Source organism: Ranitomeya variabilis, chromosome 1, assembly GCF_051348905.1.
Source record: "Ranitomeya variabilis isolate aRanVar5 chromosome 1, aRanVar5.hap1, whole genome shotgun sequence".
NCBI lineage: Eukaryota > Metazoa > Chordata > Amphibia > Anura > Dendrobatidae > Ranitomeya > Ranitomeya variabilis.
The window spans coordinates 985,354,049-985,426,137 of record NC_135232.1 but is presented as its reverse complement, the minus strand read 5'-3'; positions in this window follow the sequence as shown (position 1 = coordinate 985,426,137).

Below are 72,089 nucleotides of genomic sequence, written 5' to 3'. Positions count from 1 at the left end.
GTGTATCCATGTAACCGATTTAAAACTGCCATGAGCCTATTGTTTGTTATTTTAGGCCTTTGATAGCCTGTCTGCGGCCCCTACTTGCAATACTCCTCCACTGACCACAATGCTGCCTGGAGTGCCTGCCTGTGTATCCATGTAACCGATTTAAAACTGCCATGAGCCTATTGTTTGTTATTTTAGGCCTTTGATAGCCTGTCTGCGGTCCCTACTTGCAATACTCCTCCACTGACCACAATGCTGCCTGGAGTGCCTGCCTGTGTATCCATGTAACCGATTTAAAACTGCCATGAGCCTATTGTTTGTTATTTTAGGCCTTTGTTAGCCTGTCTGCGGTCCCTACTTGCAATACTCCTCCACTGACCACAATGCTGCATGGAGTGCCTGCCTGTGTATCCATGTAACCGATTTAAATCTGCCATGAGCCTATTGTTTGTTATTTTAGGCCTTTGTTAGCCTGTCTGCGGTCCCTACTTGCAATACTCCTCCACTGACCACAATGCTGCTTGGAGTGCCTGCCTGTGTATCCATGTAACCGATTTAAAACTGCCATGAGCCTATTGTTTGTTATTTTAGGCCTTTGTTAGCCTGTCTGCGGTCCCTACTTGCAATACTCCTCCACTGACCACAATGCTGCCTGCCTGTGTATCCATGTAACCAATTTTAAACTGCCATGAGCCTATTGTTTGTTATTTTAGGCCTTTGATAGCCTGTCTGCGGCCCCTACTTGCAATACTCCTCCACTGACCACAATGCTGCCTGGAGTGCCTGCCTGTGTATCCATGTAACCGATTTAAAACTGCCATGAGCCTATTGTTTGTTATTTTAGGCCTTTGATAGCCTGTCTGTGGCCCCTACTTGCAATACTCCTCCACTGACCACAATGCTGCATGGAGTGCCTGCCTGTGTATCCATGTAACCGATTTAAATCTGCCATGAGCCTATTGTTTGTTATTTTAGGCCTTTGTTAGCCTGTCTGCAGTCCCTACTTGCAATACTCCTCCACTGACCACAATGCTGCCTGGAGTGCCTGCCTGTGTATCCATGTAACCGATTTAAAACTGCCATGAGCCTATTGTTTGTTATTTTAGGCCTTTGATAGCCTGTCTGCGGTCCCTACTTGCAATACTCCTCCACTGACCACACCAATGCTGCCCGTGTACCCCTGGAACCTATTTAAAAGTTCATAGAGCCTAGTTATATATTTTATTTACTATTAATAAGGCCATGATGGACTACGCTGTTCCACGCTACAAGCTAACCAGTCGACACTTCTTTTGCGAGAAAAGCCATCCCAACCCTCCACCAGCATGTAAAAGACCGCATTGTCCATGCACTCTGGCAATCTGTGAGTACAAAGGTGCACCTGACAACAGACGCATGGACCTGTAGGCATGGCCACGGAAGGTTACGTGTCCATTACGGCGCAATGGGTTAATGTGGTGGATGCATGGTCCACAGGGGACAGCCTACTAAGTCTGTCTGCAGTCCCTAATTCAAATTGTCCTTCACTGTCTAAATCGGAGCTTCAACCTTCTGGCTTTCAGCCTATAGTATCAGAAATTAAACTGCATTTGGCCTTCAACTTTGGTTACGGCCTACTAACGGTGTCTGCCGCTCCCTGGTGTTGTTCTCCACTGTATAAAGCTGAGCTTCAACCTTCTGGCTCTCATTAAGTGCTGTTTTTTAAAAACTTGGTGGTTACGGCCTACTAACGGTGTCTGCCCCTCCCTGGTGTTTACCCTCAACTGAATAAAGCTGAGCTTCCACCTTCTGGCTTTTGACCTATAGTATCATACATTAAACTGCATTTGGCCTTCAACTTTGGTTACGGCCTACTAACGGTGTCTGCCGCTCCCTGGTGTTTGCCCTCAACTGAATAAAGCTAAGCTTCCACCTTCTGGCTTTCGGCCTATAGTATCAGATATTAAACTGCATTTGGCCTTCAACTTTGGTTACGGCCTACTAACGGTGTCTGCCCCTCCCTGGTGTTTGCCCTCAACTGAACAAAGCTGAGCTTCCACCTTCTGGCTTTCGGCCTATAGTATCAGATATTAAACTGCATTTGGCCTTCAACTTTGGTTACGGCCTACTAACGGTGTCTGCCGCTCCCTGGTGTTTGCCCTCAACTGAATAAAGCTGAGCTTCCACCTTCTGGCTTTCGGCCTATAGTATCAGATATTAAACTGCATTTGGCCTTCAACTTTGGTTATGGCCTACTAACGGTGTCTGCCCCTCCCTGGTGTTTGTCCTCAACTGAATAAAGCTGAGCTTCAACCTTCTGGCTCTCATTAAGTGCTGTTTTTTAAAAAACTTGGTGGTTACAGCCTACTAACGGTGTCTGGCCCTCCCTGGTGTTGTCCTCCACTGTATAAAGCTGAGCTTCAGTCTTTAGGCTTTTGGCCTAAAGTATCAGATATTAATCTGCATTTGGCCTATTAGTGTGTTTGGGCCCTTAAAACAGTGTCTGCTGCTCCTGGGTTTGCTACTCCACTGAACAAAGCAATGCCTCCTGTTTAGTCCTGTTACCAATTTTGAACTGCATTTAGCCTACTTTATTCTTTGGCCCTATATCTGTTTCCTCCTCATCCTGCCCATTGCCCAGCCACTGCTAGATGAGTCTGCTGGTACATTGACCTAGACCACTACATTCCCCTTGCACTCTACACAGCCAGAATCTGACCCTGCTGAAAGTAAGGTTCCCCTTCCCGCATGTTATACCACCTTACACAAGGACAAAGAGGAAGGTGCAGATGAAACTGCAGGTTCCTTTATCAGGTGGGGGGGCATACTCGTTGGCGATGTCACTGGCACAGGGCCCCTCAGAGTACGCAAAAGTGTCGCTGCTGGTGGGAGGCGCCCCGGCCGTGCAAACACACCGCTGTACTTTGAGGGGCCCTGTGCCAGTGCCAATGTGAATGAGTGGGCCCCCCCTGCTTGCTCAGGATCACAGCACTTGCAACGTTGAAATACTTACCTCTCCCTGCTCCACCGCCGTGACGTAGTCCACGATTCCTGGGCCCACTAAAACCTTGAACCAGCCCTACCCCCCACAACATTTGCCAAATGACCCCCAAGTTCCAATGAACAACTATTATTATAAAGTTAATTAAGATTGACAAGCTTCAGAAACAAGAATGGATGTTTTTGGCATTAAAATGGGCACTGTAGGTGTTTTCCTGGCCTCCACTCACTGCCGACTATGCTTCCCCATTGACTTGCATTGGGTTTCGTGTTTCGGTCGATCCCCGACTTTTAGCGATAATCGGCCGACTGCCCTCGACTCGACTCTGGACAAAGTCGGGTTTCACAAAACCCGACTCGATCTTTAAAAAATGAAAGTCGCTCAACCCTACTCACCACACATCTAGATAAGTTCCTTAAGGGGTCTAGTTTCCAAAATTGTGTCACTTGTGGAGTGTTTCCTCTGTTTAAGCACATCAGGGGCTCTCTAAACGTGACATGGCATCCGATCTCAATTACAGCCAATTCTTCATTGAAAAAGCCAAACGGCGCTCCAAGCTCTGCGGTGCGCCCAAACAGTGGTTTACCCCCACATATGCGGTATCGGCGTATTCATGAGAAATTGCACAACAAAATTTATGATTACATTTCTGTTTTTATACTTGTGAAAATAAAAAAAATGGTTCTAAAGTAAAATGTTTGCAAAAAAAAAGTTAAATGTTCATTTTTTCCTTCCACATTGTTTCAGTTCCTGTGAAGCATGTAAAGGGTTAATAAACTTCTTGAATGTGGTTTTGAGCACCTTGAAAGGTGCAGTTTTTTAGAATGGTGTCACACTTGATTATTTTCTATGATATAGACCCCTCAATATGACTTGAAATGTGTTGTAGTCCCTAAAATAAATGGTGTTGTAAAAATTAGAAATTGCTGGTCACCTTTTCACCCTTATAACTCCCTAACGAAAAAAAAATTCCAAAGTTTCCAAAATTGTGCTGATGTAAAGTAGACATGTGGTAAATGTTATTATTTATTAACTATTTTTTGTGACATATCTCTCTGATTTAAGGGCATAAATGTTAGGAGTCGTGTTCCCGCTGCTGCACAGGGGGAATCTCGAGCCATGTCTGCTGCGGTTTCCCATTCTGCATCGGCCACAGTGGAGCCTGGTCAGCAGAGACGTCGGTCCCAGCGTCTCACTGAGTCTGATACTGTGCAAAGGGTTACTGCTGTCTCTCCAGGCTCTGCTATTGTACCCTGCACTGATCTGCGGTGAGCAGGCTTTTCTGGGACTAAGTCCTGCTTTACACACACTGAGCATGCCCAGGGTAAGATCTCTCTGTGTAGATCAAGGATCACATGCTCAGGTACTGCAGCAACTTCCATTGGTCCTCCAGGAAGGTCCTGTACCTGATCAAGTTCTGTGGCAGCCTTCCATTGGTCTTTCTTGGAAGGTCCTGTAGGTGCTGCAGCTATATAAGGTTCTCATGACCGCACGGCCATGCGCTAGTGTTAAATATGTACGAGCTCAGCGCCAGTGTGGTTATGTGTGGTCAGGGACCCGGCTGAAATAAGCCCCTAGAATGCTGGCACCTCCGGCGAGGAGTTTTGTGTATGCAGTCAGGGACCCAGCTGAAATAAGCCCCTAGAATGCTGGCACCTCCGGCGAGGAGTTTATGTGTGAATTCAGGGCTGGCTAATAGCCGATAGAATTCTGGCTCCACCGGAGAGGAGCTGCTTGTTGGTTGGGACTGCATGACCACGGTCGGCTCTACACAATAGCTGTGTCCCCTGTGAGCTAAACAGGGCACAGCGTTCTCTTTACTACGGGCTCTGTGAAGTAACAGAGTTCGTTTATTCTAATTTGCTTTGCCGCCTTACTTAGCAGCAGGTTCTTTCCTGCACGGTGGATCCCGGGTTGCGAACGCACCTATCCCATCTAATAAATATATTCGGTGCGTTCCGCCAACCCTAACAGTAAAAATACAAAGTTTGAAAATTGCAAAATTGTAAAAATTTTCGCCATATTTCCGTTTTTTTCATAAATAATTGCAAGTAATATCGAAGAAATGTTACCACTAACATGAAGTACAATATGTCATAAAAAACAATCTCTGAATCAGCGGGATCTCTTAAAGCGTTCCAGAGTTATAACCTCATAAAGTGACAGTGGTCAGAATTGTAAAAATTGGCTCGGTCATTAAGTACCAAATTGGCTCTGGCCTCTAAGGGGTTAAAGAAAAAAAGGGAAGGCTGTTATTGGTGTATGTGATCAGGTATCTGTGATGTAAGTGTTTGTTCAGGAATCTTGTAGCAAAAAGCACCTATCTGTGCTGTTGGGTGTACTACAAGTTCCAGATACTCTAAGCGATGGCTGCTGAGCAGAGAGAGGGCTGTCTTTAAGTCTGGGGCTGCAAATAAGTCCATAGCTAAATGCAATATTATGGTTTAACACAAGAGCATAGTTCTGTGTTTTCCTCACTAGCTTGCCATTGATTTTTTCTGCTTTTATCTGTACGGTTTGTCTCATTGAATATGTGCTCCATGGACAATGCTACCTTGTGTACATCTTGTGAGATGTATGCATTTCTTGAACAACCATTTGAGGGTGAATATGTCTGCACTCAATTCTAACAAGTTACATGTTTGGAAGCCCAAGTAATGGATTTAAATGTGCAGCTTGAAACACTCAGGAGCATTGCAAACCTGGAGAGGAGTTTAGAGCTCACTGAGCTTGTGCTGGTTGGGGCCAGTCATATGGAGGAGGGTGGAGGTAGGGAAGATCAGGACAGAGAAGTACGCAGCTGAGTAAATGTTACAAGAAGGGGTAGGGGGAAAAGTGCCAGGGAGTCCAGTCCTGATCTGGCACAACCAAGTAAATATGCCTGTTTGGCTAATATCAGGAATGCAAGCCCAGGACTGGGATCACTGCAGCAGGATGTTGCTCCTAGCAAACAGGAAAATGACTGCTGAAGGAAGGAGGGAAATAAGAGTGCAGGAAAGGTCAAACAAATGGTGGTAGAGGACTCTATAATTAGTCGGACAGACAGTGTCATCTGCCACTCAGACCGTGAATGCCGAACAGTGTGTTGTCTGCCAGGTGTTCAGGTTTGACATATTGCAGATCGGATGGACAGATTTCTTGGTGGGGTTGGGGAAAACTCAGCATTCATGGTACACATCGGTACCAATGACAAAGTTAGATGGAGATGTAAGGTCCCTAAGAATGATTACAGGGAACTAGGAGAGAAGCTGAAGGTCAAGACCTCCAAGGTGGTGTTTTCAGAAATACTGTCAGTGCCACAAGTGTCAGTAGATAGGCAGCGAGAGCTTAGGGAGATAAATAAGTGGCTTAGAAATTGATGCAGGAAAGAAGGGTTTGGGTTCTGGAGAACCGGGACGACTTCTCTGTCGCTACAGGCTCTACGGTAGGGTCGGTAGCTGCACCTCAATGGGAAGGGTTCAGCTGTGCTTGGGGAAAAAGTGGTAAGATGGATGGAGGAGCTTTTAAACTAGGATCAGGGGAAGGAGGATAGTTGTGATAATAAGGGGATATATAGAGTTGACACAGAGAGGGAGGCTGTAGGGGTAAATGAGGATTGAGGGAGGCTGGGTATGCAAGGAAAGCAGTGAGCTGAGTAGGAGTAACAAATGTGCTAATAATAGTACATGTCTGCTGGCAAATGCAAGAATTCTAGCAAACAAAATTTGAGGGACTTACAGCAATGTGGAGTCACTATGGGTAAATGTAATAATGGAAAGCTGCTAATTGGAGTTTGATGCAAGGCAGTACCCTGAAGCACAGTGTCTGCAAATTGATATTCTGGTTTTCGCTTTTATCCTGATTCATGTGACAAGGATCATTAAAGGGTCAACATTGACTTTTAGGATTGCTACTTCAAATAGGTGGCACCGCAGTGGAGATGGCCCGAGATTCCCCCTGTGCAGAGGTGGGAACTCGACCCCTAACAGGCAACACCACTCATCACCCTGAACACACCATCCCCACTGTCAAACATGGTGGTTTCAGCATGTATGATCCCAAACATAAAGCAAAATCTACAATGGAATGGTTCACAAATAAACATATCCAGGTGTTAGAATGGCCAAGTCAAAGTCCAGTCCTCAATCCAATCGAGAATCTGTGGAAAGAGCTGAAAACTGCTGTTCACAAACAATCTCCATCAAACCTCACTGAGCTCGAGCTGTTTGCCAAGGAAGAATGGGCAAGAATTTCAGGGCCAAATAATATTGCACGCCCCACTTTTCAGTTTTTGAATTTCCACAAAAATTTAAAATAACCAATAAATTTCATTCAACTTCACAATCATGTTCCACTTGTTGATTCTTCACCAAAATTTTACATTTGGTATCTTTATGTTTGAAGCATATGTGGGAAAAGGTTGAAAAGTTCCAGGGGGCCGAATACTTTCGCAAGGCACTGTAGATGAACCAACCATGGGAGGTAATCAGCTTGATCTGGTTCTATTAAATAGACCAGATACAATTTCAGATCTACAGGTAAGAGAGCATTTGGAATGCAGTGACCATAACATGGTAATTTTCAATGTAATTTTCAATGAAATGTTCAAAGGGGAAATGCCAAAACCTGGAACTTTAGGAAAGCTGATTTCAACAAATTAAGGGAAAAGCTTAATCATGTAGACTGGGACCACGTCATAGTAACTGGTGATATCGAACATAAATGGGGCATTTTTAAGGAAATACTGCTAGAATCCTGCAGAAAACTTATACCACCTGGTAATAAAATATGAAGGAATAAAAAGAAACCATTGTGGCTAAATAAGACAGTACAGAGTTTAATAAGACAACTTAGGCCATTCAAAATCTTGAAAGCCCAGAATACTGAAATGGTACCTCATTCTGAGATGAAATCATCTTAGAATAACGATGGCACACATAATCCAATTGCACCACGCTACTCCTATTCCCGCCTGGTCTCTGAATGAGACATGGGTACTGACTTTTAGGACGTAGCGTGTCAATTCAATGCCTGCATGATCCCTAACCTATGAGACATGCAAAGTCTCCCTAGAGCAGAGGTGTCAAACTGCATTCCTCGAGGGCCGCCAACAGATCATGTTTTCAGGATTTCCTTAGCATTCCACAAGGTGCTGGAATCATTCTGTGCAGGTGATTAAATTATCACCTGTGCAATACAAGGAAATCCTGAAAACATGACCTGTTGGCGGCCCTCGAGGAATGCAGTTTGACACCTCTGCCCTAGAGTCAGTGTACCTGATCAGTGCGCTGTGTCTCCCTTGGAGTGCATGTTAATTGGGCATCTGTGTTTACTCATTTAGCTGCTCCAAATTTTAGCTGCATACTTTCTTGGTAGCGGAGTTTTAGTGCCGCAGATCCCTACAGCTGATAAGACCGGGAGCTATCTGCACTGTTTAATTTGACCATATCCTTAGCAGCTTAATACTGTAACATGTACTACCCTAATCTACACTGCCTGTCAGTTACAACTGATATCGCTAACTGATCTATTTATTCTTATTACTGATCTAATAGTGTTAGTATTCCATATTAATCAGGTTTAATGTTATTCTATATTAGTGATGAGCAAGTGTAAGGTGTCAAGTTCCCGCCTCCACACAGGGGGAATCTCAAACCATGTCCTCTGCAGTCTCCCATTCTTCTCCAGCCGCAGTGGAGCCTGCTTAGCGGAGACTTCAGTCCCAGCATCTGGCTCAAGCTGATACTGTGCGACTGGTTACTGCTGCCTTTCCAGGCTCTGCCTTGGTAGCCATCACTGATCAGCAGTGAGCCAGTCTTTCTGGGACTAAGTCCTGCTTTTCCCATACTGAGCGTGCCCACGGGACGACCTCCCATTGGAGGTCAGGGGTCACATGCTCAGGTCCCGTTGCACCTCCTATTGGACCATCTGGAAGGTCCCGTAGCACTACTGCTATAAAATGTTCACATGGCCGCTCGGCCATGCGCAAGTGCATACTTGAAAACATGTGTGTGCAGATGTGTGAAAGACGCTCATTAATCTTCCCTCTTCTTAGTGTTGTTGACTGGAAGTGGATGCTTGCTATCTAGCGCCCGATAGTGCTATCTGCACCTAACACATGATACAGCGTCTTATTGCTGTGACCGCCAGTGCGGCGCCATGCGCTATTAGAGCGCTTTCCTGACCCAAGTCTGGGTGGTTAGTGGCATCCGCCAGAGCGGCACTGCACACACTCTTCTGCATTAAATTATTATTTCAGTTAAACTCTGACACCCCAGCAGCGGTGTCGAGCGCAAGAGGTCTAAAGGAACTCTTTCCCTGTGTCTTGGGATAGAGTTCTGTGATTCCTTGCTTGCGCCCTTTGTGCGGTACCGCGGCACTGTGACGCAACAAGTTACCTTCCTTCATACCGGGTGAATCTAACCCATATGTGTATCCACATTATACCACCATATAGTCCGTCATTACTCAGCAGCAGGTTCCATCTCTGCATGGTGGACCCCAGGCTGCGAACGCACCTTATACCATCTTCCTAATTATTTGGTGCGTTCCGCTAGCCCTAACATTACACTAGCGCCAGGGTTTGGCTAGTAATGTCAGATGAACAGCAATTGCAATGGTACATTCAGCAGCTGGAGGGTAGGTTGGCAGCTCTTGAGCACACAACCTCGGCTGTGGATGTTACCGCCGTCGCTGTACAGGTTGCTAGCGCAGCTGCAACTAGTCTGTCCACTGCCACCCCTGCTCCAACATTATCTCATCTACCGTTACCGGACAAGTTTGCTGGAGACAGTAAGCTGTGTCGGGGATTTGTGAGCCAGTACGCTATACATCTTGAGCTCCTGGCTGCATGTTTTCCCACGGAACGGGCTAAAGTGGGATTTATTATATCCCTTCTGTCGGGTAGGGCATTGGAGTGGGCAACACCACTGTGGGAGCGTGGTGATCATGTGGTGCAGAGTGCTCCCAGGTTCCTGGACACTCTGAAATAGGTCTTTATGGGACCTCGTGTCACCCATGATTCGGCGCTTCAAATGTTGGCATTGATACAGTATTCGTCCTTGGTCAGCCATTTTGCCGTCCACTTCTGGACATTAGCATCTGAGCAGGAATGGCAGGATAAATTTCTGATTCCAGTGTTTTGGAGAGGACTGGCTGACAATATAAAGGATGCCTTGGCCACTAGGGAGATTCCCGCTATACTGGAGGAGTTAATAACTTTATCCACTCGCATAGAACTCTGTTTTAACGAGCGAAGGTTGGAGCGAGCCCAGTGTAGACAGAGGTTTCGGTTGGCGCCTACCTTCTCCAAACTCTGGAGTCACCTGTCCAGACGTCTAAGCCCTATGAGGCCATGGGGGTAATCTCGAGCAGGTCCTAAGTCTCGGGCTGCTTGAACACCCATGGTCTGTAGCGTCTGCCAGCAGTCGGGACATTATTCCAAGAATTGTCCACAGCGGCAGGGAAACGACCGCGTCTAGTAACTGTAGGAGGAGGTGCACTAGACACAGTGGCTTTTTCCTCCAAATTGTCCTTCAAGGGGACAAATACTTTAGGCCCTTGCACTTTTACGGTTGAGCTTTGTGTGGATTCCGGGGCGGAGGGAAATTTCATGTCTTCTTCCTTCGCCCAATGGCACGCAATACCCCTGGTTATGCTAGCCAAACCAGTGACTGTAAGAGTGGTGAATGGGTCGGCACTACCTACACAGATCACACAACAGACTATCCCCTTTTCTTTAACCATGTCTCCATCTCATCAAGAGATCATCTCCCTTCTCATCATTCCCAAGGGAATAGATGAGATTCTTCTAGGGATACCTTGGTTGCGTTACCACTCCCCACATATTGAGTTGTCCTCTGGGAAAATTCTGGGATGGAGTAAATCCTGTGAAGGTAGATGTCAGAGGGAGTGTGTTCAGGTTGCCACTACGGAGATACCCACAGATCTTAGTTCTCTTCCCCAACACTAATGTTCCTATGCAGACGTTTTCTCCAAGAAAGCTGCGGAGACTCTTCTGCCTCATCGCTCTTATGACTGTCCTATCGACCTCTTGCCAGGGGCCGAGCCTCCTCGGGGACATGTCTATCCCCTGTCTCTCCCAGAGACGGAGGCAATGTCACAGTACATCCAGGAGAATATGGCAAGAGGCTTCATTAGGAAGTCAGTGCCACCTGCGGTGGCGGGGTTCTTCTTCATGCAGAAGAAGAGTGGAGAATTGCGTCCATGTGTAGACTGCAGGGGTCTTAACGCCATTACCGTTAAGAATAAGTATCCTCTTCCCCTGATATCTGAGCTCTTCGATAGGCTCTGGGGATCTAGCGTATTTATTAAGCTAGATCTTCTGGGTGCCTGCAACCTGATTCGCATCCATGAGGGGGACGAGTGGAAGACGGCCTTTAATACCAGAGATGGACACTATGAATATCTGGTGATGCCCTTTGGACTCTGTAATGCCCCAGCTGTCTTCCAAGACTTTGTAAATGACTACTTCCGGGATATGCTTTCCACCTCAGTGGTGGTCTATCTGGATGATATTTTCATCTTCTCTCCAGATATTGATTCACACCGGAAAGATGTTTGCAGAGTTTTCAATCTCCTATGGGCAAACTCCCTCTACGCCAAGTTGGAGAAGTGTGTGTTTGAGCAGGAGTCCTTGCCTTTCCTGGGTTATATCATCTCAGCCCAGGGATTAGCTATGGATCCTGCCAAGCTACAAGCAGTGATGGACTGGCAGGAACCCCATTCTCTCAAGGCGTTACAGCGCTTTATGGGGTTCATTAATTATTATCGTCAGTTCATCAACCACTTCTCAACTTTGGTAGCTCCCTTGATAGCCCTCACCAAGAAGGGAGCAAATCCCAAATTGTGGTCAGAGGAGGTCTCCAAAGCCTTCTTATCTGTTAAGTCCCACTTTGCTAGTGCTCTGATTCTGCATCGTCCCGATGTAGATAAGCCTTTTATTATTGACGTGGATGTCTCCTCTGTCAGAGCTGGGGCGGTCCTCTTCCAAAAGGACCCTCAAGGTCGGAAGCATCCTTGCTTCTTTTTCTCCAAGACCTTCACTCCGGTGGAGAGGAATTATTCCATCAGGGACAGGGAGCTGTTAGCAATGAAGTTGGCTTTTTCAGAATGGAGACACCTTCTGGAAGGGGCTTGCTTTCCCTTCCAAGTCTACACTGACCATAAGAATTTGGTATATTTGCAGACAGCCCAGCGGCTGAATTCTCATCAGGCCAGATGGTCCTTGTTCTTCTCCCGGTTCCACTTCACCCTTCATTTCCTATCTGGGGAGAAGAGCATTCACACTGATGCTCTCCCGCTCCATGGTGTCATCAGAAAAGGAGGAGGAGCCTCAGCTAATTGTTCCCTCTGGGAGTCTGAGAACTGTGGCTCTGATGTCGCTGGAGTCAGTGCCTCCAGGCTAGACTTTCATTCCATCCAATTTGTGACTGGAGGTTCTCACTTGGGCTCACTTGCCAAGGGTGGGTGGGCATTTTGGGATCAAGAGGACATCTGAGCTTCTGGCGAGGACGTACTGGTGGCCGCATATGGCCCGTGACGTTAGAGACTATATTCAGGCATGTGTCTCCTGCGCCAAAAATAGGTCTCCTCGACAATGGCCTGCTGGGTTACTCTACCCCCTACCAGTGGCTGATAGGCCCTGGGAGATGGTTGGGATGGACTTTGTGGTAGGCTTATCCAAGTCCCATGGCTGCACCGTTATTTGGGTAGTTACCGACCATTTCTCTAAAATGGTGCATTTGGTGCCTCTCCCACGGTTACCTTCTGCACGAGCCTTGGTGGTGTTGTTTGTCAAACATGTCTTCTGTCAGTGAAGTTTGCATCTCGGTTCTGGAGAGATCTTTGCACCTACTTAGTATTGAGCTGAATCTCTCTTCAGCGCACCATCCCGAGATGAATGGGTTGATAGAGAGGGCCAACCAGACCCTGGTCACATATCTGCGACATTTTGCCTCAGCCAGGCAGGATGACTGGGCATCCCTGCTACCTTGGGCAGAGTTTGCCTTGAACAACGCCGTAACCAACTCCACTGGGCAGACCCCATTCCTCCTTAATTACAGCCAGCGTACACGGGTTCCTGTGCCCATGCCTGTGTCTTCTCTTGACTCTAGGGTGGCAGACTGGGCAGCGGAAGCACGGGACATCTGGGATCGTACACAGGATGCTATCCGGGCTTTCAAGGAGAGAATGAGGGTCTCTGCTGATGCACATCAGCGTCCCGCTCTGACCTTTGCTCCTAGCGACTTAGTGTGGCTCTCTGCCCGCAATATCAGGCTGTGAGTTGAGTCCACTAAGTTTGCGCCTCGCTACTTAGGGCTTATCAAGGTTCTGGAACATGTAAACCATGTGGTCTATCGTCTGGCTCATCCTTCACGTTCACATGTCCCAGGTTTTCCGAGTCATCTGCCAGGACATCGGGTTCATCCACAGATGATTATGAGGTGAACGCTATCTTGGGGTGCAAGGTGGTACGTGGCAAAAAGTTCTATCTGGTGGACTGGAAGGGTCACGGCCCAGAGGACAGAACCTGGGAGCCCGTGGAGCACATTCGGGCTCCACTGCTCATTGTAGCCTTTGAACATAGCGAGGCCCAGGGAGGGGGCCCTAGGAGGGGTGGTAATGTTAGGTGGCGAGTTCCCGCCTCCACACAGGGGGAATCTCAAACCATGTCCTCTGCAGTCTCCCATTCTTCTCCAGCCGCAGTGGAGCCTGCGAAGCGGAGACGTCGGTCCCAGCATCTGGCTCAAGCTGATACTGTGCGACTGGTTACTGGGTTACTGCTGCCTTTCCAGGCTCTGCGTTTGTAGCCATCACTTATCAGCAGTGAGTCGGTCATTCTGGGACTAAGTCCTGCTTTTCCCATACTGAGGATGCCCACGGGACTACCTCCCATTGGAGGTCGAGGGTCACATGCTCAGGTCCTGTTGCACCTCCTTTTGGACCATCTGGAAGGTCCCATAGCACTACTGCTATAAAAGGTTCACATGGCCGCTTGGCCATGCGCTAGGGAATACTCGAAAGCGTGTGTGTGCAGATGTGTGAAAGTCGCTCATTAATCATCCCCCTTCCAGGTGTTGTTGACTGCTCGTGTATGGTGGATGCTTGCTATCTAGCGCCTGACAGTGCTATCTGCACTTAACACACGATACAGCGTCTTATTGCTGCGACCACCAGTGAGGCGCCGTGTGCTATTAGAGCGCTTTCCTGACCCAAGTCTGGGTGGTTAGTGGCATCCTACAGAGCGGCACTGCATGCACTCTTGTGCATTAAATTATTATTTCAGTTAAACTCTGACACCCCAGTAGCGGTGTCAAGTGCAAGAGGTCTAGAGGAACTCTTTCCCTGTGTCGTGGGATAGAGTTTTGTGACTCATTGCTTGCGCTCTTTGTGTGGTACCGCGGCCCTGTGATGCAACAGGGTTCGCTTCCTTCATACCGGGTGAAGCTAACCCGTGTGTGCATCCACATTACACCGCCATATAGTCCGTCCTTACTCAGCAGCAGGTTCCATCTTTGCACAGTGGACCCCGGGCTGCGAACGCACCTTATACCATTTTCCTAATTATTTGGTGCTTTCCGCTAGCCCTAACAGCGAGTATACTCATTGCTTGAGTTTTCCCAAGCATACTCGGGTGGACTCTGAGTGTTTGTGAGTGCTCGGAGATTTAGTTTTTGTTGACACAGCTGCATGGCTTATGGCTGCTAGCAAGCCTGAGTACATGTGGGGGTTGCCTGGTTGCTAGGGAATCCCCACATGTATTCAAGATGTCTAGCAGCCGTAAATCATGCAGCTGCATCAACAAAAACTAAATCTCCGAGCACTCACAAATACTCTCAGAGCACCCGAGCGTGCTCGGGAAATCATGAGCAACAAGTATGCTAGCTCATCACTAGTTAGAATTTATTACAATGGTTTCATTTGCTATAGGCTTTGTTTAAAATTATACAAGCCTATAATACTTTACAGTGATTATAAACAGGTAGTATGATTGTATAATACGACTACGTTGTTAACACCAAATATTCACGACAACCTAGAGTGCCTTATAGTGAAATTGTAATCAAACCCCTAATTATTGAGTCAGTGGTTGGGACTCCATCTTACTTTATCCTATTATAACTCTTAGTTCTATTCACTCTGGGTCTAGTGTATCACAGTGGTGCTTATAGTATAACCAGTATAATATAGATTCACTGCAATTTGGTCTGATTGATATCTCCAAAAATAACTATCCAAAAAATGTTATCTAATCCAATTGGAGTAATTTAATAAAATATAACCTTTATTATTTTTGCATATAAAATTATTTATTATTTTTATTTTTTCTAGTAAGTTGTTTAAAATGAATCACCAAAGATTACTGCAGTTATATGTATAATTCCAAAAATATTTCCAATATCCACTAACTGCCATATTACTGTGAAGGATATTATTCAATATCAAAACAGGTTTTACATTTACTGCATTATTTTGCTGTCTGCAGTAATATAATGTGGCAACTTATTAATAAAGTGCTCTAATGTCTCTCATTCTCTGAGCGCCGATTAAATGATCCTAGCTGGAATAAATCATTTATAAAGTGCCCTAGTGTCTAGTTTTTATTGACATATCAGGTGATCAGCTCACAAGTATATCAACTCAGCTGATCTATATTAAATGCATTGGTTTCCCAAACTCTACAATATCAGCTTAACTAATCTCATTTATTAGATGCAGTGGTTCCCCAAGCTCTGCAGTGGTTCCCTAAGCCATACGCGTTTCATCATATTTGATAACTGCCATGATCATCAGGGGCTAGCAGTATTCACAGATTGTAACTTTTCAGTCAGTTATTAGATAAATGACTCTTAATGGTCCGTGATGAAATGCGTCAGCATGGTTGCAGTAAATATAAAACTTGTTGGATATTGAATAAAATCCTTCACAGTAATATTGCAGTTTGTTGATATTGGAAATATCCTTGATATTACACCAATAATCTTTGGTGGTTAATTTTAAATAACTAGAAAAATAAAAAGAAATAATTTTATAAGCAAAAATAATAAAGGTTAACTTTTATTAAATTGCTCCTATTGGATGAGATAAAAATTGTAACCAGTAGGGTTGAGCGACTTTCATTTTTTTAAGATCGAGTAGGGTTTTGGGAAACCCGATTTTGTCCAGAGTCGAGTCGAGTGCAGTCGGCCGATTATCGCTAAAAGTCGGGGATCGACCGAAACACGAAACCCAATGCAAGTCAATGGGGAAGCATAGTCGGCAGTGAGTGGAGGCCAGGAAAACACCTACAGTGCCCATTTTAATGCCAAAAACATCCATTCTTGTTTCTGAAGCTTGCCAATCTTAATTAACTGTATAATAATAGTTGGGCATAGGGAATTGGGGGAAAGTTGTGGGGGGAGTAGGGCTGGCTCAAGTTTTTCGTGGGCCCAGGAAATGCGGACTACGTCACGGCGGTGTTGCAGGGAAAGGTAAGTATTTAAAAGTTGCAAGTGCTGTGATCCTGAGCAAGCAGGGGGGGGGCCCACTCGTTCGCATTGCCACTGGCACAGGGCCCCTCAAAGTACGGCGGTGTGTTTGCATGGCGGGGGCGCCTCCCACCAGCAGCGACACTTTTGCGTACTCTGAGGGGCCCTGTGCCAGTGACGTCGCCAACGAGTATGCCCCCCCACCTGATGAAGGAACCTGCACTTTCATCTGCACCTTCCTCTTTGTCCCTGTGTAAGGTGGTATAACATGCGGGAAGGGGAACCTTACTTTCAGCAGGGACAGATTCTGGCTGTGTAGAGTACAAGGGGAATGTAGTGGTCTAGGTCAATGTACCAGCAGACTCATTTAGCAGTGGCTGGGCAATGGGCAGGATGAGGAGGAAACAGATATAGGGCCAAAGAATAAAGTAGGCTACATGCAGTTCAAAATTGGTAACAGGACTAAACAGGCGGCATTGCTTTGTTCAGTGGAGTAGCAAACCCAAGAGCAGCAGACACTGTTTCAAGGGCCTAACCACACTAGTAGGCCAAATGCAGTTTAATATCTGATAGTATAGGGCGAAAGCCAGAATGTGGAAGCTCAGCTTTGTTCAGTTGAGGACAACACCAGGGAGGGGCAGACACCTTTAGTAGGCCGGAAAAGCCTATTGCATTTTTTAAAATGGTAATTTGGAGCAGAAGGTTGAAGCTCAGCTTTATTTAGTTGAGGGCAACACCAGGCAGGGGCACACAGACAGACACCTTTAGAAGGCCGGAAAAGCCTATTGCATTTTTCAAAATGGTAATTTGGAGCAGAAGGTTGAAGCTCAGCTTTATTTAGTTGAGGGCAACACCAGGGAGGGGCAGAAGCCGTTAGTAGGCCCTAACCACCATTTTTTTTTTAAAACCACTTAATGAGAGCCGGAAGGTTGAAGCTCAGCTTTATTTAGTTGAGGACAACACCAGGGAGGGGCAGAAGCCGTTAGTAGGCCCTAACCACCATTTTTTTTTTTTTTAAAACCACTTAATGAGAGCCGGAAGGTTGAAGCTCAGCTTTATTTAGTTGAGGACAACACCAGGGAGGGGCAGAAGCCGTTAGTAGGCCCTAACCACCATTTTTTTTTTTAAAACCACATAATGAGAGCCGGAAGGTTGAAGCTCAGCTTTATTTAGTTGAGGACAACACCAGGGAGGGGCAGAAGCCGTTAGTAGGCCCTAACCACCATTTTTTTTTTTAAAACCACATAATGAGAGCCGGAAGGTTGAAGCTCAGCTTTATTTAGTTGAGGACAACACCAGGGAGGGGCACACAGACAGACACCTTTTGTAGGCCTGAAAAGCCTATTGCATTTTTCAAAATGGTAATTTGGAGCAGAAGGTTGAAGCTCAGCTTTATTTAGTTGAGGGCAACACCAGGGAGGGGCAGAAGCCGTTAGTAGGCCCTAACCACCATTTTTTTTTTTAAAACCACATGAGAGCCGGAAGGTTGAAGCTCAGCTTTATTTAGTTGAGGACAACACCAGGGAGGGGCAGAAGCCGTTAGTAGGCCCTAACCACCATTTTTTTTTTTAAAACCACATAATGAGAGCCGGAAGGTTGAAGCTCAGCTTTATTTAGTTGAGGACAACACCAGGGAGGGGCAGAAGCCGTTAGTAGGCCCTAACCACCATTTTTTTTTTTAAAACCACATAATGAGAGCCGGAAGCTTGAAGCTCAGCTTTATTTAGTTGAGGACAACACCAGGGAGGGGCACACAGACAGACACCTTTAGTAGGCCTGAAAAGCCTATTGCATTTTTCAAAATGGTAATTTGGAGCAGAAGGTTGAAGCTCAGCTTTATTTAGTTGAGGGCAACACCAGGGAGGGGCAGAAGCCGTTAGTAGGCCCTAACCACCATTTTTTTTTTTTAAAACCACTTAATGAGAGCCGGAAGGTTGAAGCTCAGCTTTATTTAGTTGAGGACAACACCAGGCAGGGGCACACAGACAGACACCTTTAGTAGGCCTGAAAAGCCTATTGCATTTTTCAAAATGGTAATTTGGAGCAGAAGGTTGAAGCTCAGCTTTATTTAGTTGAGGGCAACACCAGGGAGGGGCAGAAGCCGTTAGTAGGCCCTAACCACCATTTTTTTTTTAAAACCACATAATGAGAGCCGGAAGGTTGAAGCTCAGCTTTATTTAGTTGAGGACAACACCAGGGAGGGGCAGAAGCCGTTAGTAGGCCCTAACCACCATTTTTTTTTTTAAAACCACATAATGAGAGCCGGAAGGTTGAAGCTCAGCTTTATTTAGTTGAGGACAACACCAGGGAGGGGCACACAGACAGACACCTTTTGTAGGCCTGAAAAGCCTATTGCATTTTTCAAAATGGTAATTTGGAGCAGAAGGTTGAAGCTCAGCTTTATTTAGTTGAGGGCAACACCAGGGAGGGGCAGAAGCCGTTAGTAGGCCCTAACCACCATTTTTTTTTTTAAAACCACATAATGAGAGCCGGAAGGTTGAAGCTCAGCTTTATTTAGTTGAGGACAACACCAGGGAGGGGCAGAAGCCGTTAGTAGGCCCTAACCACCATTTTTTTTTTTAAAACCACATAATGAGAGCCGGAAGGTTGAAGCTCAGCTTTATTTAGTTGAGGACAACACCAGGGAGGGGCACACAGACAGACACCTTTTGTAGGCCTGAAAAGCCTATTGCATTTTTCAAAATGGTAATTTGGAGCAGAAGGTTGAAGCTCAGCTTTATTTAGTTGAGGGCAACACCAGGGAGGGGCAGAAGCCGTTAGTAGGCCCTAACCACCATTTTTTTTTTAAAACCACATAGTGAGAGCCGGAAGGTTGAAGCTCAGCTTTATTTAGTTGAGGACAACACCAGGGAGGGGCAGAAGCCGTTAGTAGGCCCTAACCACCATTTTTTTTTTTAAAACCACATAATGAGAGCCGGAAGGTTGAAGCTCAGCTTTATTTAGTTGAGGACAACACCAGGGAGGGGCACACAGACAGACACCTTTAGTAGGCCGGAAAAGCCTATTGCATTTTTCAAAATGGTAATTTGGAGCAGAAGGTTGAAGCTCAGCTTTATTTAGTTGAGGGCAACACCAGGGAGGGGCAGAAGCCGTTAGTAGGCCCTAACCACCATTTTTTTTTTTTAAAACCACATAATGAGAGCCGGAAGGTTGAAGCTCAGCTTTATTTAGTTGAGGACAACACCAGGCAGGGGCACACAGACAGACACCTTTAGTAGGCCTGAAAAGCCTATTGCATTTTTCAAAATGGTAATTTGGAGCAGAAGGTTGAAGCTCAGCTTTATTTAGTTGAGGGCAACACCAGGGAGGGGCAGAAGCCGTTAGTAGGCCCTAACCACCATTTTTTTTTTTAAAACCACATAATGAGAGCCGGAAGGTTGAAGCTCAGCTTTATTTAGTTGAGGACAACACCAGGGAGGGGCACACAGACAGACACCTTTTGTAGGCCTGAAAAGCCTATTGCATTTTTCAAAATGGTAATTTGGAGCAGAAGGTTGAAGCTCAGCTTTATTTAGTTGAGGGCAACACCAGGGAGGGGCAGAAGCCGTTAGTAGGCCCTAACCACCATTTTTTTTTTTAAAACCACATAATGAGAGCCGGAAGGTTGAAGCTCAGCTTTATTTAGTTGAGGACAACACCAGAGAGGGGCACACAGACAGACACCTTTTGTAGGCCTGAAAAGCCTATTGCATTTTTCAAAATGGTAATTTGGAGCAGAAGGTTGAAGCTCAGCTTTATTTAGTTGAGGGCAACACCAGGGAGGGGCAGAAGCCGTTAGTAGGCCCTAACCACCATTTTTTTTTTAAAACCACATAGTGAGAGCCGGAAGGTTGAAGCTCAGCTTTATTTAGTTGAGGACAACACCAGGCAGGGGCACACAGACAGACACCTTTAGTAGGCCTGAAAAGCCTATTGCATTTTTCAAAATGGTAATTTGGAGCAGAAGGTTGAAGCTCAGCTTTATTTAGTTGAGGGCAACACCAGGGAGGGGCAGAAGCCGTTAGTAGGCCCTAACCACCATTTTTTTTTTTAAAACCACATAATGAGAGCCGGAAGGTTGAAGCTCAGCTTTATTTAGTTGAGGACAACACCAGGGAGGGGCACACAGACAGACACCTTTTGTAGGCCTGAAAAGCCTATTGCATTTTTCAAAATGGTAATTTGGAGCAGAAGGTTGAAGCTCAGCTTTATTTAGTTGAGGGCAACACCAGGGAGGGGCAGAAGCCGTTAGTAGGCCCTAACCACCATTTTTTTTTTTAAAACCACATAATGAGAGCCGGAAGGTTGAAGCTCAGCTTTATTTAGTTGAGGACAACACCAGAGAGGGGCACACAGACAGACACCTTTTGTAGGCCTGAAAAGCCTATTGCATTTTTCAAAATGGTAATTTGGAGCAGAAGGTTGAAGCTCAGCTTTATTTAGTTGAGGGCAACACCAGGGAGGGGCAGAAGCCGTTAGTAGGCCCTAACCACCATTTTTTTTTTTAAAACCACATAATGAGAGCCGGAAGGTTGAAGCTCAGCTTTATTTAGTTGAGGACAACACCAGGGAGGGGCAGAAGCCGTTAGTAGGCCCTAACCACCATTTTTTTTTTTAAAACCACATAATGAGAGCCGGAAGGTTGAAGCTCAGCTTTATTTAGTTGAGGACAACACCAGGGAGGGGCACACAGACAGACACCTTTTGTAGGCCTGAAAAGCCTATTGCATTTTTCAAAATGGTAATTTGGAGCAGAAGGTTGAAGCTCAGCTTTATTTAGTTGAGGGCAACACCAGGGAGGGGCAGAAGCCGTTAGTAGGCCCTAACCACCATTTTTTTTTTAAAACCACATAATGAGAGCCGGAAGGTTGAAGCTCAGCTTTATTTAGTTGAGGACAACACCAGGGAGGGGCAGAAGCCGTTAGTAGGCCCTAACCACCATTTTTTTTTTTAAAACCACATAATGAGAGCCGGAAGGTTGAAGCTCAGCTTTATTTAGTTGAGGACAACACCAGGGAGGGGCACACAGACAGACACCTTTAGTAGGCCGGAAAAGCCTATTGCATTTTTCAAAATGGTAATTTGGAGCAGAAGGTTGAAGCTCAGCTTTATTTAGTTGAGGGCAACACCAGGGAGGGGCAGAAGCCGTTAGTAGGCCCTAACCAAAGTTGAAGGCCAAATGCAGTTTAATTTCTGATACTATAGGCCGAAAGCCAGAAGGTGGAAGTTCCGATTTAGACAGTGGAGGACAATTTGAATTAGGGACTGCAGACAGACTTAGTAGGCTGTCCCCTGTGGACCATGCATCCACCACATTAACCCATTGCGCCGTAATGGACACGTAATCTTCCGTGGCCATGCCTACAGGTCCATGCGTCTGTTGTCAGGTGCACCTTTGTACTCACAGATTGCCAGAGTGCATGGACAATGCGGTCTTCTACATGCTGGTGGAGGGTTGGGATGGCTTTTCTCGCAAAAGAAGTGTCGACTGGTTAGCTTGTAGCGTGGTACAGCGTAGTCCATCATGGCCTTATTAATAGTAAATAAAATATATAACTAGGCTCTATGAACTTTTAAATAGGTTCCAGGGGTACACGGGCAGCATTGGTGTGGTCAGTGGAGGAGTATTGCAAGTAGGGGCTGCAGACAGGCTATCAAAGGCCTAAAATAACAAACAGTAGGCAGTCATGGCAGTTTTACATCGGTTACATGGATACACAGGCAGGCACTCCAGGCAGCATTGTGGTCAGTGGAGGAGTATTGCAAGTAGGGGCCGCAGACAGGCTATCAAAGGCCTAAAATAACAAACAATAGGCTCATGGCAGTTTTACAGCGGTTACATGGATACACGGGCAGGCAGCTTGGTGGTCAGTGGAGGAGTATTTAAAGTAGGGACCGCAGACAGGCTATCAAAGGCCTAAAATAACAAACAATAGGCTCATGGCAGTTTCACAGCGGTTACATGGATACACGGGCAGGCAGCTTGGTGGTGGTGAGTGGAGGAGTATTTAAAGTAGGGACCGCAGACAGGCTTCAAAGGCCTAACATAAGAAAATGGGCTGGCTGTAGGCACTTTATAATTGGTTCCAGGGGTACACGGGCAGCAGTGGTCTGGTCAGTGGAGGAGTATTTAAAGTAGGGACCGCAGACAGGCTATCAAAGGCCTAACATAACAAACAATAGGCTCATGGCAGTTTCACAGCGGTTACATGGATACACGGGCAGGCAGCTTGGTGGTGGTGAGTGGAGGAGTATTTAAAGTAGGGACCGCAGACAGGCTTCAAAGGCCTAACATAAGAAAATGGGCTGGCTGTAGGCACTTTATAATTGGTTCCAGGGGTACACGGGCAGCAGTGGTCTGGTCAGTGGAGGAGTATTTAAAGTAGGGACCGCAGACAGGCTTCAAAGGCCTAACATAAGAAAATGGGCTGGCTGTAGGCACTTTATAATTGGTTCCAGGGGTACACGGGCAGCAGTGGTCTGGTCAGTGGAGGAGTATTTAAAGTAGGGACCGCAGACAGGCTATCAAAGGCCTAACATAACAAACAATAGGCTCATGGCAGTTTCACAGCGGTTACATGGATACACGGGCAGGTAGCTTGGTGGTGGTGAGTGGAGGAGTATTTAAAGTAGGGACCGCAGACAGGCTTCAAAGGCCTAACATAAGAAAATGGGCTGGCTGTAGGCACTTTATAATTGGTTCCAGGGGTACACGGGCAGCAGTGGTCTGGTCAGTGGAGGAGTATTTAAAGTAGGGACCGCAGACAGGCTATCAAAGGCCTAACATAACAAACAATAGGCTCATGGCAGTTTCACAGCGGTTACATGGATACACGGGCAGGCAGCTTGGTGGTGGTGAGTGGAGGAGTATTTAAAGTAGGGACCGCAGACAGGCTTCAAAGGCCTAACATAAGAAAATGGGCTGGCTGTAGGCACTTTATAATTGGTTCCAGGGGTACACGGGCAGCAGTGGTCTGGTCAGTGGAGGAGTATTTAAAGTAGGGACCGCAGACAGGCTTCAAAGGCCTAACATAAGAAAATGGGCTGGCTGTAGGCACTTTATAATTGGTTCCAGGGGTACACGGGCAGCAGTGGTCTGGTCAGTGGAGGAGTATTTAAAGTAGGGACCGCAGACAGGCTATCAAAGGCCTAACATAACAAACAATAGGCTCATGGCAGTTTCACAGCGGTTACATGGATACACGGGCAGGCAGCTTGGTGGTGGTGAGTGGAGGAGTATTTAAAGTAGGGACCGCAGACAGGCTTCAAAGGCCTAACATAAGAAAATGGGCTGGCTGTAGGCACTTTATAATTGGTTCCAGGGGTACACGGGCAGCAGTGGTCTGGTCAGTGGAGGAGTATTTAAAGTAGGGACCGCAGACAGGCTATCAAAGGCCTAACATAACAAACAATAGGCTCATGGCAGTTTCACAGCGGTTACATGGATACACGGGCAGGCAGCTTGGTGGTGGTGAGTGGAGGAGTATTTAAAGTAGGGACCGCAGACAGGCTTCAAAGGCCTAACATAAGAAAATGGGCTGGCTGTAGGCACTTTATAATTGGTTCCAGGGGTACACGGGCAGCAGTGGTCTGGTCAGTGGAGGAGTATTTAAAGTAGGGACCGCAGACAGGCTTCAAAGGCCTAACATAAGAAAATGGGCTGGCTGTAGGCACTTTATAATTGGTTCCAGGGGTACACGGGCAGCAGTGGTCTGGTCAGTGGAGGAGTATTTAAAGTAGGGACCGCAGACAGGCTATCAAAGGCCTAACATAACAAACAATAGGCTCATGGCAGTTTCACAGCGGTTACATGGATACACGGGCAGGCAGCTTGGTGGTGGTGAGTGGAGGAGTATTTAAAGTAGGGACCGCAGACAGGCTTCAAAGGCCTAACATAAGAAAATGGGCTGGCTGTAGGCACTTTATAATTGGTTCCAGGGGTACACGGGCAGCAGTGGTCTGGTCAGTGGAGGAGTATTTAAAGTAGGGACCGCAGACAGGCTTCAAAGGCCTAACATAAGAAAATGGGCTGGCTGTAGGCACTTTATAATTGGTTCCAGGGGTACACGGGCAGCAGTGGTCTGGTCAGTGGAGGAGTATTTAAAGTAGGGACCGCAGACAGGCTATCAAAGGCCTAACATAACAAACAATAGGCTCATGGCAGTTTCACAGCGGTTACATGGATACACGGGCAGGCAGCTTGGTGGTGGTGAGTGGAGGAGTATTTAAAGTAGGGACCGCAGACAGGCTTCAAAGGCCTAACATAAGAAAATGGGCTGGCTGTAGGCACTTTATAATTGGTTCCAGGGGTACACGGGCAGCAGTGGTCTGGTCAGTGGAGGAGTATTTAAAGTAGGGACCGCAGACAGGCTTCAAAGGCCTAACATAAGAAAATGGGCTGGCTGTAGGCACTTTATAATTGGTTCCAGGGGTACACGGGCAGCAGTGGTCTGGTCAGTGGAGGAGTATTTAAAGTAGGGACCGCAGACAGGCTATCAAAGGCCTAAAATAACAAACAATAGGCTCATGGCAGTTTTACAGCGGTTACATGGATACACGGGCAGGCAGCTTGGTGGTCAGTGGAGGAGTATTGCAAGTAGGGGCCGCAGACAGGCTATCAAAGGCCTAAAATAACAAACAATAGGCTCATGGCAGTTTTACAGCGGTTACATGGATACACAGGCAGCTTGGTGGTGAGTGGAGGAGTAGTGCAAGGAGTGTCTGTCCCAGTACTCCCAAAATATAAATAGATGTTAATGTCTCGCAAAACAACCAAAACAAAAAAAAAAGGTGGCATACTTAGGTACAGGGGTGGGCTCATCTACTGAGTTTCTGACATAGTAATTTGGCAGTAACTATTTAATGGTGCCAATATAGGACACAGACACAGACTACTTTAAGTTGCATCATAGATGTCTACAAATTTGTATTGTCAGTGCCAGACATTGAATGATGTCAGCGAATAGACTAAAGATTGGTGGAGCTGTGCGACATAATTTTGCACGTGGTAGAGCACATTTTGAGCTGGGGTAGGGGGGAACTCTCTTGAGGCCGGCGGGACCGCCCCAGGGCCCCTCATGTTACAACGGTGTGTCTGACGTTGGGTGCGCACCACCACCGCCAGAGACACTACATTGTACTATGAGGGACCCAGTAGCAATGCCGTCAACCAAAAGCGAGCACACCCACCTCTTCAGACAAACAGCAGTCTCACGGGTGCTTGCGCCAAGCCGCGATACCACGGCCCCGTGTGGGGAGTTTTGCCATTTAGGGAGGTGTAAACATGTCGTATGCTGTACAATCAGCTGCAGCAAATTAGACATTAGAAAAGTAATTCACAGGCAAGAGCTTTTCATAGGAAAGCTAGGTGTCGGCCGGGCAAGGTGGGGCAAAAGATTTCGAAATCCAGTTGTGGTTCATTTTAATGAATGTTAGATCGTCAACATTTTGGGTAGCCAGACGAGTCCTTTTTTCGGTTAATATTGAACCTGCAGCACTGAATACTCTTTCTGATAGGACACTTGCTGCCGGGCAAGCAAGCTCCTGCAATGCATATTCTGCCAATTCTGGCCAGGTGTCTAATTTGGAGGCCCAGTAATCAAATGGGAATGACGGTTGAGGGAGAACATCGATAAGGGATGAAAAATAGTTAGTAACCATACTGGACAAATGTTGTCTCCTGTCACTTTCAATTGATGCAGCAGTACCTGTCCTGTCTGCGGTCATAGCAAAATCACTCCACAACCTGGTCAGAAAACCCCTCTGTCCAACGCCACTTCTGATGTGTGCACCCCTAACACTCCTAGTCTGCTGCCCCCTGGAGCTCGTGTGAGAACGATCACGTGCGCTGTGTGCTGGGAATGCCTGAAGCAAACGGTCAACAAGAGTTGATTGTTTGGTTGCTAATATTAGTTCCAAGTTCTCATGTGGCATAATATTTTGCAATTTGCCTTTATAGCGTGGATCAAGGAGGCAGGCCAACCAGTAATCGTCATCGTTCATCATTTTCGTAATGCGTGTGTCCCTTTTTAGGATACGTAAGGCATAATCCGCCATGTGGGCCAAAGTTCCAGTTGTCAAATCTCCGGTTGTGATTGGTTGAGGGGCAGTTGCAGGCAAATCTACGTCACTTGTGTCCCTCAAAAAACCAGAACCCGGCCGTGACACGCAACCAAATTCCTGTGCCCCCGGGAAAGGTTCGGCATTAAAAATATACTCATCCCCATCATCCTCCTCGTCCTCCACCTCCTCTTCGCCCGCTACCTCGTCCTGTACACTGCCCTGACCAGACAATGGCTGACTGTCATCAAGGCTTTCCTCTTCCTCTGGTGCAGACGCCTGCTCCTTTATGTGCGTCAAACTTTGCATCAGCAGACGCATTAGGGGGATGCTCATGCTTATTACGGCGTTGTCTGCACTAACCAGCCGTGTGCATTCCTCAAAGCACTGAAGGACTTGACACATGTCTTGTATCTTAGACCACTGCACACCTGACAACTCCATGTCTGCCATCCTACTGCCTGCCCGTGTATCCTCCCACAAATAAATAACAGCACGCCTCTGTTCGCACAGTCTCTGAAGCATGTGCAGTGTTGAGTTCCACCTTGTTGCAACGTCTATGATTAGGCGATGCTGGGGAAGGTTCAAAGACCGCTGATAGGTCTGCATACGGCTGGCGTGTACAGGCGAACGTCGGATATGTGAGCAAAGTGCACGCACTTTGAGGAGCAGGTCGGAGAACCCAGGATAAGTTTTCAATAAGCACTGCACCACCAGGTTTAAGGTGTGAGCCAGGCAAGGAATGTGTTTCAGTTGGGAAAGGGAGATGGCAGCCATGAAATTCCTTCCGTTATCACTCACTACCTTGCCTGCCTCAAGATCTACTGTGCCCAGCCACGACTGCGTTTCTTGTTGCAAGAACTCGGACAGAACTTCTGCGGTGTGTCTATTGTCGCCCAAGCACTTCATAGCCAATACAGCCTGCTGACGCTTGGCAGTAGCTGGCCCATAATGGGACAACTGGTGTGCAACAGTGTCATCTGCCGATGGAGTGGTTGGCAGACTGCGTTCTGTGGAAGAGCTGTAGCTTCTGCAGGAGGACGAGGAGGAGGAGGAGGAGGGGGTGCGAACGCCTACAGCCAACTGTTTCCTAGACCGTGGGCTAGGCACAACTGTCCCTAAATTGATGTCGCCTGTGGACCCTGCATCCACCACATTCACCCAGTGTGCCGTGATGGACACATAACGTCCCTGGCCATGCCTACTGGTCCATGCATCTGTAGTCAGGTGCACCTTTGTACTCACAGATTGCCTGAGTGCATGGACGATGCGCTGTTTAACATGCTGGTGCAGGGCTGGGATGGCTTTTCTGGAAAAAAAGTGTCGACTGGGTAGCTCGTATCGTGGTTCAGCGTACTCCATCAGGGCTTTGAAAGCTTCGCTTTCAACTAACCGGTAGGGCATCATCTCTAACGAGATTAGTCTAGCTATGTGGGCGTTAAAACCCTGTGTACGCGGATGCGAGGATAAGTACTTCCTTTTTCTAACCAGAGTCTCATGTAGGGTGAGCTGGACTGGAGAGCTGGAGATCGTGGAACTTTCGGGTGTGCCGGTGTACATGGCAGACTGAGAGACGGTTGGAGACGGTATTGTTTCCGCCGGTGCCCTAGATGCAATATTTCCTCCTACAAAACTGGTGATTCCCTGACCCTGACTGCTTTTGGCTGGCAAAGAAACCTGCACAGATACTGCCGGTGGTGCGGAAAATGGTGGCCTTACAGTGACGGAAGGGATGTTGCGTTGCTGACTAGCTTCATTGGCCGAGGGTGCTACAACCTTGAGGGACGTTTGGTAGTTAGTCCAGGCTTGAAAATGCATGGTGGTTAAGTGTCTATGCATGCAACTAGTATTTAGACTTTTCAGATTCTGACCTCTGCTTAAGCTAGTTGAACATTTTTGACAGATGACTTTGCGCTGATCAGTTGGATGTTGTTTAAAAAAATGCCAGACTGCACTCTTCCTAGACTCGGATCCCTTTTCAGGGATTGCAGACTGAGCTTTAACCGGATGGCAACGCTGTGCTCCAACAGGTTTTGGCTTTGACACGCGTTTTGGTCCAGATACGGGCCCGGCAGATGGAACCTGTTGCGATGTTGATGCCTGCTGCGGCCCCTCCTCCACCTCCGCTTCTGAACTACTGCCGCCTGCACCCTGTTCCCCCAATGGCTGCCAATCGGGGTCAATAACTGGGTCATCTATTACCTCCTCTTCGAGCTCGTGTGCAACTTCGTCTGTGTCACTGTGTCGGTCGGTGGTATAGCGTTCGTGGCGGGGCAACATAGTCTCATCAGGGTCTGATTGTGGATCTGTACCCTGAGAGGGCAATGTGGTGGTCTGAGTCAAAGGAGCAGCATAGTACTCTGGCTGTGGCTGTGCATCAGTGCACTCCATGTCAGAATATACTTGTAATGGGCATGGCCTGTTAAATGTTTCACTTTCTAAGCCAGGGACGGTATGTGTAAAGAGCTCCATGGAGTGACCCGTTGTGTCGCCTGCTGCATCCTTCTCTCTTGTTGTAGTTTTTGCTGAGGAGGACAAGGAAGCGACTTGTCCCTGACCGTGAACATCCACAAGCGACGCGCTGCTTTTACATTTACCAGTTTCGGAAGAGGAGGCAAAAGAGCTAGAGGCTGAGTCTGCAATGTAAGCCAAAACTTGCTGTTGCTGCTCCGCCTTTAAAAGCGGTTTTCCTACTCCCAGAAAAGAGAGCGTTCGAGGCCTTGTGTAGCCTGACGACGAAACTGGCTCCACAGCTCCAGACTTAGGTGGAATATTTTTATCCCCACGACCACCTGATGCTCCACTACCACTACCATCATTACCAGCTGACAATGAACGCCCACGACGACCTCTTGCACCAGACTTCCTCATTGTTTTAAAATCTTAACCAAAGTAACTTTATTTGTTGCTGTCAAACAACTTACACGGTGAGCTATAACTTCAGTATGATTTCAATATCCCTTAACAGGTTGGTGAGACCACAAGGAAAATCAGGCACAATGTTACACACTCTGTTTTCTGTGGCACAAAATCACAGAGATGACACACACGCAGGACTGTCACTCAAGCACTAATGTCAATATTAATCTCCCACCTAATTTATTTTTTTTTTTTTCTCAGGGAGACTTTAGAAACCAAATAATATTAAAAAAAAAAAAAAAAGGCTTTCTATGGCTCACAATTAGAGAGAGAGAGGTGGCACACCCAGGAGTCAAGACTGGCACACAAGCTGAAAGGGCAATATTACTCTCCCACTGTTTTTTATGTTTTTTTTGTTTTTTTCAGGGAGACTTTAGAAACCAAATAATATTAAAAAAACCAAAAAAAAAAAGGCTTTCTATGGCCCACTGAATGAGAGGGAGAGAGGTGGCACACCCAGGAGTCAAGACTGGCACACAAGCTGAAAGGGCAATATTACTCTCCCACTGTTTTTTTAGGTTTTTTTTTTTTTTTCAGGGAGACTTTAGAAACCAAATAATATTAAAAAAAAAAAAAAAAAAAAAAAAAAATAGGCTTGCTATAGCCCACTGAATGAGAGATAGCACACACAGCAGTGGCACACAAGCCCTGACTGAGGCCAATATTTTTCTCCCACTGATTGATGTAGTGTTTTTGTGTTGAGGTAGAATTTAGAACACAAATCATGGAAAAAATAAATAGGCTTTCTATGGCCCACTGAATGAAAGGGAGAGAGGTGGCACACCCAGGAGTCAAGACTGGCACACAAGCTGAAAGGGCAATATTACTCTCCCACTGTTTTTTTATGTATTTTTTGTTTTTTCAGGGAGACTTTAGAAACCCAATAATATTTAAAAAAAAAAATAAATAGGCTTTCTATGGCCCACTGAATGAGAGGGAGAGAGGTGGCACACCCAGGAGTCAAGACTGGCACACAAGCTGAAAGGGCAATATTATTCTCCCACTGTTTTTTTAGGTTTTTTTTTTTTTTTTCAGGGAGAATTAGAAACCAAATAATATTAAAAAAAAAAAATAAATAGGCTTTCTATGGCCCACTGAATGAGAGGGAGAGAGGTGGCACACCCAGGAGTCAAGACTGGCACACAAGCTGAAAGGGCAATATTACTCTCCCACTGTTTTTTTAGGTTTTTTTTTTTTTTTCAGGGAGACTTTAGAAACCAAATAATATTAAAAAAAAAAAAAAAAAAAAAAATAGGCTTGCTATAGCCCACTGAATGAGAGATAGCACACACAGCAGTGGCACACAAGCCCTGACTGAGGCCAATATTTTTCTCCCACTGATTGATGTAGTGTTTTTGTGTTGAGGTAGAATTTAGAACACAAATCACGGAAAAAATAAATAGGCTTTCTATGGCCCACTGAATGAAAGGGAGAGAGGTGGCACACCCAGGAGTCAAGACTGGCACACAAGCTGAAAGGGCAATATTACTCTCCCACTGTTTTTTTATGTATTTTTTGTTTTTTCAGGGAGACTTTAGAAACCCAATAATATTTAAAAAAAAAAATAAATAGGCTTTCTATGGCCCACTGAATGAGAGGGAGAGAGGTGGCACACCCAGGAGTCAAGACTGGCACACAAGCTGAAAGGGCAATATTATTCTCCCACTGTTTTTTTAGGTTTTTTTTTTTTTTTTTTCAGGGAGAATTAGAAACCAAATAATATTAAAAAAAAAAAATAAATAGGCTTTCTATGGCCCACTGAATGAGAGGGAGAGAGGTGGCACACCCAGGAGTCAAGACTGGCACACAAGCTGAAAGGGCAATATTACTCTCCCACTGTTTTTTTAGGTTTTTTTTTTTTTTTCAGGGAGACTTTAGAAACCAAATAATATTAAAAAAAAAAAAAAAAAAAAAAAATAGGCTTGCTATAGCCCACTGAATGAAAGATAGCACACACAGCAGTGGCACACAAGCCCTGACTGAGGCCAATATTTTTCTCCCACTGATTGATGTAGTGTTTTTGTGTTGAGGTAGAATTTAGAACACAAATCACGGAAAAAATAAATAGGCTTTCTATGGCCCACTGAATGAAAGGGAGAGAGGTGGCACACCCAGGAGTCAAGACTGGCACACAAGCTGAAAGGGCAATATTACTCTCCCACTGTTTTTTTATGTATTTTTTGTTTTTTCAGGGAGACTTTAGAAACCCAATAATATTTAAAAAAATAAATAAATAGGCTTTCTATGGCCCACTGAATGAGAGGGAGAGAGGTGGCACACCCAGGAGTCAAGACTGGCACACAAGCTGAAAGGGCAATATTATTCTCCCACTGTTTTTTTAGGTTTTTTTTTTTTTTTTTCAGGGAGAATTAGAAACCAAATAATATTAAAAAAAAAAAATAAATAGGCTTTCTATGGCCCACTGAATGAGAGGGAGAGAGGTGGCACACCCAGGAGTCAAGACTGGCACACAAGCTGAAAGGGCAATATTACTCTCCCACTGTTTTTTTAGGTTTTTTTTTTTTTTTCAGGGAGACTTTAGAAACCAAATAATATTAAAAAAAAAAAAAAAAAAAAAAAATAGGCTTGCTATAGCCCACTGAATGAGAGATAGCACACACAGCAGTGGCACACAAGCCCTGACTGAGGCCAATATTTTTCTCCCACTGATTGATGTAGTGTTTTTGTGTTGAGGTAGAATTTAGAACACAAATCACGGAAAAAATAAATAGGCTTTCTATGGCCCACTGAATGAAAGGGAGAGAGGTGGCACACCCAGGAGTCAAGACTGGCACACAAGCTGAAAGGGCAATATTACTCTCCCACTGTTTTTTTATGTATTTTTTGTTTTTTCAGGGAGACTTTAGAAACCCAATAATATTTAAAAAAATAAATAAATAGGCTTTCTATGGCCCACTGAATGAGAGGGAGAGAGGTGGCACACCCAGGAGTCAAGACTGGCACACAAGCTGAAAGGGCAATATTATTCTCCCACTGTTTTTTTAGGTTTTTTTTTTTTTTTTCAGGGAGAATTAGAAACCAAATAATATTAAAAAAAAAAAATAAATAGGCTTTCTATGGCCCACTGAATGAGAGGGAGAGAGGTGGCACACCCAGGAGTCAAGACTGGCACACAAGCTGAAAGCGCAATATTACTCTCCCACTGTTTTTTTAGGTTTTTTTTTTTTTTCAGGGAGACTTTAGAAACCAAATAATATTAAAAAAAAAAAAAAAAAATAGGCTTGCTATAGCCCACTGAATGAGAGATAGCACACACAGCAGTGGCACACAAGCCCTGACTGAGGCCAATATTTTTCTCCCACTGATTGATGTAGTGTTTTTGTGTTGAGGTAGATTTTAGAACACAAATCACGGAAAAAATAAATAGGCTTTCTATGGCCCACTCAGTGAGAGATGGCACACACAGGGATGGCACTGTAGCAGAAATGCCAATCTTAATCTCCCACAAAAAAAAAACAAAAAAAAAAAAAAAACTGTCCTACAATTACTATCTCCCTGCAGTAATGTAAGCCAGGTATGGCAGGCAGCAATAGGAGTGGACTGATGCACAAATTAAATAAAAAGTGTGGACAAACAAAAAAGATAGCTGTGCAGAAAGGAAGGAACAAGAGGATATGTGCTTTGAAAAAAGCAGTTGGTTTCCACAGTGGCGTACACACAGCAATACAGCTATCACGGAGCCTTCTAGGGCAGCCCAATGAGCTACAGCGCTGAGGGGAAAAAAAAAAAAAAATAGCTTCCACAGTCCCTGCACACCGAAGGTGGTGTTGGACAGTGGAAATCGCTGCAGCACAAGCGGTTTGGTGGTTAGTGGACCCTGCCTAACGCTCTCCCTGCTTCTGACGAAGCGGCAGCAACCTGTCCCTAAGCTCAGATCAGCAGCAGTAAGATGGCGGTCGGCGGGAACGCCCCTTTATAGCCCCTGTGACGCCGCAGACAGCAAGCCAATCACTGCAATGCCCTTCTCTAAGATGGTGGGGACCAGGATCTATGTCATCACGCTGCCCACACTCTGCGTTCACCTTCATTGGCTGAGAAATGGCGCTTTTCGCGTCATTGAAACGCGACTTTGGCGCGAAAGTCGCGTACCGCATGGCCGACAAGCACAGGGGTCGGATCGGGTTTCATGAGACGCCGACTTAGCCAAAAGTCGGCGACTTTTGAAAATGATCGACCCGTTTCGCTCAACCCTAGTAACCAGTATAACACACTGTGATCCAATATACATCATTTTGATGCATAACAATTCAATTTACAATTTGATACAAAATAGTTTATTAAACAACTTATAATAAAAGTTATTTTACTTCACATTCCCCCCTTCTTCCCTCATCCGTGTTCAAAAATACATTTTCTGTTTTAGAGATCTTTCAACAAGGCAAAAATCAAAATTCATAACCTGATATAACTAGTTTAACACAAAAAGAAATGCAGCTATGTCTGAGCAATATAAGCATTGACAAATCCCCAAATAGTGCTCCATCCCTACGGAGACTCTCCAAATGGCTGAGCAGTAGTGTACAGCCACATATGGTGTATTTCTATATTCAGCAGAAATTGTGGGATAAATTCTGGTAGCAATTTTAGCCACTTCTTTTGTGAAATTGTTAAATCTGGGGCTAAAACAACATTTTTGTGGTAAAAACCGTAATTATTTTTTCTTCATTTTCCAATGGTATAAAATTCTGTGACACACCCTTGGTTTTGATATGATCATTACACCCCAAAATTAATTATTTGAAAGGTGTAGTTTGTAAAATGGGGTCACTTATGGAGCGTTCTACTAGTCTGTCACCTCGGGAGGCTGCACTATAATATGGCGCTCCTTCCCTTTTGAGCTTTGCACTGTGCCTCAAAGGTAGTTTTCAACCACATATGGGGTATTGGCACACTCAGGGGTCCATTTTCTCTTGCTACCTTTGTTAAAATAAAACATTTGGTGATAAAAGATGATTTTTATGGAAAAAATGTGATCTTTAATTTTCACGGTTCTACATTATAAACATAGGTAAAGAACCTGGTGGTTCAAGATGCTTACCAAACATCTAGATAAGTTCCTTGAGGGGTCTAGTTTCCAAAATGGTATCACTTGTGTGAGGTTTCCTCTGTTTAGTTACATCAGGGGCCCTCCAAAAGTGATATGGCATCCGCTCTTGTTTTCAGCCAATTTTGTGTTCAAAAAGTCAAACCTTGCTTCTTCCCTTCTGGGTCCTACCGTGCTTCCAAACAGTGGTCTTCCTCCACACATAGGGTATCAGCATATTCAAGAGAAATTGGCCAACAATTTTTGGGGTCCATTTTTGGGGTCCATTTTTTCCTGCTACCTTTGTTAAAATAACATTTTGGTGCTAAAAGTTGATTTTTCTGGAAAAACTTTGATTTTTAATTTTCACGGCTCTACATTTTAAATTTGAAGCACCTGGGAGTTCAAAGCACTCACCAAATATCGAGATAAGACCCTTGAGGGGTCTAGTTTCCAAAATGCGGCCTGCATCACTTTATAATGAATGTATCAAACTGCTAACTAGTTCAGTTGCAATATGATAGAGCAGCAAATCTCTCACCTTGATCCTTCCTCTGCCTAACAGCACTTATTCCTCAGTGTTATTGCAAACACTGCAGCTGAGATTGAGCACTGTCGGTATTCTGCAGCACCTAAATCAACCCATGACATGCTGCAGTCAATATTGCAGGTCTCTGCAATGTGTTCATATCAAAACAGGTTTTTTGAGAAACTGAGTAGCTTCTCACCACCAAGCCATGAGACGTGATAGAAGACTTGATAGTAAAAGAGTCTGAGGACAAAAGCCAGGAAGGTACTTCATAAATAGAAGGAAGAGATAAAGGCACAGTCAGGTAACATTCTGAGGTCAGAATATCAGGAGGATAGCAGTTCAGAGTAGAAGGGGTTAAACAGATGGTCAGAAAAAGGGCTAAGGTCAGGTTACAAAAGATCTACAAAAAGAACACAAGGCACAGAGAGACAAACCTCACTTAGCTGAATTATTATTATTATTATTTAATATAGCACCATTGACTCCATGGTGCTGTACATGAGAGGTTACATTCAAAACACAAATATCACTTATAGTAAACAAATAAACAATAACAGACTGGTACTAAAGTAAGAGGACCATGTCCTTGTGGGCTTACATTCTACAGGATGATGGGGAATGAGACAGTAGGTTGTGGGGTTTCAGGGGCTCAAGTGGTGTTAAGGTGGCAGTGTGGTCATTAAAGGTTGTAAGATTTATTGAATAGATGGGTTTTCAGTTTCCGTCGGAATGATTGGAATGTGGAGGGTAATCAGACATGTTGGGGCACAGAATTCCAGAGGATGGGGTATATTCTGGAGAAGTCTTGGAGGCAATTGTGTGAAGGAAGGAGGTCTTGGTAGCACTAAAGATTATGTGATGGAAGATGTATGGAGATTAATTTGGATATGTACAGAGGAGAAAGGTTATGGATGGCTTTCTAAGTCAATGTTAATAGTTTGAACTGGATATGCTGGGGAATTGGGAGCCATTGAAAGGATTTGCAAAGGGAAGAAGCAGGGGAGTAGTGAGGAGATAGATGAATTAGTTGGGCAGCAGAATTAAGGACTGACTGGAGAGGTTCAAGCGTGCCCGAAGATAGGTCACAGAGGATGATTCTGCTGTAGTCAGTCTGACCGTTGGTTCAGTGTGGTAAAACAGATGAAAATGCCAAGTCAACCCCAGCTTTACTACAAAAAGTTCTCCAGAATTTATAGTCAAATTGTACCCCTATCAGACACAACGTTAAGAGTGATCCCATGTAACCTTACAATATGAGAAACAATTAACTCGGAGAGTGTCTCTGCATTTGGTAATCCTGACAAAGAAACAAAATGAGTTGTTTGAAGAATCAGTCAACTACCACCCAGATAGAAGTTTTCCCTACCAGAGAGAGGAAGATCCATGATGAAATCAATAGACAAATGACTCAATGGTCTTTTTTGAATTGGCAATGGATTCAATTCTCCAGCCATCCAGATATGACTGACTTTACCATGTGAGCAAACAAACAAATACAAAATTTTTAATATCATTATGCATGGACCCATGCTAAAAAATTCTAGCAATGGCATTCAGTATAGCAGTAACCTCAGGAAGACCACTCAAGACGGAATTATGAAATTCTTAGAAAAAAACTGCAATCTTAGGTACACAGACACAAATAATTTGGACCTTGGAGTAGCGGAAGTAACTAACAACTGGACTTTATGGATCTCCTTTTCCAATTTATAGGTTACCATAGAAATCACAATAACCTGAGGAATAATGGAGGATGGAGGGTTTTGGAGGAGAAACTGAATAGAGACTACAAAATATGGCTTCAGCTTGTACATTCTTAGACCCAGACCTAAATTTAATAAAAAAAACTGAACCTAGAGAAAAACAAGGACCATCTGGCCTGTCTAGGAGTTAAACTTTTGTAGATTCAATGTAAGCTAGATTCTTGTAATCAGTGACCACAGTAAAAAGATGAGCTGCCTCCCATCATCATAAATTCTTTCCACAGACAACATTTTTTTTAGAAAAAAAAGCGCACGGATGGAGGTTAGTCAGAATTTTGGGCCCCTGAGATAAAACTGTCCTTACTCCGACCCTCAAAGCATTCACCTACACAATGAACGGTTCTTGGACATCAGGTTGGATCAGAAGGGTAGCAAACATGAAATACTCTTAATTTTTTGAAAGCCTGATAACCAAACCTTGAAATTCTCCCCTTACATGTAAGGTCAGTAAGTGGTTTAGCAATCTGAGAAAAACCTTTGATAAATTTGCTATAAAAGTTGTCGAATCTGAAAAAATGCTGCAATATCTTAAGCTAACGAGTTTGAACCGAATCAATAATCGTCTGCACCTTCCCAGGATCCAGCTTAAACCCAAGAAATTTCTTGAACAGAAAAAAACACATTTCTCTTAATTAGAAAAGAGTTCTCCCTCAACATTTGTAAGAAAACATGGATATGTTACTGGTGAGAGTCCAAATCTAGCAAGAAAATTAGAATATCATCTTGATAAATCACAACATATCTTTCAATGCAATCAACCAAAATATAATTCCTACAATTTTGAAACACAGCAGGTGCATTGGATAATTCAAATGGCATGACAAGGTTTTCAAATAGACCGTCAGACATTATAAAACACAGATGCGTATGCATATCAGATTTTAAGCCACTCAAAGATCAAGTTTAGAAAACATCCTTGCCAACAGAAGGTTGTTATATAGGTCTGGGGTAAGCGGTTAAGTATTTTTAACCATAATTTTGGTTAGTTCTCAGAAATCGAGGCAAGGATGAATGCCCAAATCTTTTATTTACAAAGAAAAATCTGGCAGCTACAGAGAATGAGGAAGGACGATAATGACCCTTCGGTAAACTTTTGTTAACATATTCTTTCATGGTCATCCATTCAGGACCAGTCAAATTGTAAAGGCTAGCTTTAGGCAATTTGGCATTGGAAATAAGATCAATAGCACAAGCATAAGAACAATGGGGAGGTAGTAGCTCCCCCTCTTTTTTCTGAGCATACATCTCAGAAGTCCTTTAGGTACCTTGGCATGGTTGCAGATGTGAATGCAACCATGGAAGCCCCAGTATCAACCCAGTAGGTAAATTATCCAAAACAAAGCAGTAGTTGTATTCAGAGTGGAGTGCTCCCACTTGAAGTGTGAAATCCACAATTACCCTCTTGACCAAATTCCCTTCTAACATTGTTTTGTCAAGAGCAAAGATTTGAATGGGTATTTCTAAACTAACTGTCCCTTAAGGTACCTTCACACGAAACGACTTTACAACGAGAACGACAACGATCCGTGACGTTGCAGCGTCCTGGATAGTGATATCGTTGTGTTTGACACGCAGCAGCGATCTGGATCCTGCTGTGATATCGCTGGTCGTTGAATAAAGTTCAGAACTTTATTTGGTCGTCAGACCGGCGTGTATCGTCAGGTTTGACACCAAAAGCAACGATACCAGCGATGTTTTACGCTGGTAACCAGGGTAAATATCGGGTTACTAAGCGCAGGGCCGCGCTTAGTAACCCGATGTTTACCCTGGTTACCAGCGTAAAAGTAAAAAAAACAAACAGTACATACTCACCTGCGCGTCCCCCGGCGTCCGCTTCCTGCTCTGACTGAGTGCCGGCCCTAAAGTGAAAGTAAATGCACAGCGGTGACGTCACCGCTCTGCTGTTAGGGCCGGCGCTCACACAGTACAGGAAGCGGACGCCGGGGGACGCGCAGGTGAGTATGTACTGTTTGTTATTTTTACTTTGACGCTGGTAACCAGGGTAAACATCGGGTTACTAAGCGCGGCCCTGCGCTTAGCAACCCGATGTTTACCCTGGTTACCCAGGGACCTCTGCATCGTTGGTCGCTGGAGAGCGGTCTGTGTGACAGCTCTCCAGCGACCAAACAGCGACGCTGCAGCGATCGGCAACGTTGTCGCTATCGCTGCAGCATCGCTTTGTGTGAAGGTACCTTAACACTAACTTCAAAACCAGTCCTGAATCAGTAAAGTTAGTGGCAGATCCACAGTCAATGAACGCCAATGTTGATAACTCCTGGTTCTCGAATGATAACAACATATTTATCAGTGCTTTGTCAGAGAAAGATAAAGGTACTTAGGAGTCTGGATAATCTCTTCAACCGTCACTTAGGCTCTGACGTCCTCCCGATCTTTTGCTAGCCTGAGGACAAGTTGGTCAATTCTTGAGAAAATGTCCAGAGAGACCACAGTACAGACAAAATCCAAGATCTTGCCTATGTCCTTTCACTACAACACAAAATCTGGCAACTGTATCCTCCAGTGGCTCCATCTCCAGTAAATGACCTGCTCCAGGGGAGGTATGACAGGCAGCCTGCTGATCACCACTTCTCTCACAGATTCTGTGGTCTATTTGTTTGGACTGGGTCATGGCCTCCGCCAGAAATCAAGGGGGCGGCATGTAGGATCAAAACATCCTTAAGGGTTTCGGAATGGCTGAATAGTTCCACAGAACTTCAATGTACCACTGCAGGAGCTCAGTACAGTATTCCTCAGCTGTGAGACCCCACTTTGCTAGGTTCATAATCTTAGCCTCAACAACCTGGACCCTGTCGGGTTCATATTACAATACAGACCAAAAGTTTGTACACACCTTCTCATTTAAAGATTTTTCTGTATTTTCATGACAATAAACATTGCACATTCACACTGAAGGCATCAAAACTATGAATTAACACATGTGGAATTATATACTTAACAAAAAAGTGTGAAACAACTGAAATTATGTCTTATATTCTAAGTTCTTCAAAGTAGCCACCTTTTGCTTTGATGACTGCTTTGCACACTCTTGGCATTCTTTTGATGAGCTTCAAGAGGTAGTCACCGGGAATGGTTCTCACTTCACAGGGGAGCCCTGTCAGGTTTAATAAGTGGGATTTCTTGCCTTGTAAATGGGGTTGGGACCATCAGTTGTGTTGTGCAGAAGTCTGGTGGATACACAGCTGATAGTCCTACTGAATAGACTGTTAGAATTTGTATTATGGCAAGAAAAAGGCAGCTAAGTAAAGAAAAATGAGTGGCCATCATTACTTTAAGAAATGAAGGTCATTCAGTCTGAAAAATTGGGAAAACTTTGAAAGTGTCATCAAGTGCAGTGACAAACACCATCAAGCACTACAAAGAAACTGGCTCACGTGAGGACCGCCCCAGGAAAGGAAGACCAAGAGTCACCTCTGCTTCTGAGGATAAGTTTTTCCGAGTCACCAGCCTCAGAAATCACAGGTTAACAGCAGCTCAGATTAGAGACCAGGTCAGTGCCACACAGAGTTCTAGCAGCAGACACATCTCTATAACAACTGTTAAGAGGCGACTTTGTGCAGCAGGCCTTCATGGTAAAATAGCTGCTAGGAAACCACTGCTAAAGACAGGCAACAAGCAGAAGAGACTTGTTTGGGCTAAAGAACACAAGGAATGAACATTAGACCAGTGGAAATCTGTGCTTTGGTCTGATGAGTCCAAATTTGAGATCTTTGGTTCCAATCGTGTCTTTGTGTGATGCAGAAAAGGTGAACGGATGCACTCTACATGCCTGGCTTCCACCGTGAAGCATGGAGGAGGAGGTGTGATGGTGTGGGGGGTACGTTGCTGGTGACACTGTTGGAGATTTATTCAAAATTGAATGCAAACTGAAACAGCATGGCTTCCACAGTATCTTGCAGCGGCATGCTATTCCATCCAGTTTGTGTTTAGTTGTACCATCATTTATTTTTCAACAGGACAATGACCCCAAACACACTTCCAGGCTGTGTAATGGCTATTTGACCAAGAAGGAGAGTGATGGTGTGCTACGCCAGATGACCTGGCCTCCACAGTCACCAGACCTGAACCCAATCGAGATGGTTTGGGTGAGCTGGACCGAAGAGTGAAGGCAAAAGGGCCAACAAGTGCTAAGCATCTCTGGGAACTCCGTCAAGATTGTTGGAAGACCATTCCTGGTGACTACCTCTTGATACTCATCAAGAGAATGCCAAGAATGTGCAAAGCATTCATCAAAGCAAAAGGTGGCTACTTTGAAGAACCTAGAATATAAGACATAATTTCAGTTGTTTCACACTTTTTTGTTAAGTATATAATTCCACATGTGTTAATTCATAGTTTTGATGCCTTCAGTGTGAATGTACAATTTCCATAGTCATGAAAATACAGAAATATCTTTAAATGAGAAGGTGTGTCCAAACTTTTGGTCTGTTCTGTATATCATTGATGAACTGTCAAAAAATGCGTCACCAAAAAAGCATTCTGGGGCTAGTAGGGTGTTGTGAATTCTGCTCCTGGGCTCCCTCTGGTGGTTGTAAGTGGTAGCGCTGCTGTCTCTGAATCGCAGCATTTATCAGGTGTGTTCACTTTCTGCAAATCTGACTGGGCTATTTAGTCATGCTTCACCCTTTAGTCAGTGCCAGTTGTCCATTGTTCCTGGAGGATTCACATCTATGTCTGGTCTCTCCTGCTTTGCAGTTCTTTTCAACAAAGATAAGTTCTGGCCTTGATTTTTTGCTGTCCACATGCTGTGGCCTTATTGTTCAGTTCTTTTCCATGTTTTTTGTCTTGTCCAGCTTGGTCTGTATAAGGATTTGTTTAGCCAAGCTGGTATCTCTGGAGATGCAGATATACCCTCCATATCTTTAGTTAGCTGTGGAGTTTTTGTATTTTCTGTGGTGGATATTTTCTAGTGTTTTAATACTGACCGCATAGTACTCTGTGCTATCCTTTCTATTTAGCTAGAAGTGGCCTCCTTTGCTAAATTCTGATTTCAGTCTGTGTATGTTTTTTCCCTCTCCTCTCACAGTCAATATTTGTGGGGGTCTGTCTGTCCTTTGGGAATTTTCTCTGAGGCAAGATAGTTTTCCCTTTTCTATCTCTAGGGGTAATTAGTCCTCCGGCTGTGTCGAGATGTCCAGGGAGTGCTAGGTACATTCCACGGCTACTTCTAGTTGCGGTGTTAAGTTCAGGGTCTGCGATCAGTACAGGTACCACCTTCTCCAGAGTACGTCTCATGCTGCTCTTAGGCCACCAGATCATAACAGTACAACTGGCCAACAATGAGTTAACTGCATCTCAGAAGAAGGGAAGGAAAGTGCTGAGCCATATTTTTTTCTGTAGTCTGTTGTGTTTTTTTTTTTTTTTCTTCCCTCTTTACCTCTGGGTGGCTCAGGAGTTCGGCACTGATATGGATGTTCAGGGATTTGCTTCTCGTGTGGATCAACTTGCTGCTAGAGTACAGGGTATTTCCGATTATATCGTTCAGACTCCGGTTTTAGAGCCTAGAATTCCAACTCCTGATTTGTTTTTTGGGGATAGGTCCAAATTTTGACGGTTTTTTTGTGCGTTTTTTTTGCGGTTTTTCCCAGTGCATAGAATTGCGGGAAAAACATGGAAAATCTGCAAAATTAATGAACATGCTGCTTTTTTTGCCGCAATGCATTTTTTTCGAGGAAAAAAATGCATCATGTGCACAAAACATGCAGAATGCATTCTAAATGATAGGATGCGTAATGTATGCATTTTTAATGAGTTTTTATAGCATTCTTATTGCTAAAAACCGTGAAAAAAAGGCGAAAAAACCTGAACGTGTGCACATAGCCTTAAGTTGAAAAGCTACAAGTCAGACACAGCAGATACGATTCATCCGGTCACATAAAACGTATCTGGAGCAGAGACATTCCTCCTGTATTTGATATTGTTTGAAATCTATCCATAAATCGATAATACATTTATATGGAAAGAAACAAACATGTAAAAGATAAGCAAATGTAACCAACATTACTTTTAAATAGTTTGACAAGTGTAAACAACCACAACCAATACATGTAGTCCCTAAGGTGATGCATGCGGGCCCACATGCATCACTCTATTTTGGACACAAAATGGATGGATGGAGAATCGCTTCCTGCGGGGGTTGTGGTGCGCCTGCGCACTCTAGATATGCCGGTTTATGGGCGCTATTATAAAACGCCAAGCTTTGGGAAACTCACTCACTCCCTCTTTGAGAAAGCAATGCGAAAGGCGCGTCAGGGGGATTCCAGAGTCCCAGGCACAGGTCACCTCACTATGGGTAAGAAACTCTGCACCTGATATGCACTACAATTGTTTCCCTGTTTATCTACATGGAGGACACTTGTCCATATGGAAATTAGTACCATACAATTCTTTATATTATATCATTGTGTGCTAATATTGGTGCGTATCTATACATCTATACCATGGTGATATATACAGTTTTGTGCCTGTGATTAGGATGTTCTTGCACTAGGGTCTCCTTTCTTCTGTATACGTATTTTTGTATTATATTGTGTTTTTTAACAACTTTTTGTAATAAAATACTGATTTTATAATTATTCCGTATAGAACTCCATTTTTTCTTTGAGTACTAATCATCCGGAGTATACGTTATTGTCCTTATATATACATGGGTAGAGCTAAATATCTTTCTACAACTACACATGGTGTGTGTGGGATCCATGTTATTTCTGTAGGTGTGTTTTCATGAGCTGTACAATAGTATCATTGTGCCGAGGGTGGTGGCACCTGTCCTTTTATAACCCGTGATTATGTAAATCAAAATAATGCCACTGACAAGATAGCTACAGCACTACAGTGACTTGCAGGCAATCCCCTCATGCTTATTGGCTGTGTAACAGGTGCCAAACATGGGGTCAGGGATTCAAGTTTCAAATTCTAACACTGGCTAATGCTCGCCAAATGCTGAGCGCATCCGGGCACCTAGACACTCTAGTGATATCCGAGTATCACCAAGCACGTTCACTCATCTCTATTAGCTATTTAAATGAATAAAATGAAAATAAAAATGAATGTTTTCCTAGAACATTATCTATATTATCACTATATATTTAATATTTTTCCCAATATTGCATTTCTTTTTCAATATTATTTCCTTTGTCTCTTCTTTTATGCAACCAACTTTAGGAAAGCATGTGTTTGAATAATTTGCATTCTACTGACCTTTAACAGAAGGCAATTCAGTAATCTCACAGTTAAGCCAAAGTTCAGACACATTTTGCTTCTTTCTATACTGTGGATTTGATCTATTCCCAAGCCACTTACATTTGCTGTGCCACTTGATCTATCATTTTGTACAAATGGACCAGTTAGGATATCTCAGCATTTATATCCTAGAAGCAGTAGAAAGCAATATTCTACAACAACGAATTGATACACTTTACTTCATCACAGACTACATCACATAAACCCCTGGAAGATTAGTACATCAAAAAACGATTTATAGAATCATGAGGAAACTTCAGAAAGTTGGTCATAACTTTAATATTTTGTATCCCCAAAATAAGCATTGACTTGTGTGTTAATAATAAAATAACTAAGAAAAGAAAGATACTAAAATCTAAATAAGAAAAATGCATAGCAAGTAAAGGAGATGCAGACACACAGGAAAATTATTATATGAAGATTAAGTTGAACATAGTAGCATTCTATAGAGAGTGGCAGAATATTTCAATCTTGATTTTATTTAGAACAGTATTTATAAGGCTGAAGTCACACTTACCATATAAAATGTGTAACATCCGTATGGCATCTGCATGCAATGCGATTTTATCATGAGGTTTTACATACAGCAGTTCTCTCTATGTAAAAGCTCATGTTAAAATCGCATTGTAAAATACAACTGTACATATCGTTTTAAAGCCAAAAAATCTTCAAAACACACACACATTATATATATATATATATATATATATATATATATATATATATATATATATATATATATATATATATATATATATTAGATAGATTAAAAGCCAGCAGATGCCGGGTACAGTATAGAATTGAATAGGTTCTATATATACAGTGCAGACCAAAAGTTTGGACACAACTTCTCATTTAAAGATTTTTCTGTATTTTCATGACTATGGAGATTGTACATTCACACTGAAGGCATCACAACTGTGAATTAACACATGTGGAATTATATACTTAACAAAAAAGTGTGAAACAACTGAAATTATGCCTTATATTCTAGGTTCTTCAAAGTAGCCACCTTTTGATTTGATGACTGCTTTGCACACTCTTGGCATTCTCTTGATGAGCTTCAAGAGGTAGTCACCGGTAATGGTCTTCCAACAATCTTGAATGAGTTCCCAGAGATGCTTAGCACTTGTTGGTCCTTTTGCCTTCACTCTGCGGTCCAGCTCACCCCAAACCATCTTGATTGGGTTCAGATCTGGTGACTGTGGAGGCCAGGTCATCTGGCGTAGCACCCCATCACTCTCCTTCTTGGTCAAATAGCCCTTACACAGCCTGGATGTGTGCTTAGGGTAATTGTCCTGTTGAAAAATAAATGATGGTCCAACTAAACGCAAACTGGATGGAATAGCATGCCATTGCGAGATGCTGTGGTAGCCATATTGGTTCAGTATGCCTTCAATTTTGAATAAATACCCAATAGTGTCACCAGCAAAGCACCCCCACACCATCACATCTCCTCCTCTATGCTTCTCGGTGGGAACCAGGCATGTAAAGTCCATCCATTCACATTTTCTGCGTCGCACAAAGACAAGGTGGTTGGAATCAACGATCTCAAATTTGGACCCATCAGACCAAAGCACAGATTTCCACTGGTCTAATGTCCATTCCATGTGTTGTTTAGCCCAAACAAGTCTCTTCTGCTTGTTGCCTGTCCTTAGCAGTGGTTTCCTAGCAGCTATTTTACCATGAAGGCCTGCTGCACAAAGTCTCATCTTAACAGTTGTTGTAGAGATGCTAGAACTCTGTGTGGCATTGACCTGGTCTCTAATCTGAGCTGCTGTTAACCTGCGATTTCTGAGGCTGGTGACTTGGATAAACTTATCCTCAGAAGCAGAGGTGACTCTTGATCTTCTTTTCCTGGGGATGTCCTCATTTGAGCCAGTTTCTTTGTAGCACTTGATGGTTTTTGCCACTGCACTTGGGGACACTTTCAAAGTTTTCCCAATTTTTCGGACTGACTGACCTTCATTTCTTAAAGTAATGATGGCCACTCATTTTTCTTTACTTAGCTGCTTTTTTCTTGCCATAATACAAATTCTAACAGTCTTTTCAGTAGGAATATCAGCTGTGTATCCACCAGACTTCTGCACAACACAACTGATGGTCCCAACCCCATTTACAAGGCAAGAAATCCCACTTATTAAACCTGACAGGGTACACCTGTGAAGTGAAAACCATTCCCAGTGACTACCTCTTGAAGCTCGTGTCCAGAAGAAAATATAATGGGCACACTGTAGAGTTCAATGAAGAAGGTGCTGGCTAGACATCCAACGTCAAATATACAGAAAATAGCCGCACTCAAGTCTTGGAAATGTGAAGATTTTTCTTTTGTTTTTATTCAAGTGTACAGGCACCATCAAGTGATTTTTACATAGATAACAAGTGGTTGCGGACCATAAGGTAGGGTGACGTTTCGACCTGGCACGGTCTTTTTCAAACCCCACTGCAATAATAAATACAACGTATAAGTGTGCTGTACATATTTACATGTGCATAGAAAAACATGCAATTCATAAAGACAAAACAAAACACAAATTTCCTAAATCAAGCTACAAAATGTATATATAAAAAAACTACACGAAAATTATATACAGGAAATATACATATGTATGCCCACAGTTTGTAACTACGGACACATCTATGTCCAAGGACAATGGATCATGGCATAGATAAAAGAAAGGGTGGAGATAACCTGAAACCAGGTTCTGTATGGAGACTATTCAAAAAGAACATTCCTAAACTGAGAGCTCGTATTGGGCTGGAAATAAGCAAAAAACAAATGAATGCAGGGAACATCAAAAAAGCAAAAAAAGGACAAAAGAAACCAAAAACGACACTGTTCAAGACGCCAAAGTGATATACTGACCTTAAGTAAGAGGAATGGTATAGAAGAAAAGGAAATAAGGAGGAGAGTCCCCAAGGACTAGGGAAAAACAGAGAGGATGCGGTTAAATATATGGTACATTGAATAACAAGGAAGCAAAGGGTATACAAGCACAAAGGTGCAGTTTTTAACAGCTCACGGTCGACTCCAGGAATAAGGTGTCCGTCTTATTGGTGGTGCAGTGGCTGTAATGAGCGCTGTCAGCGTTTTTAAGTACACCGCTGTTGCGGTCATATCCGGTGTGCTGACGTGCACCTGTGTGGTGAAAGCGAAGTCTGACACGCACGCCGCTCTGCGGAGCAGACCTCGCTTTCACCACACAGGTGCACGTCAGCACACCGGATATGACCGCAACAGCGGTGTACTTAAAAACGCTGACAGCGCTCATTACAGCCACTGCACCACCAATAAGACGGACACCTTATTCCTGGAGTCGACCGTGAGCTGTTAAAAACTGCACCTTTGTGCTTGTATACCCTTTGCTTCCTTGTTATTCAATGTACCATATATTTAACCGCATCCTCTCTGTTTTTCCCTAGTCCTTGGGGACTCTCCTCCTTATTTCCTTTTCTTCTATACCATTCCTCTTACTTAAGGTCAGTATATCACTTTGGCGTCTTGAACAGTGTCGTTTTTGGTTTCTTTTGTCCTTTTTTTGCTTTTTTGATGTTCCCTGCATTCATTTGTTTTTTGCTTATTTCCAGCCCAATACGAGCTCTCAGTTTAGGAATGTTCTTTTTGAATAGTCTCCATACAGAACCTGGTTTCAGGTTATCTCCACCCTCTCTTTTATCTATGCCATGATCCATTGTCCTTGGACATAGATGTGTCCGTAGTTACAAACTGTGGGCATACATATGTATATTTCCTGTATATAATTTTCGTGTAGTTTTTTTATGTATACATTTTGTAGCTTGATTTAGGAAATTTGTGTTTTGTTTTGTCTTTATGAATTGCATGTTTTTCTATGCACATGTAAATATGTACAGCACACTTATACGTTGTATTTATTATTGCAGTGGGGTTTGAAAAAGACCGTGCCAGGTCGAAACGTCACCCTACCTTATGGTCCGCAACCACTTGTTATCTATGTAAAAATCACTTGATGGTGCCTGTACACTTGAATAAAAACAAAAGAAAAATCTTCACATTTCCAAGACTTGAGTGCGGCTATTTTCTGTATATTTACCTCTTGAAGCTCATCAAGAGAATGCCAAGAGTGTGCAAAGCAGTCATCAAAGCAAAAGGTGGCTACTTTGAAGAACCTAGAATATAACACAGATATACACACACATACACATAAATATATATATATATATATATATATATATATATATATATATATATATATATATATATATATATATATATACATATATATCAGTGACACTGACACAGATACGTATATATATATATATACCTATACATATATATATACCTATACTATGTGTATATATTTATTCTATCTATTCTAATATAAGCTGTGAGTGTGATTTTACAGTACACCGCACTGAATTGCTGGCTTTTCAAAAGACACCGGTGCGTATTTCTCACAAGTCACACTGATGGTCTGTGTGGGGTGCGAGTTTTTCTCGCACCCATAGACTTGCATTGGCGAGTCTCGGCCGATATATGGTTTAAATCACAGCATGCTGCAATTTCACTTGCACTTATAATATGGCTGAGAAAAAAAATGGATGATGGGAACTGCCCCATAGATTAACATTGGTGCAAGTGCTATGTGATTTTTTCTCTCATAGCACTCGTCCTTGTTCATCTCTAGTGTGACTCCGGGTTAGCACACAGTCTATGCTGTCTTAATTCAGCTGTTTAGAATTTACTATAGGAGTCTCGTGATGGTACATCTGTAAATTTGTCCATTAATATATAAATGGGTTAAAGCGTATCTCCAGTAAATCAATTATAAATGTCCCCATGGAGGATTTTCAAATATTGCTGTGGGAGATTCACAGTTCTATCTTCAATTCTGAGGAAGCTACATAAACAGCCTAGTAAGTGTACCTGTGCAGTCACATCTTTATGTATTCTCAGCCTGTATGTCGTTAATCTTGGTCACTTTATCAGGCTGGACAAGACATATTTTTGTCATAAAGAGTTAAGGTGAGGAAACCACTTAAAGTGGTAAACAAAATATGTAGGAAAGCTAATTGTTAAATAAAAGATGTTTTTCCAGTGATATAAACTCTGTAGAAAAACAAAACACACTAGACCATGTTCCCACGTTCAGTATTTGGTCAGTGTTTCACTTCAGTATTTGTAAGCCAAAACCAGGAGAGGAACAATTAGAAGAAAATTATAATAGAAACACGTCACCACTTCTGTATTTTCCGTACTCTCCTGGTTTTGGCTTACAAATTCTGATGTGAAATAATGACCAAAGACTGATAGTGTGAACGTGGCTGTGAAAGTAGAAATGAGCAGATCAGACTAAATTAAAATTTCCTTGTTCACGTAGATTCTATTGAGAAATGTAATTCAAAGAAAAGTTATTCTCCTGAAATTTAATATACCTTATTATGCTCTTGGGTCTTTCAAGACCCCCTATCATCATAAATGTAAGATGTAAAATGAAAAAAAATTAAAAATACTTAGTCTCAAACTCTGCTCACCTCTCATACCTATTCACACTGCTTTCTGCCTGCTGTCTGCGTCTCCATTGTGTTTCATCTCCAGTTTGATGTTCAATCTAGGCTGGGTTTACCATCTGCAAATCAACCATGGGACCTACATGCAGCCGTTGGCCCCAAATTAAAGGTAATATTGAGCCAGAGCTGCAATGGAGGCGTGGAAGACTGATTAGTGGGCCGTTGGCAGCGTGGAGAAGTCAGAGATGTAATAGACAAGCAAAAAGGTTAAAAGGGAAAAAAAAGCAAACTCACCGCTGACCTTTCCAACTAAGCCCACTGCTCTTCAACCCGTCCGGTCCTCCATGACCCCATTCACTCTAGCCCCGTGCCTTCAGCTGTGAGTAGGCCTCAGAGCATGAGCAGTAAATGGCATCACGTGATCACAGACAGCAGAATCAGCAGGGAGTGAATCGTCTCCCTGTGTGGTGCCTGCCTCACATAAACAAGCCTCTTATACTTCATTTATACGTGTGGACTTGGTTAGGGAAACCTTCTTTATAGATATTAGCATTGTCCCTTGGTCTTTGGAACCCTCTGTGGTCCTAATCCTGTCTATTCTCCCTCTTTGGGGTGTAGATGTACCAGGAGGGGATAATTATTGTCCATCCAGGACACAAAAATTGTTAAGACCTCAGATGTTACAGCCAAATGTCGTGAACAAAGAAGTTGACAATGGACACACGGTCTTGTACTTGCTGCAGCTATATAAGGTTCGCAAGGCCGCACGGCCATGCGCTAGTATTAATGCAAGTTATGAGTTTTGCGCCAATGTGGTCACGCTTGTACGGATTCAGGGACCCGGCTGAAATAAGCCACCTAGAATACCAGCACCTCCGGTGAGGAGATTGTGTGTATGGTTTCAGGGCCCCGGCTGAAATAAGCCACCTAGAATACCGGCTCCTCAGGTGAGGAGATTGTATGTTTGCCTCCTTGACTGCATGACCACAAGCTGCTATCTGCTCAGCAGTTACTGTGTATTCCTGTGGAGTTTAACAGGACACAGTCCTTTCTTTATAGTGACTCTGTGAAGCAACAGAGTTTGCTTCTACTGCCATATAGTGCCGCTGTTTGCCAGCAGCAAGTTCTTTTCCTGTACGGTGGACCCGGGCTGCGAACGCACCAAATAACATCTCTATATTTACTCGGTGCCTTCTGCCAGCCCTAACAGTGGGGATCCACATGCACTGCATGGCTGCAGGCATTAGCAGTGACAGGGTGCCAATAAGTTGGGATGGTAGCCAATAACACAGCATAAGTCTCTCCTGATGAATCTGCTGCCAGAGGAAACACATCGAGAACAGAGCACCACATACCATTCCTTGGATAAGACATACTGAGATCAGACCTATGTGAAGAGAACATGTAACACCAGGCCATGTGACTCCTGTATATGGGGTGAGAGGGTTCCAAATCTCAATTTAATACGATGCATAATGCTATCTTTTACTGCTAGACAGGAGTTATCATTAAGTCACTAATTTACTGAAGTAGGACACATATTGCACCAATAACTGGAGGTTTAAAAAAATGGTGAAATTTGTGTCTGTTTGTTATTTTTTTACCTGTGAGGGCTCTTTCATATGTCATTGTCACCGATACGTGTGGTGACAGTTTTTACATGTACCGGAGATACTTACAAATGCAGACACATTGAAATCTATGTTGCTGTGAACTTCAGTGTATTTCCACAGACCGTGTGTCCTTGTGGCCCACACATAGACATATCTGTTTTTTACCGACAGCATGGGCCGCAAAACATTCTGCACAAGTGAACATGGATGACACACTGGGAAAACCATTCTCATCATTCTCTCCTGTTCTGCCGGCAATCATCGCGAGCAGAGGAAAATGATGAGAGTTATATTCAAGTGATAACAATGAGAGCAGACAGCGGCTAATGACCTATTACTCCAATCAGCCTACACCTGCAGCTGCTTATAACAGTGAGAACAGGAGCGGCTGATGGCGCATTCATCACCCGCGCTATAGATAAATAAAAAAAACATCCGGCATGGGTTCTTCTGTAACCAGCCAGGCAAAACAGCTGGGGGCTGCAACCTTCAGCTATCAGCTTTAGCAAGGCTGTTTATCAAGAATAGAGGCACAGGGTCCTCCCATTTTGAGAACCAGCCTTGCTAAAGCATACAGGCTGGTAAAGGGCCATGGGTATTGACAGCCCCCAGCCTAAAAATTGCAGCCCTCAGCTGCCCAGAAAAGCCCCATGTATGCGCCAAAAAATGGCACTTTGCCCAGCTCTTCCCACTTGTCCTGTAGCGATGGCTAGTGGGGTAAATATTTCTGGCGTTGATGTCAAATTTGTATTGTCCGGTGACATCAAGCCCATGGATATAAGACACATATCCATTACTAATCCTACAGTTATATGGTAAGTAAAGAAACATAGCCAGTGTAAAGTCCTTTATTTGAAATGAAACAAAACATGCTTTTCCATTTTTATTTTAAAATAACAAACAGAGTTATACTCACCTAAAGCCTAATTCCACTGGTGCAATCATCCTGGCCCAGAACCACTGATGAATGAGCTGCAGCATCATTGACCAGTAGTGACATCATTGAGGTTACGACCAGTCAGTGAGGGTGTGTTTCCAGCTGGGGCGAACTGCGGAGAACTCAGCACCATGGGAAAAAGTCAGTGATGAGACACCACAGTTCAAGCTCAGTGACTTCACCGCAGATCGCTGTGAGAAATTCTCATGGTAAGATGAGGACTTATTTAAAGGGAACCTGTCACCCTGCCCAGGCGTTTGCAACTAAAAGAGCCACCTTGTGCAGCACTAATGCTGCATTCTGACAAGGTGGCTCTTTTAGTTATTGGTGCTGTAACTTCAAAAATAATCCATTTTATAATTTGTCCCAAATACCTTTTATCAGTCCTGGAGGCAGGCCTTTCCCCCCCTGCTGCAAACGCAGCACCGCCGACACTCATGTCCTCTTGGCACCGGGCGTCGCCTCCTCAGCGCTGTTTTCAAATGAGCCGGCGCCTGCGCTCTTTTCTCATGCCTTGGGCATGCGCAGTGAGCACTGCCCATCCTCTCTCTTCATTTGCTGTCTAGCTGACTGCGCCTGTGCGGCTGCCCTGCCCGAGATCCCACCCCGCAGTGAGAATATATCAGAAGACACTGCGGGCAGGATCTTGGGCAGTGCGGCCACACAGGTGCAGTCAGCTAGACTGCAAATGAGGAGAGAGGATAGGTAGCGCTCACTGCGCATGCCCAAGGCATGAGAAAAGAGCACAGGTGCTGGCTCATTTGAAAACAGCAATGAGGAGGCGGGGCCCGGCATTGAGAGGACTTGAGTGTTGGAGGCGCTGCATTTGCAGCAGGGGGGGAAAGGCCTGCATCCAGGACTGATAAAAGGTATTTGGGACAAATTATAAAATGGATTATTTCTGAAGTTACAGCACCAATAACTAAAAGAGCCACCTTGTCAGAATGCAGCATTAGTGCTGCACAATGTGGCTCTTTTAGTTACAAACACCTGGGGGGGGGGGTGACAGGTTCCCTTTAACTGTCCTGACAGAGAGTGCTTGCTTAGAGGTGTTTCTATATTTGCCTGGGATGATACCCTATACACCCTTTCAGGGAAGGCATTAAGCACCCCTAAACTACTAACTCACAGATAAAGGGACTCCTTGCACTGTCTTTGCACTTTAGGTCTAGACAAACCTTACTTTATGTCTGTCTTTGTATTTGCATATTATATTGTTTTATTTTAACTAGATTAAAAGTTACATTTTAGGTACCACACAACTGCTATTGCATATCCAGACACTGTGGTCTTTTCCTTACTCTGTTTGCTATTACTGAACACGGGGCCAAGATGCAATTCTATTGAGGCATACAGGACCAGGCAGCAGGCAGGGAACAGTATGGAAGGTTGGAAGAGTGACCACTAAATTGAGAATTTTTTTCTTTTTAACATTTTGCAGAAACTCTACTGTTTAACAAGATGGCAGTTGCGTTTGGTCCCCATTTTGCTGAGTTTTTAAGGAGCAAAATGCTAAAAAATTACGTACTCTTCATAATACAATCAATACCATCCAAACTGATACACTATCACAAGGAAAAAGGACATAAGCAATAATATGCAAATTGCCTCTTCTGAGAAAAAGAGGACTTAACTCTATAGCGCCATCTGTAGGAAGTAGCGATCCTACAAGTCACAATCAACCCTTTAACGAGTCGTGCAATATGACTTAGGATAAAAGCCAAATCAGTATCTCAATTCGCAGACACGGTGTTTCGGGCTGTTGGCCCTCGTCAGTGCGAAGCATGAGAACTGATTTGGCTAGGTGAGAGGCTCTGGACTGGGGTCTAAGGGGTATCGTTTCTCCTTATGGAGAGTGACATACCATCTCTGGATTGTCAAGGTAAGGAGGCTTATTTGCCGTACAATGCTCCTCTGGGAATTTAAATATGCAAATTGCCTCTTCTGAGAAAAAGAGGACTTAACTCTATAGCGCCACCTGTAGCGCCACGGTGTCTGCACGAAGACATGAAACACCGTGTCTGCGAATTGAGATACTGATTTGGCTTTTATCCTAAGTCATATTGCACGACTCGTTAAAGGGCTGATGGTGACTTGTAGGATCATATACAACAAAGAACAAGAGAAAGAATATGCACACTAGTGGGATCAACCAACCATGATAATCTTTATTAGAAATAATTATACAATGCAGGGCAATGAAAAAGACAATTTAAAACCATTTAAAAAGGCCAAAAAAGGCCGTACAAAGCAGCTAACACCTCCCAGGACTAATCTCATAAGACATATATATACACATATGTACCTCAGCACATGAAACTAAGCATTGGCAAAATATAAGTTGAGCTGACACACATAATAGTAGCCACATAGATAACAATAGCCTGTGCCGCCAGCTGACCTTAATACATGGTATCAATCTAGGAAAATATGCTGTACCATGCAATAGTAATGTGCGATAAGAGGTAAGCTAGTATCATACTACCTAAATACCATTTGTTGTGTATCCGCTTTTTGGGCTCCCCTGGTGGTTGCTGGTGGTACTGGTGACTTGTTTGCACTTTGCTGCTTCTGTTCACCTGCTTCCATCAGTGTTTGGGAGTTTCCTATTTAGCCTTGCTCTCCAGTCTTTTCCTTGCCGGTCATCATTGTAACCAGAGCCTTCGGTTGCATGTTCCTGCTACTAGTCTGCTGATCAGCTAAGTGGACTTTGTCCTTTTGTTTTGTACCTTTTGTCCAGTTTGCAGTTTTGTTATTCTCTGTAGCTGGAAGCTCTTGCGGGCTGAAATTGCCACTCCTGTGTCATGAGTTGACACAGGAGTCTTAAAGTAATTTCAGGATGGTTTTTGAAAGGGTTTTCAGTTGACCGTGAAGTCCTCTTTTGTATCCTTCTGCTATCTAGTAAGTGGACCTCTCTTTGCTAAATCTACTTTCATACTGTGTATGTCTTTTCCTCTTAATTCACCGTTATTACATGTGGGGGGCTGCTATCATCTTTTGGGGTATTTCCCTAGAGGTAAGCCAGGTCTGTTTCTTCCTCTACCAGGCGTAGTTAGTCCTCCGGCTGGCGCGTGGCATATAGGAAGCCGTAGGTATGCTCCCTGGCTACTGTTAGCTGTGTGGTAGATTTAGCTCACGGTCAACTCGAGTTTCCATCACCCGAGAGCTCGTTCGTTACTTATATGTTTCTTACGTTCCCTTGTCATTGGGAACCATGACAGTATGACCGGCCGCGTGTTAAACTTATTGGCAGAAGAAAGGAGAGAAAAAAGAAGTCTGTAGATTTTTTTTTTTTCCCCCTATGTTTGCTCCATAGTTGGATCAGTTGTATTTCAGCTCTAATTACAGCCTTTGCCTTTCTCTCCTTCTAATCCTTGAATGGCTCTGAGCTCACCTGTTTAAAGATGGATCCTCAGAGTTTGGCTGCAGGTTTAAATAATCTTGCTACGAAGGTTCAAAATTTACAAGATTTTGTTATGCATACTCCTATTTCTGAACCTAAAATTCCTACACCAGAGGTGTTTTCCGGAGATAGATCTCGGTTTTTGAATTTCAAATATAATTGTAAATTATTCCTTTCTCTCAGACCTCACTCCTCAGGAGATCCTGTCCAGCAGGTTAAGATTGTATTCTCTTTGCTGCGAGGTGACCCTCAAAATTGGGCATTTTCATTGGCACCAGGGGATCCTGCGTTGCTCAATGTGGATGCGTTTTTCCTGGCTTTAGGGTTGCTTTATGAGGAACCTAATTTGGAGATTCAAGCTGAAAAAGCTTTGATAGCCCTATCTCAAGGGCAAGATGAAGCGGAGATATACTGCCAAAAATTTCGTAGGTGGTCTGTGCTTACTCAGTGGAATGAGTGCGCCTTAGCGGCAAATTTCAGAGAGGGCCTTTCTGATGCCGTTAAAGATGTTATGGTCGGGTTCCCTGCGCCTACAGGTCTGAATGAGTCCATGACAATGGCAATTCATATTGATCGGCGTTTGCGGGAGCGCAAACCCGTGCACCATTTGGCGGTATCTTCTGAAGAGACGCCAGAGAAAATGCAATGTGACAGAGTTATGTCCAGAAGCGAGCGGCAGAATTATAGGCGTAAAAATGGTTTATGCTTCTATTGTGGTGATTCTGCTCATGTTATATCAGCATGCTCTAAGCGTACTAGGAAGGTTGACAAGTCCATTTCAATTGGCACTTTACAGTCCAAATTTATTTTGTCTGTAACCTTGATTTGTTCATTATCAGTTATTACCGTGGATGCCTATGTGGACTCTGGCGCCGCTCTGAGTCTTATGGACTGGTCCTTTGCCAGGCGCTGTGGGTTTGATTTAGAGCCTCTGGAAGTCCCTATACCTCTGAAGGGTATTGATTCTACACCTTTGGCTTGTAATAAACCACAGTTCTGGACGCAAGTGACTATGCGTATGACTCCAGACCATCAGGAGGTGATTCGCTTCCTTGTGTTGTACAATTTACATGATGTTTTGGTGCTTGGATTACCATGGTTACAGTCTCATAACCCAGTCCTTGACTGGAAGGCTATGTCTGTGTTAAGCTGGGGATGTCGGGGGGCTCATGGGGACACTCCTATGGTGTCCATTTCGTCATCTATTCCATCTGAGATTCCGGCATTTTTGTCTGATTATCGTGATATTTTTGAAGAGCCTAAGATTGGTTCACTCCCTCCTCACAGGGATTGTGATTGCGCCATAGATCTGATTCCTGGCAGTAAATTTCCAAAGGGTCGTTTGTTTAACCTATCTGTACCTGAACATGCTGCTATGCGCGAGTATATTAAGGAGTCCCTGGAAAAGGGACACATTCGTCCTTCTTCATCTCCTTTAGGAGCTGGTTTTTTCTTTGTCTCTAAAAAGGATGGCTCTCTGAGGCCTTGTATTGATTATCGTCTCCTGAATAAAATTACAGTCAAATATCAGTATCCGTTGCCTTTGCTGACTGATTTGTTTGCTCGCATAAGGGGGGCTAAGTGGTTCTCTAAGATTGATCTACGTGGGGCGTATAATTTGGTGCGAATTAAGAAGGGGGATGAGTGGAAGACCGCATTTAATACACCTGAGGGCCATTTTGAGTATTTGGTAATGCCTTTCGGCCTTTCTAATGCACCTTCTGTCTTTCAGTCCTTAATGCATGATATTTTCCGTGAATATTTGGATAAATTTATGATTGTGTACTTGGATGATATTTTGATTTTTTCTGATGACTGGGAGTCCCATGTTCAGCAGGTCAGGAGGGTTTTTCAGGTTTTGCGGGAGAATTCTTTGTGTGTAAAGGGTTCAAAGTGTGTTTTTGGGGTTCAAAAAATTTCATTTTTGGGGTATATTTTTTCCCCTTCTTCTATTGAGATGGACCCTGTCAAGGTTCGGGCTATTTACGACTGGACGCAGCCTACTTCTCTGAAGAGTCTCCAGAAATTCTTGGGCTTTGCTAATTTTTATCGTCGATTTATAGCTGGTTTTTCTGGCGTTGCTAAACCTCTGACGGATTTGACTAAAAAGGGTGCTGATGTTGCCAATTGGTCCCCTGCTGCCGTGGAGGCCTTTCGGGAGCTTAAGCGCCGCTTTTTGTCTGCCCCTGTGTTGCGCCAGCCTGATGTTTCTCTTCCCTTTCAGGTTGAGGTCGATGCTTCCGAGATCGGAGCGGGGGCGGTTTTGTCGCAGAAAAGTTCCGACTGCTCAGTGATGAGACCTTGTGCGTTCTTTTCGCGAAACTTTTCGGCCACCGAGCGAAACTATGATGTTGGTAATCGGGAGCTTTTGGCCATGAAGTGGGCATTTGAGGAGTGGCGTCATTGGCTTGAGGGTGCCAGACATCAGGTGGTAGTTTTGACTGATCACAAGAATTTAATTTATTTGGAGTCTGCCGGGCGCCTGAATCCTAGACAGGCACGTTGGTCGTTGTTCTTTTCCCGGTTTAATTTTGTGGTCTCGTACTTACCGGGTTCTAGGAATGTGAAAGCAGATGCTCTTTCTAGGAGTTTTGAGCCTGACTCTCCTGGGAATTTGGAACCTGCTGGTGTCCTTAAGGATGGAGTGGTTTTGTCTGCTGTCTCTCCAGATTTGCGACGTGCTTTGCAAGAATTTCAGGCGGATAGACCTGATCGTTGTCCGTCTGGTAGACTGTTTGTTCCTGACGAGTGGACCACTAGAGTCATCTCGGAAGTTCATTCTTCTACTCTGGCAGGTCATCCGGGAATTTTTGGCACCAGAGATTTGGTGGCTAGATCCTTCTGGTGGCCTTCCCTGTCTCGAGATGTGCGTGTTTTTGTGCAGTCTTGCGATGTGTGTGCTCAGGCCAAGCCTTGTTGTTCTAGGGCTAGTGGGTTGTTGTTGCCCTTGCCTATTCCGAAGAGGCCTTGGATGCACATCTCTATGGCCTTTATCTCGGATCTCCGTTTCTCAGAAGATGTCTGTCATCTGGGTGGTGTGTGACCGTTTTTCTAAAATGGTTCATTTGGTGCCATTGCCTAAGTTGCCTTCCTCATCTGAGTTGGTCCCTCTGTTTTTTCAAAATGTGGTTCGCTTGCATGGTATTCCGGAAAACATCGTTTCTGACAGGGGTACCCAGTTCGTGTCTAGATTTTGGCGGGCAGTCTGTGCCAGGTTGGGCATTGATTTGTCCTTTTCGTCTGCATTCCATCCTCAGACCAATGGCCAGACGGAGCGAACTAATCAAACTTTGGAGACTTATTTGAGGTGTTTTGTGTCTGCAGATCAGGATGATTGGGTTGCCTTTCTGCCGTTGGCGGAGTTTGCTCTTAATAATCGGGCTAGTTCTGCCACTTTGGTTTCTCCTTTCTTTTGCAATTCAGGGTTTCATCCGCGCTTTTTCATCTGGTCAGGTTGAATCTTCGGATTGTCCTGGAGTGGATGCGGTGGTGGATCGGTTGCATCGGATTTGGGGACAAGTGGTGGATAATGTGGAATTGTCCCAGGAGAGGACTCAGCAGTTTGCTAACCGTCGTCGTCGTGTTGGTCCCCACCTTCGCGTTGGGGACTTGGTGTGGTTGTCTTCCCGTTTTGTCCCTATGAGGGTTTCTTCTCCCAAATTTAAGCCTCGGTTCATCGGTCCTTATAGGATTTTGGAGATTCTTAACCCTGTTTCCTTTCGTTTGGACCTCCCGGCATCTTTCGCTATCCATAATGTGTTCCATCGGTCGTTGTTGCGGAGATATGAGGTACCGGTGGTTCCTTCTACTGAACCTCCTGCTCCTGTGCTGGTGGAGGGTGAATTGGAGTACGTCGTAGAGAAGATCTTGGACTCCTGTATTTCCAGATGGAGACTTCAATATCTGGTTAAATGGAAAGGCTATGGTCAGGAAGATAATTCTTGGGTAACTGCCTCTGATGTTCATGCCTCGGATTTGGTTCGTGCCTTTCATAGGGCTCATCCAGATCGCCCTGGCGGTTCTTGTGAGGGTTCGGTGCCCCCTCCTTAAGGGGAGGGTACTGTTGTGTATCCGCTTTTTGGGCTCCCCTGGTGGTTGCTGGTGGTACTGGTGACTTGTTTGCACTTTGCTGCTTCTGTTCACCTGCTTCCATCAGTGTTTGGGAGTTTCCTATTTAGCCTTGCTCTCCAGTCTTTTCCTTGCCGGTCATCATTGTAACCAGAGCCTTCGGTTGCATGTTCCTGCTACTAGTCTGCTGATCAGCTAAGTAGACTTTGTCCTTTTGTTTTGTACCTTTTGTCCAGTTTGCAGTTTTGTTATTCTCTGTAGCTGGAAGCTCTAGCGGGCTGAAATTGCCACTCCTGTGTCATGAGTTGACACAGGAGTCTTAAAGTAATTTCAGGATGGTTTTTGAAAGGGTTTTCAGTTGACCGTGAAGTCCTCTTTTGTATCCTTCTGCTATCTAGAAGGTGGACCTCTCTTTGCTAAATCTACTTTCATACTGTGTATGTCTTTTCCTCTTAATTCACCGTTATTACATGTGGGGGGCTGCTATCATCTTTTGGGGTATTTCCCTAGAGGTAAGCCAGGTCTGTTTCTTCCTCTACCAGGCGTAGTTAGTCCTCTGGCTGGCGCGTGGCATATAGGAAGCCGTAGGTATGCTCCCTGGCTACTGTTAGTTGTGTGGTAGATTTAGCTCACGGTCAACTCGAGTTTCCATCACCCGAGAGCTCGTTTGTTACTTATATGTTTCTTACGTTACCTTGCCATTGGGAACCATGACAACCATTGCAATCAAATAGACACATAGCCTGCTATAGCCCACCAAGATATTGTAGCCAGGGGAGGCTATAATAAATTCGGTCAGATAAAGGATCCAACAAATATTCCCCAAGTAGTCACCATCCAAAAGGCCCCAGGTCCTGTGTCCTAAAGTGCTAATAATGCATGGCAGAGTATGGCCGCAAGTCCTGGGGGGGAAACAAACCCCACGCGTATCGACGCTGCTAGAGCGTCTTCATCAGGGGAGATATAGTGAGTCCCTCCAATGCCCCATTATATACAAAAAGTAAATAGAAGATAATAATCACCTGTGAGAGAACCACAGCTTCTCGGAACGCCGCATGGCGTGTAAGGCCGGATAAACATCCGGTTCCTAGGTCAGGAAATAGTATGCACCTGCGCACAGGAGTATCCAGTATTGGTCGAATCTAGCTATGCCGGCGCCTAGGCAACCATAATGAAGCGTTGCCCGCGCACGCGCTGTGCTATTGCTAGACCACTCCATGTTACGTCGGTTACCAAATACAAAGCAGTGTATTAACACTGCAGTACTGACAGTGTGCCTGCATACATACGGGCGGGTGCATCCCCAATGCGCCAAGGCACACCATCTAAGATGTACAAAGGGTAGGAGCATAAAGGTAATCCAAGTCCACCATCATACAGACGCACATGCGAGAAAGTAATAGGACTAATAAAGTTGCTACAAATATATACGCTAACCAATAGGATAAGTCACTTCCCATTAAAGTGGCTTTGAGAGAAAAAGAAAAAAGTGCATATCATTTGAGATGATGTTATAGTATGTCATTACGGCGCTAATATAAAAGATGTGGATACGCATCCATACATATATATAAAGAGGGTAGTCAAGCCCTAGTATCGAGGCGCTTAACCCCTCAATATTGAAAAATTTCCTCATTATCAAATGGCACAGGAAGCTGTGCTGGAGATGCGGTACTAATAAGGTACTCGCATGGATGCGTGCAGGCGTACCCCCAATGTTCCCCCAGTATTCCCCATAATCCATACTTAGAGAGATAGAATATACAGGAAGTAAAAAGAAATACACATAAACAGCATAGCACACAGAGTCAAGATGCCAAGAAATGTTACCAGCGCATATGCTGTATGGTGAAGCAAACAAAATAATTATAAGGAAGAAACCATTTGTCCTTATCATGGTGTTGGGGTGTGTTATAACAACACTAGTATAGAGAATATGCAAGCGTATACAGATACACAGGTAGTAATCACCCTCTCAAGGTGAGTGATAATAATAGCTCCAATAAATTATATACGCACGCACCGTAATAGATCCAACCCAGATGTTGTAATTAAACCTGTTTTATTATTACGTTTCTTTATGGAAGCCTGTATACAAGAAATCAAAAAATGAATGGAGTTACAGGGGGGGGGGGGTGGATTATAAGGCCATAATAGGGCCAAAGGGTCACATTAAATGTGATCAATACCTAAGGGGGAAACCCTATCCTGCTAGGATTGGTATCCAACCAACCCAAGGAAAGTGCATGGAACAGGATATTTTTATGTATTAAAAACGCAATATTTTACATTGCGATTTAAACACATGGCTAGGTACAGCTGGCAGTGAACAGGAAATATACAGGATGTTCTTCATGGTGCTCCAGGGGGTCCAAGAACATGGAGGGGGGAGTATATTCATAATATCAACTGATGTCTCTGTCGAGAAGAGTTTGATATAAACATGCCCATCACACCTAGGAGGGAAAAACATAAGCATGTTATTAAATTTGCTTATAAAAACCCGTATAGAGGAGATCTTCATTGATCCCCACCGGGGCCCGACTGTTAAGGTTATAAATCCACTTGGATTCTCTCCTCAGCAAGTCCAAAGTGATATTGCCGCCCCTAATATTAGGTTTAACCCCCTCAAGGCCCATCACCCTAAGCCCCCTAACCAGGCCCCCATGTACCTGCAAAAAGTGTGCCGCCACCGAAGAGATCTTCTTACCTTTCTCAAGGTCCTTATGAGCCGTATTGATATTGGATATATGTTGCTGCACCCGACGTCGCAACTCCTGTGTGGTATAGCCTATATACAATTTCGGACAGCCACACACCAAAGCATATACCAGATTTCTAGTGCGACAATTAAAATAAGCCGATGGTTGGATCCTCTCAGTCAAGTAAGGGAGGGAAATCCCCTGTTCCGAAATCATAAATCCACAGATGTTGCATCCCCCACAAGGACAAGATCCATAGATTCGGCTACCAGTTCCACTCCCTACAGCAGCTCTTTTAAAGTGGCTGGATACCAGTTCATCTTTTAAATTATGAGATCTTCTAGCTATCATTCTAGGAGTTGTTGATAGCCAAGGCAAAAGCTTCGGTTCTGTCAATAGGATGTCCCAATTTTTCTTCAAAATCCTGTGGACATCCCCCCATTGATTATGGTAGGTAGTAATCAAATCAATTGACCTTGTAGAATTCTTCTGTCTTGGCTTCAAAATGTCCTCCCGTACACACTGCTGTGAATGCTTAAATGCTTGTGATACAATTTTACGTGGGTACCCCCTAGCCCGGAACCTATTCGTCAGTTTCCTAGATTCAATCCGGAAATCCTCCTGAGCTGAGCAGTTTCTCCTTACTCTTAAAAATTGTCCTTTCGGTATACTATTTCGCAGATGGACTGGATGTGCGCTGTCATAGTGAAGTAAGCTATTCGTAGCTGTTTCCTTCCTGTAGAGGTTTGTAGTGATATGATCATCCTTTAGTTTGACCCTCAGATCCAAGAATTCCACCATCTCAGAGGATATTTTGGCAGTCAATCTGATATTCCAAGAGTTCCTGTTTAGAGAATCAATAAAAGCATTACATTCCTCCAAATTGCCAACCCAGAAAAACAGGATATCGTCGATAAACCTGAACCACTTCAGTACGTATTTGTCAAAGGCAGGGAGTGTATATACCTGGGTCTCCTCCCACCATCCCATAAACAAGTTGACATATGACGGCGCACACCTGGCACCCATGGCAGTGCCAGATGCCTGTCTATAAAACGTACGATCAAAAATGAAGTAGTTTTTCTCAAGAACCACCCTGAGCAAATCCAAAATGAAGGAATCATGCTCTCTGTCCCTACTTGTTCTTTTGTCCAGGAAGTATGTTATTGCCTCCAATCCAAGTTTATGCTCAATATTAGTATATAAGGCTTCCACATCAAGTGTAACGATGAACACATTCTTGGGTACCTTGAATCTATCCATCTGTTCCATAAGATGCATGGAATCCCTAATGTATGATTCCAGGGAATGAACAAGGGGCTGAAGGAAATAATCTAAATAGATACAGGGCCTCTCAAATAAGCCACCAATCACTGATATTATTGGCCTACCTGGAGGGTTGTCCAAGCACTTGTGCACTTTAGGGAGCATGTAGAAGGTTGGAACTTTCGGCGCATCAATCATCAGGAATTCCTTCTCCTTTTTATTAATGATTCCCAAATTGAAGGTGGTAACAACCAATCGGTCCAAGTGTCTCTTGAAGACATCTGTGGGATCTGAAGGCAAGACCTGATAATGAGAGTTGTTAAGTAACTGTCGTTTTGCTTCCACCACATATAGATCTTTAGGCCAAATAACAATGTTACCTCCTTTGTCAGCCTCCTTGATGACAAATGTATCCTGTTTTTTGAGCTGATTCAAGCATCTTTTCTCCTCCCCAGTCAGATTACTCAGGCCTTTCTTATCCAATTTAAGATTACATATATCCCTGGACATGGTGTCAAAAAATATTTGAATCACTGGAAAGAGCGAAAATGATGGAGTAGCCTGAGAAGGAATACGTCCTGTAAATCTACATGACTTACCCATTTCGCCTTCGTTCTCATTCAAGAGTTCCAAAAGATCCCGAAACACCTGTCTATCCTTGTCAGGTAGTGTATCAATCACCGACGGTTTGTGGTAAAGTAATTTGAATGTGAGCTGCCTACAAAATAGATATAGGTCTTTTGTCAGCTCAAACTTATCAAGGAAATTGGTGGGTGAGAAAGACAGCCCCTTTGACAAAAGTGAAACTTCCCCAGGTGACAGGGGATAGGAAGACAGATTGATAATTTGCAACTCACCAAATCCCTCATCCTGCAGATTATCATTTGTTAGTATTTCCTGTTGTTCCTCCTCGTAGTTCGCCTGTAGTTCATTCTCGAATTCTGGGGGGATCTCTCTCTTAGTCTTGAACTTGTTACACTTGCGCCGACCCCTCCTACTGCGCTTTCTTGGTCGCTCGTGTCGGATGATAAAAAATCACTACAGACAGGTTCAACTTGGTCCGCAGGTTTCCTTTCCCCCATTACAGTAGGTACATTCCTCCTGTGGTTGCCATGATGTGACCACCTGTACGCTCTCTGACTATCAAAGTCCTGTTTATCTCGCTGGAACTTTTGCCTCTTGCCTCTAATCACCTCCTTTTCAAATGCGTCTATAGTAGTTTTTAGGCGTTCTTTAAAGGGGATAATTTGTCCTTGTTGGTCAAAGGACTGAAACTTCGCCTCTTTCAATTTGATATCCTCCTTAAGTTGATTTATAAGGGCACGATCATGTTCCAACAATAAATCAATCAATATGGTGGAACATTTAAGGAGGCCTCCCTCCCAGGATTTCTTAAACATTGGGTCAGCCTCCCAGGCCGGGAAAATCTGCACCCGTAACCCTCTGGGGATAAGACCAAGTCTTTTATACTCCTCCAAGCTTTTTATGTTCCACCACGTTCTAGTTAGCGATTTATGTAAATATGTGACTTCACTACAAAGCTTAGAAAAACTTTCATCATGCTCCATGGCCAGATTAGTCAAACCATCGAAACCACCAAACACGCCAGAGGCTTGATCCCGCCAAGCTGCCTCACGGGCTTCCAAATCCATTATAATAAATCAGCGTGCCACCGCCCAGAAAGCCTGGTCAACAAATTACACCAGGTAAAAGAACCAAACGTACAAATATAGAGAAGGCGGGCACCACAAGAATAAATACAAAAGGGGGGATCAACCACGTGCATATAGCAAGTCATATACAACAAAGAACAAGAGAAAGAATATGCACACTATTGGGATCAACCAACCATGATAATCTTTATTAGAAATAATTATACAATGCAGGGCAATGAAAAAGACAATTTAAAACCATTTAAAAAGGCCAAAAAAGGCCGTACAAAGCAGCTAACACCTCCCAGGACAAGTAATCTCATAAGACATATATATACACATATGTACCTCAGCACATGAAACTAAGCATTGGCAAAATATAAGTTGAGCTGACACACATAATAGTAGCCACATAGATAACAATAGCCTGTGCCGCCAGCTGACCTTAATACATAGTATCAATCTAGGAAAATATGCTGTACCATGCAATAGTAATGTGCGATAAGAGGTAAGCTAGTATCATACTACCTAAATACCATTGCAATCAAATAGACACATAGCCTGCTATAGCCCACCAAGATATTGTAGCCAGGGGATGCTATAATAAATTCGGTCAGATAAAGGATCCAACAAATATTCCCCAAGTAGTCACCATCCAAAAGGCCCCAGGTCCTGTGTCCTAAGGTGCTAATAATGCATGGCAGAGTATGGCCGCAAGTCCTGGGGGGGAAACAAACCCCACGCGTATCGACGCTGCTAGAGCGTCTTCATCAGGGGAGATATAGTGAGTCCCTCCAATGCCCCATTATATACAAAAAGTAAATAGAAGATAATAATCACCTGTGAGAGAACCACAGCTTCTCGGAACGCCGCATGGCGTGTAAGGCCGGATAAACATCCGGTTCCTAGGTCAGGAAATAGTATGCACCTGCGCACAGGAGTATCCAGTATTGGTCGAATCTAGCTATGCCGGCGCCTAGGCAACCATAATGAAGCGTTGCCCGCGCACGCGCTGTGCTATTACTAGACCACTCCATGTTACGTCGGTTACCAAATACAAAGCAGTGTATTAACACTGCAGTACTGACAGTGTGCCTGCATACATACGGGCGGGCGCATCCCCAATGCGCCAAGGCACACCATCTAAGATGTACAAAGGGTAGGAGCATAAAGGTAATCCAAGTCCACCATCATACAGACGCACATGCGAGAAAGTAATAGGACTAATAAAGTTGCTACAAATATATACGCTAACCAATAGGATAAGTCACTTCCCATTAAAGTGGCTTTGAGAGAAAAAGAAAAAAGTGCATATCATTTGAGATGATGTTATAGTATGTCATTACGGCACTAATATAAAAGATGTGGATATGCATCCATACATATATATAAAGAGGGTAGTCAAGCCCTAGTATCGAGGCGCTTAACCCCTCAATATTGAAAAATTACCTCATTATCAAATGGCACAGGAAGCTGTGCTGGAGATGCAGTACTAATAAGGTACTCGCATGGATGCGTGCAGGTGTACCCCCAATGTTCCCCCAGTATTCCCCATAATCCATACTTAGAGAGATAGAATATACAGGAAGTAAAAAGAAATACACATAAACAGCATAGCACACAGAGTCAAGATGCCAAGAAATGTTACCGGCGCATATGCTGTATGGTGAAGCAAACAAAATAATTATAAGGAAGAAACCATTTGTCCTTATCATGGTGTTGGGGTGTGTTATAACAACACTAGTATAGAGAATATGCAAGCGTATACAGATACACAGGTAGTAATCACCCTCTCAAGGTGAGTGATAATAATAGCTCCAATAAATTATATACGCACGCACCGTAATAGATCCAACCCAGATGTTGTAATTAAACCTGTTTTATTATTACGTTTCTTTATGGAAGCCTGTATACAAGAAATCAAAAAATGAATGGAGTTACAGGGGGGGGGGGGGGGTGGATTATAAGGCCATAATAGGGCCAAAGGGTCACATTAAATGTGATCAATACCTAAGGGGGAAACCCTATCCTGCTAGGATTGGTATCCAACCAACCCAAGGAAAGTGCATGGAACAGGATATTTTTATGTATTAAAAACGCAATATTTTACATTGTGATTTAAACACATGGCTAGGTACAGCTGGCAGTGAACAGGAAATATACAGGATGTTCTTCATGGTGCTCCAGGGGGTCCAAGAACATGGAGGGGGGAGTATATTCATAATATCAACTGATGTCTCTGTCGAGAAGAGTTTGATATAAACATGCCCATCACACCTAGGAGGGAAAAACATAAGCATGTTATTAAATTTGCTTATAAAAACCCGTATAGAGGAGATCTTCATTGATCCCCACTGGGGCCCGACTGTTAAGGTTATAAATCCACTTGGATTCTCTCCTCAGCAAGTCCAAAGTGATATTGCCGCCCCTAATATTAGGTTTAACCCCCTCAAGGCCCATCACCCTAAGCCCCCTAACCAGGCCCCCATGTACCTGCAAAAAGTGTGCCGCCACCGAAGAGATCTTCTTACCTTTCTCAAGGTCCTTATGAGCCGTATTGATATTGGATATATGTTGCTGCACCCGACGTCGCAACTCCTGTGTGGTATAGCCTATATACAATTTCGGACAGCCACACACCAAAGCATATACCAGATTTCTAGTGCGACAATTAAAATAAGCTGATGGTTGGATCCTCTCAGTCAAGTAAGGGAGGGAAATCCCCTGTTCCGAAATCATAAATCCACAGATGTTGCATCCCCCACAAGGATAAGATCCATAGATTCGGCTACCAGTTCCACTCCCTACAGCAGCTCTTTTAAAGTGGCTGGATACCAGTTCATCTTTTAAATTACGAGATCTTCTAGCTATCATTCTAGGAGTTGTTGATAGCCAAGGCAAAAGCTTCGGTTCTGTCAATAGGATGTCCCAATTTTTCTTCAAAATCCTGTGGACATCCCCCCATTGATTATGGTAGGTAGTATGTTGTGAATTTGGATTCTGGGCTCCCCCGGTGGCTACTGGTGGAATTGAACTTGTGACATCATCTTCCCTGTTCACCTGTTCTGATTAGATCTGGGTGTCGCTATATAACCTGGCTTCTCTGTTAGATGCTTGCCGGTCAACAATGTTATCAGAAGCCTCTCTGTGCTTGTTCCTGCTCCCAGACATCTACTAGATAAGTTGGACATTCGTCCATGTTTTGTTTTTGTATTTTGGTTCCAGTTCACAGCTGCAGTTTCGTTACTGTGTCTGGAAAGCTCTTGTTGATCAGGAATTGCCACTCTGGTATTATGAGTTAATGCCAGAGTCCTAAAGTAATTTCTGGATGTGTTTTGTTAGGGTTTTCTACTGACCATGAAAGTATGCTTTCTGTCTTCTGCTATCTAGAAAGCGGACCTCAAATTTGCTAAAACTATTTTCCTGCTGCGTTTGTTGTTTCATCTCATATCACCGCCAATATATGTGGGGGGCCTCTGTCTCCTTTTTTTGGGCATTTCTCTAGAGGTGAGTCAGGTCTTATATTTCCCTCTGCTAGCATTATTTAGTTCTCCGGCCGGCGCTGGGCATATAGGGATAAAAAGTAGGACATGCTACCTGGCTACTTCTAGATGATGCGGTAGGTTTAGTTCATGGTCAGTACAGTTACATCTTCCAAGAGCTTGTTCCTATTGAGGCTTATGCTAGTTCTCTGGCCATGGAGATCATGACAGTTTGACCGGACCGGTAAAGGGTTAAAATCCTTGGCTGAGAAAGGAGAGAAATAAGAAGTCTGCTGAAAATTTTTTTTTTTTTTTTGTCTAGTAGTTAGTGTGCTCTTAATTGGATCACTTGCCAGTCTGTCTATGCTGCAGTCTTTCTTTTTTTTCTCTCTCCTTCTAATCTTTGAATGGCTCTATGTTCACCTGTCTATAATGGATCTACAGAGTGTAACTGCAGGTTTGAATAATCTCGCCACGAAAGTACAAAGTTTGCAAGATTTTGTTGTTCATGCTCCGGTATCAGAGCCGAGAATTCCTTTGCCGGAATTCTTCTCAGGGAATAGATCTAGCTTTCAGAATTTTAGAAATAATTGTAAGTTATTTTTGTCCCTGAAATCTCGTTCTGCTGGAGACCCTGCACAGCAGGTTGGGATTGTGTGGTTGTCTTCTCGTTTTGTCCCTATGAGGGTCTCATCTCCTAAGTTTAAGCCTCGGTTCATCGGTCCGTATAAAATATTGGAGATTCTTAACCCTGTTTCCTTCCGTTTGGACCTCCCTGCATCCTTTTCTATTCATAACGTTTTTCATCGGTCGTTATTGCGCAGGTATGAGGCACCGGTTGTGCCTTCCGTTGAGCCTCCTGCTCCGGTGTTGGTTGAGGGTGAGTTGGAGTACGTTGTGGAAAAAATCCTAGACTCCCGTGTTTCCAGACGGAGACTCCAGTATCTGGTCAAGTGGAAGGGATACGGCCAGGAGGATAATTCTTGGGTCACTGCATCTGATGTTCATGCCTCTGATCTGGTTCGTGCCTTTCATAGGGCCCATCCTGATCGCCCTGGTGGTTCTGGTGAGGGTTCGGTGCCCCCTCCTTGAGGGGGGGGTACTGTTGTGAATTTGGATTCTGGGCTCCCCCGGTGGCTACTGGTGGAATTGAACTTGTGACATCATCTTCCCTGTTCACCTGTTCTGATTAGATCTGGGTGTCGCTATATAACCTGGCTTCTCTGTTAGATGCTTGCCGGTCAACAATGTTATCAGAAGCCTCTCTGTGCTTGTTCCTGCTCCCAGACATCTACTAGATAAGTTGGACATTCGTCCATGTTTTGTTTTTGTATTTTGGTTCCAGTTCACAGCTGCAGTTTCGTTACTGTGTCTGGAAAGCTCTTGTTGATCAGGAATTGCCACTCTGGTATTATGAGTTAATGCCAGAGTCCTAAAGTAATTTCTGGATGTGTTTTGTTAGGGTTTTCTACTGACCATGAAAGTATGCTTTCTGTCTTCTGCTATCTAGAAAGCGGACCTCAAATTTGCTAAAACTATTTTCCTGCTGCGTTTGTTGTTTCATCTCATATCACCGCCAATATATGTGGGGGGCCTCTGTCTCCTTTTTTTGGGCATTTCTCTAGAGGTGAGTCAGGTCTTATATTTCCCTCTGCTAGCATTATTTAGTTCTCCGGCCGGCGCTGGGCATATAGGGATAAAAAGTAGGACATGCTACCTGGCTACTTCTAGATGATGCGGTAGGTTTAGTTCATGGTCAGTACAGTTACATCTTCCAAGAGCTTGTTCCTATTGAGGCTTATGCTAGTTCTCTGGCCATGGAGATCATGACAGTAGTAATCAAATCAATTGACCCTGTAGAATTCTTCTGTCTTGGCTTCAAAATGTCCTCCCGTACACACTGCTGTGTATGCTTAAATGCTTGTGATACAATTTTACGTGGGTACCCCCTAGCCCGGAACCTATTCGTCAGTTTCCTAGATTCACTACGGAAATCCTCCTGAGCTGAGCAGTTTCTCCTTACTCTTAAAAATTGTCCTTTCGGTATACTATTTCGCAGATGGACTGGATGTGCGCTGTCATAGTGAAGTAAGCTATTCGTAGCTGTTTCCTTCCTGTAGAGGTTTGTAGTGATATGATCATCCTTTAGTTTGACCCTCAGATCCAAGAATTCCACCATCTCAGAGGATATTTTGGCAGTCAATCTGATATTCCAAGAGTTCCTGTTTAGAGAACCAATAAAAGCATTACATTCCTCCAAAGTGCCAACCCAGAAAAACAGGATATCGTCGATAAACCTGAACCACTTCAGTACGTATTTGTCAAAGGCAGGGAGTTTATATACCTGGGTCTCCTCCCACCATCCCATATACAAGTTGACATATGATGGCACACACCTGGCACCAATGGCAGTGCCAGATGCCTGTCTATAAAACGTACGATCAAAAATGAAGTAGTTTTTCTCAAGAACCACCCTGAGCAAATCCAAAATGAAGGAATCATGCTCTCTGTCCCTACTCGTTCTTTTGTCCAGGAAGTATGTTATTGCCTCCAATCCAAGTTTATGCTCAATATTAGTATATAAGGCTTCCACATCAAGTGTAACGATGAACACATTCTTGGGTACCTTGAATCTATCCATCTGTTCCATAAGATGCATGGAATCCCTAATGTATGATTCCAGGGAATGAACAAGGGGCTGAAGGAAATAATCTAAATAGATACAGGGCCTCTCAAATAAGCCACCAATCCCTGATATTATTGGCCTACCTGGAGGGTTGTCCAAGCACTTGTGCACCTTAGGGAGCATGTAGAAGGTTGGAACTTTCGGCGCATCAATCATCAGGAATTCCTTCTCCTTTTTATTAATGATTCCCAAATTGAAGGCGGTAACAACCAATCGGTCCAAGTGTCTCTTGAAGACATCTGTGGGATCTGAAGGCAAGACCTGATAATGAGAGTTGTTAAGTAACTGTCGTTTTGCTTCCACCACATATAGATCTTTAGGCCAAATAACAATGTTACCTCCTTTGTCAGCCTCCTTGATGACAAATGTATCCTGTTTTTTGAGCTGATTCAAGCATCTTTTCTCCTCCCCAGTCAGATTACTCAGGCCTTTCTTATCCAATTTAAGATTACATATATCCCTGGACATGTAACTCCATTCATTTTTTGATTTCTTGTATACAGGCTTCCATAAAGAAACGTAATAATAAAACAGGTTTAATTACAACATCTGGGTTGGATCTATTACGGTGCGTGCGTATATAATTTATTGGAGCTATTATTATCACTCACCTTGAGAGGGTGATTACTACCTGTGTATCTGTATACGCTTGCATATTCTCTATACTAGTGTTGTTATAACACACCCCAACACCATGATAAGGACAAATGGTTTCTTCCTTATTATTATTTTGTTTGCTTCACCATACAGCATATGCGCCGGTAACATTTCTTGGC